The sequence below is a fragment of the Perca fluviatilis genome, chromosome 15 (assembly GCF_010015445.1).
Source record: "Perca fluviatilis chromosome 15, GENO_Pfluv_1.0, whole genome shotgun sequence".
NCBI lineage: Eukaryota > Metazoa > Chordata > Actinopteri > Perciformes > Percidae > Perca > Perca fluviatilis.
This window is the reverse complement of record NC_053126.1, coordinates 32,554,707-32,626,795: the sequence shown is the minus strand read 5'-3', so window position 1 is coordinate 32,626,795 and position 72,089 is coordinate 32,554,707. Positions and strand designations below refer to the sequence as shown.

Below are 72,089 nucleotides of genomic sequence, written 5' to 3'. Positions count from 1 at the left end.
CATCTGACAACAAAGCTGACTTGACTTGACATAAAACCATCACTGAATAGTAGCCTACTTCATGCCATTGTTCATAGCCATGCACACATGCATTAACACACAGTCACAAACCTCTATTATGGCTGTCATTTTTTATTTGAAATTCAAAATAGAGTTTGAACGCAACAGAAAATGAAAGGATATATGTTCACATTTTTAATACAGTAATCACATGCCCATTAATTGTTCCTCCTGTCCATACCGGCTTTAAGAGCCCTTCCTTGAAATCCTGATGTGATTCCAATGTAATGAAGGGGACAAAATCCAACACGAAATAGAATATAGGCTTTAGCAGCCTGCTTTACACAAATCAAGTGGATTTATACGTATATAGAAAGTTCTAGTTTTCTTTGTTTTTCCCTAGACAGTGAGTACATTTACATGCACACTAACAGCTGGAACACACTGGCGTGCGTGTGATTGTGCGCCTTGCCATTCACACCGGATGACACGCGCCGGTCACAAAGCAATCCTCTCTCTCTGATAGAAAGACAGGATGAGTGGGGAAAACTGTGGTAATTGTAGCCTATATGTGAGTGTGTGTGACTCTCTCTGTCCGTCCATCCGTCGGTCTCTCTCTCCGTGTGCCTGATTGCGTGTCTCGCTGTGAGAAGTCAAGACAGCCAAAACTACCATGAACCTAGCCTAACCTATGCGTTTTATTTTTGTAAAGAATGCGGCTACATTGTGATCTTCCTGTATGTGATTACCTGCCTGGCTTGACACATACGCTCGCGTCTCGCACAAGAAATAGAGGAGACGCCGAAACTATCGCTGCAGTGAGCGGGATGACACTGCCGAATCATCCCCGGTGTGAACGGACAGATTGGAAGAAGAAACACACCTACTTTGAAACATTGTGAAAGACTTGAATATCATCAGGTTTTTGAATATGCACAACAAATTGTAACAGTGACCTTTTTACCTCGCCCTCCTCATAGAAACAAACGGAGAGTGAGATCTGGTGTGACTGCAGCCATGGTTTATTTAAAAAAAGGCTACATGGGTTGGATTCCAATTTATTCAAAAGGTATTATGAGTTAGTTTGAATTTGTTCAAACTAGATTTTTGTACGAAGTAACAGTCCTTACCTGCATGCATGCATACAGAGAGGTATGTTCCTTTATTACTTTGTTAGCTTAAAAACCTAAAATAAAAAACACATTTTGGATGCACTTCCATAGTGCTGTCAAGTTGCAAAAGTTTTGTTTTACAGCACCAGGCTTCAATTTCATATCGTGAGGTGAACAAAATACAAAACAACATTATAACAGCACAAGAAATCTGAAAATTGAAGATTTCAGATTGCATTTAAGTGCAAACACCTGTGTGGGTGCACCATGTCTGTGCAGGGCTGTTAAAAACAATAATAACAGCTGTATGAAACCACGGACACTAATTGCATTTGACAAATCGTTTCGAGATCCAGTTTAAGCCTGCTTGATCGCAAGAGACAGATACATGGAGTCACATTACTGAATGTGCATTATGTTGTGTAGAAGAACACACATCCAGGTAGTTTTCTTTTTTGACTTTTGAATCCAACCCTTTCTGACCGGTCCTTACTGACAGACAGCAGCGTGCTACAGAGTTAACAGATGTGTTAACAGCACCACATGTTCTGCACTATGCCTCCCTGTAACAGGAAGGCAGGCAAACTGATTTTTTTTTATCTTCTAGTGTCACTATGACACAAAGATACAACAAGAACAACTTAAGACAGAAAAAAGCAGTTTGTAGGCAGAGGGAGAAATAAAGAATATTCTTCATGTGAAGAGTGAGAATCCTCCATGAGAAACGGAGTTATGTGCAGTCAAATCTCTGGATGTCAGGATAATTGCAACACTAAAGCTGAAGAACTGCAGCTGTTTTCTGAAGCACTGAGGAAAGGGGTCTGCATTGTATTAAACGAGGGTCCCTTGACAGTTTGAGGCCAACCGGGGGGAGGACTGTGTGGAGTTTGAGTTTTAAATTCCATATTTTTCTCAGGACAGTGGTGTGCCCAGAATGTTCCAGAGACAGGGCAAAAACTAAAGGAAAACCTTCTCTAGGTGGGTCAGGCAACATGAAGCAAAAAAACAAACAAACAATAAAAAACAGATGATAACATTCCTGGGAGAGACACCGCATCCACAAGAGCAGAACTCCAGATATCCCAGACAGGAAGAGAAACCAGCCGTAACCTCCGAGCTTTAGTCCCAGCGGAACAGGAGGGAGGCAGACCATGTGGGCGGTCTTTGTATTAACAGCGTGCAGTCGAGATACTCAGGAGGAAAAAAGAATCCAAGGTCACATTCCAATCAGTACTGGATGGCCAAAACTGAAGGTTTACGTGCTAGAAAGCATGGCGGTGACTGCAGAATAGGGCCTAAATCAAAGATGGAGGAGGATCCCACAACAGCTGTAATGTATGTGTGTGATGTTGGGTCAATATCTTTTTAAATGCATTTTTAAAGCTTCCTCTAGCTCACTATGGACCCAAACAGCTGGGGTTTTAAATATAGAATAGAGAGCAGCACTTTTTAAGACTGAATATCCGCACACTATCAGTCCAAAGGCAGCATCTTATTTGATACGGCATAATTGTCCTGAGGTTGTCAAAGCAAAAATCGTCAGGTACTCCCAAAACAAAAGCTATAATTATTGGTTGGTCAGTACTGCCTGACTGAGCTCATGTTTTGTGTGTGTGTGTGTGTGTGTGTGTGTTGAGGGGAGGTCAGTAAAGAGCTTCAGAGTTGCAGTTTCTTGGTTTCTTGATCTTCTCAATGTTTTTCAGGATCATATCATGAAGAATCACCTAAAAGCAGAAATATTAAGGTTAATATTGAGCTGGTCATATCTGACTAAAGACCAGTTCAGACCAAAGATTCACGCTGAGATAAAACCGTTTAAGAGCGTTGTCAGCTCGAATCAAACCAGCTGATGGTGGCCTGAAACTCAGCTGTCAAGTAATTTGCAGAAAAGTCAGCTGGTCAAGTCAGTTACAGACTGTCAAGTGGATAAAATGGCAGAGTTTTGGCCAGAGAGAGAGAGAGAAAGAGGATCACCTCAATTTGAGGCACTGCCGTGTCCGTATGACACAAGTATGGCTGTCCTCTACTAAATAAAATCTTTGTCGACTAAGACCAAAACAAATGTAAATGGACTGTTTTTATATAGCGCTTTTCTAGTCTTAACGACTACTCAAAGCGCTTTTACCTAGTACAGGAACCATTCACACACATTCATACACTGTAGCCGAGGCTTCCATACAAGGTGCCACCTGCTCATCAGATAAACATTCACACACATTTACACTCCGATGCAGCAACACAGGGTTCAGTGTCTTGCCCAAGGACACTTCGACATGGGACTGCAGGGCCAGGGATCGAACCACCAACCTTCTGATTGGCAGGTGACCGTTCCACCACTGAGACTAATCGACCTAGATACAAGCCTCAAAACTTATGTTTTTTTCTTTTTTTATCTCTACTAGAAATTGAACTGTAGCAAGTAACTATCACTATTCTCCTTTATATTTTAAAGACGCTACAAATTATATCCAGCTAAAAAAGCCTGAAAAGCCAGAATTTGTTTTGTTTTGGAGATGATACACGCCTTGGTGTAAACTGGAGGTTTTCAGACGATGGAGACCGTAGTAGTAAGTGCAAGTAGTTGCAAATTGGTACTCGTCTAGTCATGAATCTTTGGTTTGAACTGGGTTTCAAGCATCAAAAGGACAGTTCCAGTAAATACAACTTGAGTCCTAGTTTCAGCGTTTCGGCCATCTTAAAAGGTACTTCCCAAAACCTGATTTTGAATTTGAACCGGTTCTAAATGAGTGAGAGGCCTGGTCATTTCAGGGGTAAGAGGTTCTCAAACGTATTACTAAAAAGGTATGTTCTGATGTCCAGAACTATTAGTGGTATCAAAATTACATGTAATGGAAGTTTAAGCAAGATAAATTCAAGTTGAGTACTAGGTTTTCCTGGTCAACTGGAGATCACGGATCACCACTAATGCATATTAAACTTCACTAACAATTTATTGATCAACAGAAAAAAATTTAAAAATAGAAAATGTTACACTTCATAGCACGAGGTATGGGCTGGGTCCAGAGTGACTTCCCATTCGGGTCTGGATTTAGAGCCTGGTTTGAACTTTGAGAAGCCCTGTTTTATTGTATCTATACTTGAAGGAACAGGGGACTAAGATGAGCAGATGTATATATATATTTTCTGCTATTTTTGGTTGCACATGCAGCCTCTGCTTGCTGTCCACACCTCCTCTGATATCTGTTGTCCACTAGGCATTTTTGGACAAAAACATTCTGTTACACCCCTTTTTAATTAGAGTATTGTACAGAGGAGTTTGGGGAACTCCCTTTATGCAGGCCTCTGTCCCTGCATAAAGTAACTCTTGACCCTGTTTTACTGCAGCTTGCAGTGTGGAAGAGGGTTAAAAAGACAAATCAGCACTCACGTATTGATTCCTCAGCTCTGAAACAATGATTTTCAAACTGATGTACTCCTTCTCATCAATCTCTGATATGGTCCTCCTGTAGTCCTCCTGTAGAGCAGAGACAAAGACAGTTCATCATTAATACAAGCAAACTTGTTTTCTCAGAGACACACACAACTAAGGCTGCAACTTATTGTTGATTAATCTTTTGACTATTTCCTCAAATAATCCCTTAGTTGTTTGGTCTATAAAATGTCAAAAAATGGTGAAAAACATTGATCAGTGTTTCCCAAAGCCTAACATTACATGCTCAAATGTCTTGTTTTGTCCACAACTCAAAGATATTCAGTTTACTGTCGGAGAGAATTAAAGAAACTAGAAAATATAAAATTTCCGAAGCTGGAATTTCTTTTTTTTCATAAATGACTCACACCGATTGATTATCAAAATAGTTGCTGATTAATTTAATAGTTGACAACTAATCGATTAATCTTTGCAGCTCTACACACAACTCACCACGTGAGGGTACTTGACAATTTTGGAGACAAGCTTGGCTCTTGTCATGTAGTATCTGGAGATCTGGTCCAGGTAAGATGCGGCCTCTGACTCCACCGTCCTCAGCTCTGCCACAGTCTCTTCCTACAGACAGAGACAGACATGGTGGAAATAGACAACAGGAAACAGAAAATTCAACTATTGTTACACATGGTCACATACTTCTTTAGTGGTTTAACTAGCAACATTTTAACCTGTGCAGGAATCGATCCGAGTCCTAATGTGACGACGCTCTCTGAACAGGCCTCTTCCTTCAGGAGCTGAGTGAGATCCAGCTCACCTGGTCTGGCTGCAAGACTCTATAAGCTGGGGACAGCCAGTCTCTCTTCCCTTTCTCCCCTGGCTTTCACCCGGTTTGGTTTTGTTACATTTAGTTTATCGTAACACAAATTTTCCTTTAAGTTATAAAATGTATATAAATAATATGGGTGGGAATCAGCAGAGGCCCCACGATAAGATATTATCATGATTTCACAATACGATATTGTTGTGGATTTTAAACATACTGTGATATACATATTGTATAATGCATTTCATAAATTTTTTTAACTTCAAATTATATCCCCAAAAGGAAAACTTTCTGTTTTATCTAAATAGGTAAATTTTGTTCCTCTAACATTGGTGCAGAATTACAGCCACTATGAGCCAGTCCCACAATGAGCTTTCCTTAGGACGTGCCATTTCTGTGTCTGTAGCTTTAAATGCTATTGATGAGGAGAGGGGCATGGCAAGATGGAGGGTGGGGTTGCAGCCTTGACCAACTGCCATGCCATGGGACTTTTAAAATACGAATGAGGACTGTGATAGTGAGATACCTGCTACAGTTGCATACAGTGATGAACCAGAGAAAACACTGACACGGGCCAGTTTAGACCGCGGCAACTTTTCCTGCAATGTTACTAAAACTGTTTTGTCTACTTGCAAATCTTTGGTCTGAACTGTGCAACCCTGTGTTGGACATTGGCAGTAAATAAACCTTGAACCATACAGTGATTAAAAGCAGATTAAAGTATAAATAATAATAATAATAATAATAATAATAAATAATAAATACAGCTTGAAGCAGAAATATTACATACCTAGTATACTTTTTGTATTCAAATAAATTATATCACTTTGCTTGTAAATGTCTCTTCGTATCCCTATTATTAAATAAAAACACATTATTTGATAATTTTTTTTAATTGTGCCCGTAAAATTCTATATGCACTCCTAAATTTTTCAATTTAAGAGCACAGTGGACTTTTGGGATAAAAGTTACCATCCAGCCCTGAATTTTTATAACAAAGAATCAATACTTGGCTTCCTTGTATTGAAAATATTACGATACTATGCTGTATCGATTGTTTCCCCTTACCGCTGTTAAAAAACATATTTTTTTGTTACAACTCATGTGTGGTCTTCCCCTCTTATGTCCAGCCTCGAGCCGGGATGGGCCCGAATTTAAATTTAGAAAGTTGCAAATTCTTGGCAGTGAATTTTTACCCAAACCCCACAATCCAATTCATGTAATCAGATGATTGACCCATAATATGTCGCAGTTGCTCTTTGTTTAGTAACCATACATAAAACCACAGGTCAGGGCCTACTCTCTAAAAAAGTTTATGTTTATTGGTAATCTAAACCTAAACCCTATCAGCCTGTACACTCAACCAAAGCATAATATGAGCACTTTATGCAATTCACTCTTCAAATTCCCTTGCAAATTATTTATTGTATCTTTTTCATTTTTTTTGTAAATAAAGCAACAAAACGAAATGTTGTGTTATTTCGGTTATTACTAACTGCTGCACAACTCTTCTGGGGACAAATTAAGTTCTACTCATTCGCCTGTTATCGGATACCAGGCTGTAGACCATGTCAAGTTCAATTTCATTTATTTATATAGCACATTTAAAACAGCCACTAGACCGACCAAAGTGCTTTACAGAGCAAGCATATAAGAAAATAAAACCAACAAGACAACGCATAAAACACAAAATAAAAACAGCAAAGCTAAGAGCAACCTTAAAACACAGTCTCAAGTATAAAAAAGAAGAACAACCTAAAAAGGAGATCAATATGCTAATGAGAATAAAAAGGTTTTTACCAACGACTTGAAGATAGCAAGGTTGGGGGCCGTTCTGATCTCTATAGGCAGGGTGTTCCACAGACGAGGCCAATGCTGCCCCCCAGTTTCAAACATAGGGACTGCAGGAACAACCTCCATTCACCAAAATATTTAACTATAGAACAACAGTAAAGACTAGTGAGGAAAGTCAATGAGAATCAAGTCCTGTAGGGATGTGATGACTTGAACTAGTCTGAAATAATCTGTTAAACTTCAATCGTTTCAGTCAATTCTTTCAGACTACTTAAAATGACTATAAATCCAGGACAATCTGTGTGTGTGTGTGTGTCCATTGTCATACGAATATCTTCGAGAACTGTTCATCTGATCTACTTCACACTTGGCTTCCTGGGTACCCAAGGAACTTGCTGTTTGGAATTCGGAGCAGTTTTGACAGCGTTGGATAATGGATGTTAATAAACTGTGAATACAACTAAACTACTGCACAACAAGAAGGACTTGTAAAAGGTACTTATCATGGGACATGAGATTACCTGGGAATTTGCCCAGGTATAATGTGACAAAAGAAATCCACTTTTAGTCCAAATGCAGTACTCATGACCTCTGCAATATCTTTCCAGAATGAAAGAGCAGTCCCAAAACATATGAAAGTGGTCTGCCATTGACTTACCACATAGCCCTGCTGCACGACTTTCACTTTAGGGGTCACAAAAAAAACGTATTATATTCTTCCAGGAAAATTCTGGCCAAGATCTTAAGTTGGTAGTTTTGGCCCGATTCTCCAAAATGTCGTGCCAGGGAGTTTTGGTTCTTTCAGTGAATGATTGTTTAGATTTACAAAGAATATATTTACGACATTTACTCTCTAACTGGGACGTGTTGGGACCGTTTGGCAGGATTTGCTCTGGACAAAATACACAAAGCAATACACTTGGTAAGAGCAAATAACATTTAACCATGTATCGAGCTAATTTAAATAGCTCCCGTTACTGTATTGTGTCAACAGTAACTTCATTTAATATAGTATTCTCGTTTTCTTTTGCCAGTTGCAAATGTTCCACCGAAACAAGTTCCTTCCTGAGACCATTTTGCAGAGCCACGGTCTCTGCGACCAGAGCTTAGCGCCTCTCAAGACAATTGTGATTGTGAAGAAATACAAACAACCCATTCCTATCCTGGAATGTATGTGTTGGGGGGGCCAGACCTTACACAGCGCAAGTGTTAATTCCTTAAAAATTGGCATTCAATTATTTGTTTTAATTCAATTATTAGTAATTAGTTGGAAACTAATTTTGTATTTAACTACAAAAGATTGTAATGAACAATTTTAGCCTTAAATATGTAAAACCATGCTTCCAGATGAGGCAGTACGTGAGGACTGACCTGTATGGAGACTCCAAAGTTGTTTCCATCTTCTATTCTAGGGATGAGCAGCTGGACCCACATCTTAACCTGATAGAGTAGATACAAGATCATGTCTTCTCAGTGCAAATGACAAATGGCTACACACTGGAACATTTTAAAAGCACATGTACATATACAGACACATAACATTAGGACATAAAATACCATCCTAAAAGTGGATACAGATGTTGAAAATCTAATCTCTGCAGGAAGTGCATTCCAGAGTTAAGGAGCCCTGACAGCAACAGCTGGGTCCCCTGTGGCCACAAAACTGGCCCTGGGAACAGCAAGAAATGGATGATCTTAGACCATGATCAGGCACATAGGATGTTAAGAGATCTACCATTTTACTTTGGTGCAAGTTCAAGTTGTGCTTTAAAAGTAAGTAATAAAAACCACATATCACATGCACACATCAGCTGAAAGCAACCAGTAAACAGTAACATAAGGAGGTTGGGAGGTTTTGGAGAGGTGTTAGATTACTGATAATGTGCAAACTCCCCATTTCCTGCTACCCCCTGGTGAACCAGCACAAGGCTTTTATCAAGTTACAGGAAATTCAGTCTGTGTATTGCCGAGTTAGCAGAGCTATTATTAAATAAAAACACGTCTACACAACCAAATATTGACATATTCTGCGCTGTTAGTCAGCGGTAGGGCTGGATTCAACCAAAGAAAATCTTGATCGACTAAAATTCTACCTACTCTTCAACCAATCGATTGGTCGAAAAACATCGGCACGTTATTTCTATAGCAACTGTTGTGTACTCTACCGTGTTGTGTACATTAGTCTATATCCATGACGTTCCACTTCCAGGATTGCTCCGGTGCTGCCAGGATTCCGCCAGAAGTCTTCTTTTTCGGACGCTTACCTTCCGCTTCTTTGTGTTGGACTTTTAAACCCAGGTCAATTTATAAGGACTATGGTTAACTACTCCTCAGATCTCTGCAGGGTAAATCGAGACAACTAGCTGGACTATCTGTCAATTCTGAGTTTTCTGTTGCACGATTAAAACAACTTTTGAATGTACACGATCCACAAAACAAGTTCCTTTCCGAAGCTATTTTGCAGCGGCACCGGGGCTCATTACGATTGTGATTGGTTTAAAGACATGCCAATAAACCAGATCACGTTTTTCTCCTATCCCGGAATGCTGTGTGGACTAGCCAGACCCTCCTCTGCAGCACTGTGGAGGAAGGTCTGGCAATGCAAGACTGTGTGTCCATCAATGTTCATTCCTGAGGCCACTTTAAGTTTTTAATGCTTTGCAATGGTGGCTCTGCATATACACATGAAGCTACAGACACCAGCAGTGTTTGTTTCTGGTCGCAGAGGGATGAAGAATTTTCAACTTTGGGTAAAAAGCTGTGCTCATAACGATCACTTTTTTGGGTGGGACAAATACAACAAAGACCAGCCTCACATCCTACATGTCAGAGTGCTGCAACACCAACAACAGTGGAGGAGAAATAAATAATGCAGCCGTACATTCCTGCCCTCTCTACCTACATGCTTCAGCCTTCCCTTCATCTAGACCAAGTACTCTCCTTTTTGGGCTTTTATGACCTTTAATGGATAGGATATCTTGAAAACAGGAAAGGGGAGAGAGAGGGGGGATGACATGCAGAAAAGGGCCGTAGGAATTAAACCTGGGCTGCTGCCAAGGACTGAGCCCCACTCTACTGGGTGAGCTAGAGGTCACCATAAGACAGGGGGCTTTATGAAAGTAACACCAGCTGTTGTCCAAACAATGATAATTTGGTCATATTAGAGCATATCGACAAACCGACCTGGTATTGTCAGCCCTAGTGAGCAGATCGGTTTTAATTATTGTATGGAGGATTCGTACAGACATCTCCAAACACATCATCATGCTAAACAACTGCTTTCACCTTACTGTGCATTTGAAAAACACTTGCACTTTGCCAGCATGGCTTGACTGGTCACAGTACACCATGTTTCTACCTGTCAACCATTTTCTAAAACAGATGAAGTCCAGCTGCAGTTTTGATGATCATAATCATTATGTTACGTTATTTCTTGGTGAGCCCTTTGTGATACCAGAGAAGATCAACATATCAGGTTGAGTGCCCCGCTCTCCTTATGGGTCCATGAGGTGCTGACGATTAAGGGTGTCATGATTTTGATTTGAAATCGACCGAAATTAAGTCACAATCTCAAACTTTGGATTAAGAAATGGAATCGTCGATGGCTTGCCAAGCAGAAAAAAACAAACACGTGTTGAAGTCTCAACCTCCTCTGACTTAGCTACAGCCAGGCATAAGATAGCATGGCAACTGCAGATGCAGGAGACCCACAAACAAAAAAGAACAGTCAGGCTCCCCACGGGACACCAAAAACCAACATAGTTGAAGACCCTTGCTTTTAGTTGATAATCTTTGATTGCCTCCTTAGCGGAGTTACCTCCGTCGCTCCAGTAGAATCACAAAGGAAGAAAGGAAGACGAGTAATCCGCTTAGAACGAGGCTAAAAAAAACGGGACCTTTAACTCGTCGACGAGGGCTGGCAAGCTACGGAGCCACTCATTGGATGGAATCTGCCTCTTCCACAGGCGAGTGTTAGCCCCATTTTAGTTTGCAATTGCCGGCGTAATGAAGAAGGACACAGGGAGTAGTATATGTTCAACTGTTCAGAAATAGTTTGTTAAGACATTTAATTGTTCAGAGAAGACTATGGACATGGCTGTTAAATTGTTTTTGTTTGTTTTGTTGTGAACTTGAATGTCATCTTCTGTGAAGAAGACTGCAGTTACAAAAGAGAAACTAGATGGCAGGTTATTTTGCTTAAGTTTCCAATTGATTGAAGATATAAGTTATTGTTTCATTATGTTGTTAATAAATGTTTTAAATTTGACAATGTAGTGTTTGTTGCAAACAAAGGTCAGATATTATATTGCATAAAAGTATAGTCTAAAAATGGTATAAAAACTGTCCAATCGATGCGTTATCCATCTCTGTGTGTGTGTGTGTGTGTGTGTGTGTGTGTGTGTGTGTGTGTGTGTGTGTGTGTGTGTGTGTGTGTGTGTGTGTGTGTGTGTGTGTGTAGACACTTACTGTGTTACACTTCTCAATCAGAGTCCTGATCTCTGGTTTGACTCGCTCAATCAGGTCTACCAGCTTGGTGTTACATTTCAGCATCCCCTCTGGCATCACCAGGGTTTTGGTTCCCCCTGGAAGCAAACACAGAATCCACAGTTACAAACTCTGCTTCTCATCAAAGAGTAAGGTTGCTGCTGGTTCGTGGTCCGACACTCCGCTGCATGATTTTGATCAATACAAGACCACCAACATGCAGAGTAGATCTGGGGTTGGTCCAGGCCCTGCAAAGCCAGCTCACTTTTTGCATTTCGCTTACTGTGCTCAACAGGCATTAATCATTTCAAGTATGTTTTATGATTGATGTTATCTCCTTCAGATATTTTTAAACCTTAGTGGACAAATACACTATTCATTGGTCTAACGTTGGGCAATATGATGATATATAGCAGTGTTTTCCCTACCATTATAAGGCTCTGGTGAAGCACACAAGCAGTTTTGGGCTAAGCCGAATAAATGTAAAATCAATGTGAGCATAAAACTAACTAAATTACTTGCCTCAGATCTATTAGTTGTAGTTGGTCCCCAGTTAACTTCTTGTCTTTAAGCTTTTTGAGTGTTATTTATTATCTTAACTAGGTTTTCCAATGTTTTAGACACAGATATAGTAGTAATGATAATAATCTAAAATGATGTGAATTTGTAAAATTGTTTGAAGGACCCCCAAAATACGTGCACAAACAAAAACCTATGGAAAACTACCATGAGATGAAAAAACAGGAATGTTGTTTTTACCTTGCCAGCTCTCAACAGTGACTCCATCTTCTAGTTTCCTCTTTTTGGTATTCTGCAGCACAAACAGAAGATGTCATTTAATGATTAGGCATGCTAGAAGTGTGGCTCAATGGATGGCAATGTTGGTCTGTCTGACACTCAATCCCCCAATTGTCTAGACTGAAATATCTCAACTACAATGGACTGTAATGAAAGTTTGCGCAGACATTCATGATCTCCATAGGATGAATCCTACTTTGCTGACTCATCAGCAGCATCATCAGGTCAAACTTTTAATCTGTCCAACACTTTGGTGTTTGACCAAATACCTGCAAAACTAATGCCATTCCCATCTGCTGCAATTTAACCTTAGTGCTAATTACAAGCTTTCCTGCAGTATTCACCAAAATAAATTTAGGATTTAATACCAAATAGAATGCAATTATTTTCATGATCATACCAGCCAAAGAATGACACAAAACGTATAGCCTACACTTATTTATTAAAGGCAGGGTTGGTAAAAATTTTAATATATTGTTTGAAATGGTCTTGACACCCCGACAGAAACAATAAATAAGTTACGGGCTCTGAAAAAGGAGCAAAAGAGATCTGTCATCTGTAGCTGCTGTAATCCTGTAAAAATGCCTACAAATAACTGCTCGTGGTCCACGTGGAAAGAACTAATGAAATGCGTCCTTGCCTCGCTGTGCTTACTCTACACCTCCTGTGAATGACCTGAGCTCAAAGCGCGTCATTCCCACCGGAGTTACTGCAAGTCTACTGGAGAATGGAGGTGAAAACTTAGCAAAAGTTGCAACTTTCAACCACCCGCAATACTAAAAAGTTAAAGAAAAGAAAAACAAAAGCTGAAAAAGCAGTGACTATAAAGGCTGCAGATACAACTCAAGGACATGGCATAGCTATTCAGCGATGGCGACAGCTGACTGCGGTCAAGCCAGCTGTCCCTTTGATCTCTGTGGTAAAATCAGCCAAAGCTAAAATTATAGTGCATCCGTATAGTGATACTTACGGTAAATGCATTTAAGCGGCTTAGATCAAGGCATGGAGCTGAAAGGAGCTAGCGACGAAGCTGAGGAGGGAGTTGAAAGGCATGAAAAATGAAGCCATGGCTGCTGTCTTTCTGTTGGGCAGGTATGTTTTTGTTTTGGGGGGGTATTTTTTTTCCCAGGAAATGTCTGCCTAACGTACCTATTTATGTTAGGTAAGTCATATTAGCCCAATGCTAACATTAGCTTTACGGTCAATCTAGGCTAGTAAGCTACATTAGCTAACGTACGTTTACATATTCCTATCTAACAAAACGCTAATTTGTGTAACATTATGCCAAAAACATTTGACGGAGATGCTACTTTCACATCTTGCTAGCTTTTCAACCTTACCAACTCCGCCTTTAAAATGCTCATATTATGCTCATTTTCAGGTTCATAATTGTATTTAGAGGTTATATCAGAATAGGTTTACATGGTTTCATTTTCAAAATACACCATATTTTTGTTGTACTGCACATTGCTGCAGCTCCTCTTTTCACCCTGTGTGTTGAGCTCTCCGTTTTAGCTACAGAGTGAGGCATTGGACTTCTGTTCCATCTTTGTTGGGAGTTGCACATGTGCAGTACCTAGGTAAGGACTACTAGCCAGTCAGAAGCAGAGTATGAGGGTGTGCCACGCTAGCAGCTAGGCGAGCATTATAACGTGTGTTACAAAGTGACGCACATTCGTCTCTGAAGTAAAGGCTGGACTACAAATAGAGCTGTTGGGAGCAGTTTGTGACCAGTGTTTTTGTTGGAGATGGTAAGTCCCTTTGGGGTGGACTTTGGGCTTTTTCACTTTGGAAGCCTATTACATTCACACAAAAAAAAGATATGTAACACAATAAAGGAAAAGGGAAATAGCCAAAAAGCATAATATGAGCACTTTACGTACACAGGTATTAAAGCAAAAAAAAAAAATACATATTTCAGTAGAAAGTTGAAAACAGAATCCACTTTTGAAAAAATGCAACCAGATGACACCTTGTGGTGGCCAATAACGTAACCTTCCGGTGATGAAACAGAACACAATGGAGACACAACCGGGCCACGGCCAACAGTTCCATGTACTCTTTAAGTTTTGTTGTTCATGTTCTTTTTAAGTAATAATTTAGGTTCTGACACAGGATACCACATTGATCTATAGAGACAGAGTGGTAAGTCCCACCCCCGCCGAAGGGGAAAACAACTCTCACTCTCTATTAGTCTATATCCTTGACGTTCCACTTCCGGGATTGCTCCATTGCCATCTGAAAATCCGCTGGATTTCACTCATTTAAGCCGGATATCCGTTGCCTTGGGCTTCCTTGGTGTTGGCATTTTAAACTCTGGTCGATTTATGAGGACTATGATTAATTAATTATTCTTAGATCTCTTCAGGGTAAATCCAAACAGCTAGCTAGACTATCTGTCCAATCCGAGTTTTCTGATGCAAGACTAAAACAACTTTTAAAACGTACACGTTCCCCCAAAACAAGTTCCTTCCGAGCCTATTTTGCAGTGACACCCCAGCTTTTCTCCGGTGCTTAGCACCGCCCAAGACGATTGTGATTGGTTTAAAGAAATGCCCATAAAACAGAGCACATTTTCCTTCCATCCCCGAATGCTATGTGGAGTAGCCAGACTCTCCACCAGCACGCTTTGGAGGAGGGTCTGGCAAAGCGAGAATAACTCTCCATTGACTTGTATTGCAACTGAAAAATCTCTAAAAGCTAATGTGTGGTGGGATGCATTACCAACAGGGTAAAAAACCTATAACTAAAGTTTTATAAAGCTATGCGTATTATGTTTGCAAGTGCCTTAGCTTGCTAACACATAGCTAACATTAGCTTATTAACAGTGTCTCTCTGGTAGACATAGGTTTCTAAAATAATCATTTACATGCTTAAATCTGATTTTGTTCCAGCTAGCTACAGGCCTTTTTTTAGCGTTTCAGCCCTTAGTTGCATATTGTGTTGCCAATTGTTTTCCCCTCTGGCGGGCATGGCTTTTAGAGTATGACACAATGCGCTCTGACTATTGGGACGGCTGTTAGTTCCACATTTCCTCTGACAGCCATGGTGCACACAAACCAACACTGCTCGGTTTGTAGCCTCTTTAACCAATCATTAACCCTTAACCAACAAGCAGGCAACAGAGTTCACCCGTCCAGGACGTTCGGACATATACTTTTAGACACTGTGGAAACTGCAAACGTTTACCGGTTGCACAGCCACAATGTTCTGTGCATTGTCGTGAACACATGCAGCCACTCCTTTTACTGGTAGCTGTCCAGCAGGGATCCACAAACTTAGCAGAAAAAGTTAGCACAAGTCAAAACAGCCAGCAAAATCATTGGAGTTGATGAGGTTATCTGTAGCTCAATTGTACAATGACCTTAGTTTAAAAAAGACAAAAACAAATTCAAAATGATTCAACCCACCCTCTTCATCAGAATTTCTTAAGAAGCAACAGGCCAAGTGGCAGAGTCCTGCAAAGGAAAATTAGGACTACAAGGTACAGCAAGTCTTTTGTGCCTACAGCAATTAGACTGCACAACAATAGACTTATAAACTCTTAGATATTCTAAAGTATGAGCATACTGTATATATCAGTATTCAACTATTTTATTTATTCATATATGCTTGTCATGTTTCTTCAATGTTTTAACTGCTTTGTCGGTCTTGTCCTTGTTTTTCCTTTTCTTTGAATGTTTCGTATTTATGTTTTTTATGTTATGCAGTAGGCGTGTAATGGTGACCACATGAATTTCTTACTTGTGTAAAGTTTACCTTGACCTTGACTAGCAGGTTAACTAGGTGTTAGAAAGTAGATTGAATAGCCTATTTGTCTTTTAAAATGCAAAAACAGTGTGCATTTCCCCATTGTGGGATTAATAAAAGGATTTTGAATCTTGAATTTTTAACTGAACAGTATTTTATTTTTTTATCAAAGTTGTTACTGTCTGTAAACTTAATCGTTAACATCCCTAGCGTGTACAAATGGCTGGGGGTTTAGATAAAGGCCCAAATTAATAAATAACTAAAAGTCATTATTTTACTCTCCATTGGCTAGTTTCTATAGGCTAGTAAGGAGCCACTGTCAATCTTCCTCTATAATACCATTCAAATTCCATTTGATATGGTTTTAAATATCTGAATAATATTAAAATATTTAATGCTCAATTGCAGCCTGTTAAATAATATGTACTACACTACTCAGGCTAATGCATTGTCAATGCCACTATAAGCATGTGGTTGTTGTTACACGTCTACCACCTTAATGCCCTTACTTGTTACTCGAGACCGCTAGTTACGTTTCTCTGACAGAGACTATGATTATTACTAAGCAACCAAGATGCATCTTCAACCACGCAAAAGATAAAAAACAAAACCGCGAAAATGGCCAAAATAGGTAAAAGTGATTGTATTTTCTTTGCCTTTTGTGTAATGTGTATAGCCTAAAAACAATTTTAAATGAAAATACAGACTATTTTAGGAAAAGTCAGGTACCAGCAGGATTGTATTTTTTTATTTAGCAAAGTTATTACACATATGAATTTCAAAACTGTCAAAATGACCGTCCAGGCCACAGGGGTACCATCTATGTATGCTACTCAGCATTAATGGGCCACCTCTTTCTGAATTCTCCTATAATCGAGCCTTGGAGTTATTTTTCCAAAAGCCAAGAAAAATCAAATGCACACAGCAAGGCTGCCAACTTTGCCACTGAGGCAAATATGCAATTAGTTTCATTATGAATGGTTTCATACTATAGCCTACTTTGGGTTTTGGTTTCCCTATTAAGAATTTCTTGTAAAATTCATTTTGTAGACCTACAGTTCCTCAAAAATACAGTTCAATCAAAACAAAATCAAAATATGCCTCATTGTGTGTGAATAGAGGTGAATAAATATATTCATTTGTGTTGCAGCGAAGTGTCCGTTCCGTTTAATACATATACGCATAATACATTTGGGGGCAGATCTGTCAGGGTTCCGACAGATCTGCCCCCACTGCTAAAAAAAATCCTAGAGGAAACACTGGCAGCTAACATAAACTTTAGCTGTCTCCATGTCCAATCCCAGCTAAGCTAACGTTACTATACCACGCAATGCAGTTAGAACACAAGAACAAGCCAACTATTGATAACATAAGCACTTTGGCCCGGTGGATGTCGACTTTAAAGTCATGTTAAAACTATTTCACGTCCTCCTTCCAATTTCCAGACGCAGCCTGTCACTCCCCCTTGTACTAGCTTTACTCTGTACGTAACGTTAGTTCCGTAATGCTGTACTAACGTTACTAGTTAAGTAACGTAAGTTTAGACCTCACTCACACTGCCTTGTGTTTCTCACTCCCGCTAAGTTATTGTTCATAAGATGTGACATGAGTGACACTATTAGCTAACATTAGCCGACATATTTGTAAGAAAAGTCATACTGAAAATAGTAATTTGAGCATTCAAATAGTATTGATTTTTTTACTACCAATGGAATTATATTCGTCTTTCGGTATTCGTTCCATCAGCCCTATTGTCCATTACAGTTCAGAAATGTTTTCTCAGCAGTTAACCATCTATTATATTATTGTATAGATCCGTTCAAGTGTGTGGGTGCACCTGGTGTGCATCTTTGACAACTAAATAAAAGTAAATCTTTAATCTAATCTCTTAAATCTTTAATTGTTTGTTTTTCCGCAGAATTAGTTGTTCAACTGAGTATTCAGCAACTAGCTGTGCCGTGATGACTAACCTACACCTGATAGAATATAATGCAGGCTTACCATGTCCACACCATCATGGCTGTTATTGAAAAGAATCGGGTCTGGGACTTTGAACTTGATCTCTGAATGGATTTCTTTCAGGTCAATCACGTTGAGAATAGGCTCCTGGATGTAGACCACATGGAAAGAGTTTAAAATAGTTTTTGTACAAAAGAATAAAGCAATATTACATAGGCCTGAAAAAAATGACATCAAGTATTTTTAGGGGCATTGTTATACCTTTCTCACAGACAGTAGAGAGATAACAGAGAGAAAAAATAATTAACCAAGCGCATGTCATTTCCTGTATTCTGGTGAATTGATACTTTTATCTGTCTATACTAAAATAAAAAGGGTACATTTTGTAATTTCACCCAGACGAAGTGGTCAGCCCCAGATCACACATTTGAAGTTATTCAAAACAAAAAAAACAATAAAGAAACTGATTCAATGACAAATTTAGAGCCATCTTTAATAGAAAACACTTGGTTTATTTAAACTTAAGGATCTCTTTAAGGTTGCATGCAATTGCAATTTCTGTTAAATTAACTAAGCGGAGAGGACATTCTCCATTAAACTACATTAATCTTCCAATCATTTCTACTACTACTAAGAATTACAAGGACCTGAAGCCGACGTCTCAAAGATTATGTTGTTAGCAAGTTATCTTGGTGGCTTTGTTTACACAGACATGGGGGGGGTGGAGGGGGACTCCATATTTCTGTTTCCAGAGCCACATAAACCAGCTCTGACTGTCTAAACTAATAATTTGAAAAGTGGATGGGCCCCTTATGAAATGGTTTTGACACATATGCTTCATACCAAAGGACTGACAGGAAACAGCATGTAATTCAATGTTATTGTTTGCTAGATGCACTTGTTCTTACCACTAGTAACCACAAGTGTTGCCACATCTAATAGGATGTCTTATAATACATCCATGAGTAGACTAAAATATGTATGATAACGTAAAAGATATTTGCACTGTGAAACAAGCCTTCAGTCAGGTCACTTACCTTTAGAAAGTTATCCAACTCCAGAAGCTTTCGAGGGAAAAAGCTGGCGACCAGGTGCTCAGCCTACAGTAACAACCAGGAGAGAACGTTTTGTGATAAAAAAAAAAAGAAGAAAAAGAAACACTCAACAGGAACGTTATTAACATGAAGCAGTGAGTAGAGAGGACATTGAAGACAGAAAGAGAGTAAAGAGAGGATCGCATTTTTAAAGAAAATCTTAGATTAGCAGTATGTAAGATTCTTACCTCACTGCTGATCTGCTCCCTGAATGCTTCCACCTGTCAACAGATTAACGGGAAGTTAGAATACCTCTAACGTTATGCTTTAATAATAACCCAACAGTGTGACAACAGGTTTTCAAATTGGTTTTAGCATTCCTATATGATTGTAATCTCATAACTTTACTCCAGACCATATGCTCTTCATCTGATGTGATGATAACCAGGGCCTTAAGTGGCATGGGCAGTATTATTAACGTTTGTTAGTCACAGAAACCTGGTGGAAAGTGTAACATTACGTTAACGTCAGTGAGAGTTGCAGTGTTCTCGGACATCATGGTGTGTCTCTGAGGAGCCGGGCAGCTCACAAACTTACCTTGGTTTTCATCTCGCGATCGACCTTCAGAAGAGATGACATGGCGTGGAATAAACGTGAAAACTGCCCAGGTGTCCAGCAAAGCTAAACTTTTTTACTGTAGCTCAAATAACACCGCATGCACAGAGTCACCACTACCGCTTCCACAAGACAATGACGTAATCAGACAGCGACGCGCAAAATTAATACGTCTTAAACGAGACGCACGAAACCCATGACGAAACCGCACGAGACGACCGTATAGCGGAACCGCTGTCCCAGGGTAAATGCTTTTTGGAGTGGGGATTGGTTAGAGTTAGGGTAGAATAACAAGTAAGCCAACCAGAGGCAGAACAAGGCAAAAATAAGGCGGGCCACGAGGCACGTCCTGTGACGTCGACACATCTAGTGGATCCGATCCATATTGAAAGCGTGTTAGTCAGGTAAATTATTAATTATGTCTAAAACACACTTTTAGATTTGTGAAAGCTTTACTGTCTTTATGAGAACGCAATAAAGGGAGATTTCACAGTCTTTTTTCTTCATATGTAGACCACATCAGACCAGGTCCAGATCCAAAACCCCTACACCTACTTGTCAAATCTGGACTAAATTATCCTAGAGTCGCTAAAGATTCTCAACACAGTTTCAGATTTGTGAAAGCTTGATTCTATTTGTGAAAATGCAATAGAGGGGGATTTCATAGTTTTTTCATATGTAGACCACATCAGACACATTAGAATAAATGAATTATTCCTTTATTGTATTTATTGCATCCTATTGACTAATAAAGTGAGAGAATTAATGTTTAAATTAATTCACAGATTCTAACCAGCCAAGTGTGTAGGCCTACTTAAGAGGTATTAAACCAAATATTGAATCTGAATGTTCTTTCTGTAAAAGCTCAGATTAAAGTATTTCCTATTTGTTTTTGAAATGTTCCTACAGAGAGACATTCTGGTCAGATATCCTTGAATTTATCCAAACTTATTTCATTACAGATTTCTCATTTTGTTTTCTTTGGTGTGGTGGAAAAAATGGGACAAGTAAGGAATGTCTTTTAAAATAAATATTTTATTTCTGCTTGCTAAATATTACATCCATAAATAAGTTCAGGGGCTCACCTTTCTGCTAACCTTCTTTAAGAGGCTCAGACAGCTTCGATGTAGCACGGTCCGCTACAAAAAAACATTCCTGCCACAATACATAAAACTGTACAACAATTCACAGCTGTGTGTAAAATAAGTTATGACTATAACTATGGATCTATGAGACCTCACTCAGACCATCACCACAGTCTTACCTTGAATGATGCAATCCTTCAACCTATCCTCGAGACATTATGTCAACAAAATCATGTAACTGACCTTAGGAGGCTTGGCCGCCGTCCATAAGAGCATGTAGGTGGCCACGCCGCTTCCTCTTTGCTTTACTCGCCTCATCCGAGACGAGGTAAGTTGTGTCAGCCCTTTCAGAGTGATAAGAGATGATGCCGGTCATCGTTTGGTCTCAAAGATCCATAGTTATAGTCATAACTTAGGATCTATTTCGACCTCACTCAGACCGCCACCACTGTCTTACCTTGGATGACAAGTACCATCAGGGTCACGAAGAACAGAGGACTCTACCACGTCACAACCGCGCCCGCAGCCGAGAGAAGAACGGCGGAATCCAACGGTGCAGGGGATGCCACATTTACTTTGTAGAACCTGGAAAATGTACAGGGAGCAGTCCATGTTGCTGCTGCACAGAGTTCTGAAAGAGGAACTCCTCTAAGAGCAGCCCAGGAAGCAGCCATGCCTCTGGTCGAGTGGGCCACCAGATTAGCCGGGACTTGGAAATTCTGCCCAGAATATGCTGCAGAGACAGTGTTCACAATCCAGTGGGATAAAGTCTGTTTAGACACAGGGAGCCTCAAATTGAAAAAAATGAAGAGCTGGGAGTGAGAGCTTCTCAAAGCCTGAGTGCGTGCAAGATAAGCCCTTAGTGCCCTCACTGGACATAAAGTAAGCAGTCTCACATCCCCATGTGGAAGAGCTGATCAAGCTGAAAGGAGCTGATCTCAATCACCTGGTTAACAGTCTGAGGGTTAACCACCTTAGGCAGAAAAGAGGGATTCGGCCAGAGAGACACCCCAGTGTTTTCAGCCTTCATCTCTAACATTCCTCACTAATGGATAGAGCATGACACTCGCTAACCCTGTTAATCATTAAGGTTATATAGCCAAGAAGGAAAGCCGTTTTGTGAGACAGAAACCTAAGGGTAGCCTGTTCTTTGGGTTCATAAGGAGCTTGAGTCAAGGCCTTCAGCACCATAGCTCCCATGAAGGAGACCTGGGGGACCTGTATGGACGCAGTCTACATGCCCCTTTAATGAATTGGGACACCAAGGGATGTCTCCCCACCGTAACACCACACAGCCTCATGGAAGAGGGATACAGCAGAAGTGTACACCTTAACAGTGCTAGCCGCCCTCCCCGAGTCCAGAAGCGACTGAAGGAAGCGGAGAACAAGTTGGACGGAGCAAGTGGCTAGATCCTCCTGCCTACTGCGATATCATCCCGAGAACACCCTCCACTTCTGGACATATTTAGAACAAGTGGAGGGAGCCCTGGCATTACCTAGTGTGCAGCACCGCTTCATCTAGCCCCTGAGAGAGGGACTGAGAAGGGGCCAAGGCCAGATCTGCCCCTCCGCCTTTAGAAAGCAGGTCCGCTCTGACCAGCAGGGCCCATGGCTCTCCGTAAACCAAGCGAAGGAGCGCCGGAAACCAATGCTTCCTTGGCCATCGAGGAGCTATCAACAGCACCTTGAAATGGCTTTTTGGCGACCCTGTTGAGAACCTGGGAAAGCAGAGGGAACGGAGGAAAAACAATCCTTCCGGCCACTCTCTGCATCCAGACCCAGGGAACCTCCCTGACCCAGCAGGGAGAACCACATCCTGCAGCTGATGCAAACAGATCGGTCTGTGCCATGCTGAAACCCCACTCACTGCAGACAGCGAGCAAACAGGAATGAACTCAAATCAATAGTCAAATGCTTTTCCTACTATGACCAGTCAAAATGTCTGCTGTGAAAAAAGTCCATTAAAGGTTTTTACTCCTGTAGAGAAAAAACAACCTGAACAAACAGTACAAGCCATAGTAACTGGTGCTAGTAAAACAAAGAAAAGGTTAACACAAACCGTGCAACAACTCTCTGTTATGAAATGCAAAAAAGGGAAAACACCACACACAATCCTCAGGGACACAAAGCACCTACAAAAGTCCCAAAATGTTGCGTCTTAATACACAACTTACCTCGTCTCGGATGAGGCGAGTAAAGCAAAGAGGAAGTCACCTAGATGCTCTTATGGACAGCGGCCAAGCCTCCTAAGGTCAGTCACATGACTTTGTTGACATAATGTCTCGGGGATAGGTTGAAGGATTGCATCATTCAAGGTAAGACCGTGGTGACGGTCTGAGTGAGTCGAAATAAATCTCTCTTATTACCTCACACATTACAATATTGCACTATTATGCTTCTTGCACACTGTTTACTTTATATTTAATATTATATATATTTTATTTTGTTATATATACTATGTGTGTAGTTTATACATTTTATTCTACACTTGCATATACATATACATATATAGGGGTAGGTACATTTTATTAGAATACAGCATAGAAAATCTGCTTAGAAATATAGGAAATATTGGATAGGATAGAACGACCAACACAATATACTTCTGCTAAATAAAACATCACATTTGTTATTCATTTCACTCGTTTTCATAAAATATATATATATATATATCCAATACAATACACATATCTATAAGCGCAGTCTGCCACTTTAAAAAAATGGTTTCATTAAATCAGAATTGTGGATAGTCATCATGTGACAAGGGCTGGGAAAATTGCAGAACAGGCAGCCTGTGACAGTACTCTGATCCAGTGAAAATCACAATTGTCAGATTGACAGCACTTTAGCCCAATGGATTGAGGGGGCACGGGGGAGGGGCAATCATATTTCAGGGGGGGCCAGTGCCACCCTGTGCCCCCCTTCTAGCCCTGCCCCTGTGTCTGGACCGTGCTCTGTCTGATGTGGTGGTGAGTGGTACAGGGGCTCTACAGGGGACTGTGCTGTCTCCTTTTCTGTTCACCTTATACACCTCAGACTTTCAGTAGAACTTCAGTCAACTACAGAAGTTGAACGGCCTCTATCTTTCAATCCAAAATGGACGGTATAGGAACAAGCACATTTTATGGAAAGATGAGAGGTTAGTCAAATATTGGTTTTGTTTCTATGATAATCATATATTTTCTTGTTCATTAAGGTGGTAGGAATCATATATTTAGTTCTGATAGCAACTAAATTATGTGTCTTTTGAAAATGTTGGCATTTTATGAATGTCAATTATAGTGAAAAATCAGGACTATCTTCATGTAAATAATGACTCCACATTGTCATATGAAACAGAACTGAAGCAGAAAGAATTCTTTACCAAATAGTTGAGGGAGATTCAGATTTGGAGGGTAGAAGGCTCAGTTGAAGGGACAGATGCAGACACAGATACAGATACGTCGCCCTCTGTGGGCCAGGAGTAACATTTGATTTGATGCAGTTCCACAATTATAAATTTAGCTGCAGTGAGTATTTATACTGTTATTACCTATCAAGTCCAATTGAATACTTTTCACGGTACATTGATAACAAGGTCTTTGAAGATTTGGCAACATACACAAATCAGAGAGAGCTGCAAAGCAGAGGAGTGTGTATGAATACTATGCCACAAGAAATAAAAATCTTCTTTGGCATTTCAGTCCACATCCAGAATTAAAATGTTTTGGGCCAAAACAACTAAAGTGCCAGTCATAAGCAGCAAAATGACAAGGGATAGATTCTTCAGGATAAGAAACTTCCTCAAGATTGTCATGACCTGGCTGTAACAGAGGAAACAAAGATGGCAGATATTCTTTTTTGATGAACAAATCATTCCATTCACAGGCCGTTGTCCAGTCAGGCAATATGTTTGGTTGAATCTGTTCCAACAGGAAGCTACATATTCTTCGACAGGTACTTCACAACCATAGATCTATTGGACGCATTGCTGGCAAGGGCCTTCCTGCAACTGGAACTGTAATGAAGAACCGTGTCCCAAAGCTGTGCCAGCTGCCAGTTGACCAACAGTGAGGATGAATATGAGCCACCATCTAAAATGAGGATCCCACAGCACAACCATCTGTGCGCAGGCTAGGAGCCATGCACATGCCTGAGATGATGGATACCAAGCATGCAGAAAGATGCAGAAATAAAGGCTGTACATGAGATGTACCAAATGCAAGATGTTCCTCTGCATTACCAAAAAGAGAAATTGCTTCCAGGACTATCCTCTAACAAAGAAAATACTAAGAACAAAATGAAGAGTGAAGGAAAAAACTAGATTGGATTCAGTTTGACAGAAGGAAAATAATCCCCAAAATTGTGTTACACATTAGTTCTATGTTCATTGTTCAAATAAACCAATAAACAAAATCTGGGTGGGGAAAGTGAAAAATAGCAGCGCTTGTCCCTCCCTCATTACCACCACTGAGGTGCCATTGAGCAAGGCCCTTAACCCCAACTGCTCCAGTGGAGCTGCTCAGTGGCCAGCAGATAAGACTGTGGTTGTACTGGGCAGCTTCCAGGTATGAATGTGGAACTGTGTGAATGTGACGTCGTTGCAATTGAGAAATTGTTCTCAACTGACTTACTTGGATAAATAAAGGTTAAATAAAAAAATTGTTAAGCTTTATGCAAGGAAAAGGATTCAAGAATGATAAATGTGTCTATTTTTTAATCAAGATGTCTGTATTCTTGGATAATAATCACTCTACAGCCCAAAATGTCTGTATTCTTGGTTAATAAAAGCTCTATAGTCTGGTAAAATTTGTATCTACCAAATTTGTCTATTTTCATACTCAAATGAATGCTGTAAAATTAAAATGTGTACATTGTAGGATGTTTTTTTTTTTTCTTTTTTTAACCCTAAACAGGTATGAAATCACACAAAAAATATGAGTAGGACCTTGGTTGAGGAAGCTGACATCCTTTAAACATGTGCAGCAGAATGTTGGAGATGTTCTACCAGTCTGTTGTGGCCAGCGCTCTGTTCTCCTCCATCTGTTGGGGAAGCAGCATCGGAACCAGTTCAGTTCAGTTTATTCTTTGTCTCAGAAGGGCAATTTGTCACATCACATGAAAATATACAACACAAACCACACAACAGACTAAACAAACCGATTGGGAGGGCTGGCTCTGTTATTGTTTGCAAACAGGAGACATTTGAAGCGGTGGTGGAGAGGAGGGCACTGAACAAACTGTTATCCATCATGGATAATCCTGACCACCCTCTCCACCCCACACTGCTTTGGTGTTGCATGGACTGCCACAGAAAATCATTCCTACAACAGGCAATAACACTTTTTAACACTTCATCACTGAGTGTTAGATAATATGTATATACATCACAATACTGCACTATAGTGTAACTTGCACAAACACTTGTTTTACTTTCATCTTGTACATTTTTATTCCCCACTTGTATATACGTTTGTACATTATTTCCTTTGTATCTTTATTTTTGAATAGTTGTTCTTTTATTCTATTCTATTTTTTATTTCTTATGTATGTGTGCTGTGTGTCTTATATTTTGCTGCTGTAGCACTGATATTTCCCAGTTTGTGATCAATGAAGTCTATCTAATCTAACCTAATCTAAACCTTTCTTTCCTGTTTAAGAGTGAAGTCAATGAATATTTGGACTCCATAAGATACTCAAATAACTGTAAAGCTCTGAAGACTGTGCAGTTATATTCAACACTTGTGACCTCACATGACTGAATGATATTGGAACTCCTCTAACTGTATTTGATGCTATGGATTGGACTGCTGCTTGATTTGCCTTGCTGGACTTTGTAGACTCCCTGGAGTGTTTTGTTGTATGAATCTGCAAATGTTCTTCATACATAAAAAAAACATATAAACAATATAGTTGAATATTAAATTGAATTGAATTAAAAATCAATTGCTGACATTAGGAGAAACTCATAAGAGGTAAAAACAGGAGGGTATACATCAAAAGGGCAACACATCGGTGGTAGACTATAGTCTACATTACAAAAAACAGATCTCTTTTTTTCAAGGAATGGTTCAATAACAACATTGTTTCTGTGAATCAATTATTCAATAGTAATGGTGTTTTATTTAATTATCAGGAATTTCTTAAACAATATCAAATAACTGTGACTCCTAAACAGTTTGCCATAGTCTTTGATGCTATCCCATCTGGTGTATTGATGCAATTCACTCACCTATTGGTGTGATTTAAGCCATCTCTGTGTTAGAACTAATAAGATCCGTGATGTATTGCAATGTAATATATTTTTTCTATTTCACTTGGAATAGTTTATTGGAACAATTGTGTAGGCAATTCATGCTGCAAAAAGGTTTGGACTCTCTATTTTTGGTCAATAAGGTTAAAGAATTTTTTATTTAAAATTATTCATTGGATACATTTTTTGTCAAATTCAAAAATGATATAGACCTGAGATGTGCCTTCTGTGATTCACATACTGAAACTAATAAAGCTCAGCGCAAATTCTTTCAGGAAGACGTCAAATAACCCAATAATACTTTTGTCTGTTTTTAGAGGCATCATTTTAGTTAAACCAATCAGACTGGATCATGAAATTCAAGGACCAATCACAGCATTTCAACTCTGCTTTAAATCTGTTCTCTCCCTGTGCTGTCAGCTGTCGTTTCAGGCAAAGCGCTCAACCCTCCACCTCCCCCGCCGCCTCCAGTCATCCTTTTTCCTCCGGCTGACCGCTCCGTTGCCTCTTTCGGTCTGGTCTCCGGTCTCCTTCTCCGCCGCCACCAGTGTCTAGACTCCATCGGGGGTTATGTCCTGTTTCTCTGCCCCGTCAACAAATTTTATTACAACGATGGAGTCTAATCTACAAAGACTATGTACTTTTTATTATGCATTTGTACAATACATCTTTTGCATATCTGCAAACGAAGTCTCTCCTGATTGAATTGTCCATCTGTTCTGGAAATGTATACATACCCACAAACTATATGGCAAGATATTTGTAGATTTATCATGGGTAATATTATCTGCCTATAACTTTAAACTTTTACTGGAAAATGTAAAATTTGGTTTTGTCAGATATGATCAGGGTTCAAAATTAGCACCGTTTACCAGCCAAATGCTGAGGAAATTTGCAAGTGGCTGGTAGATTTGCATCACTCACCAGCCAAAAACCCCAATGGTAATCTATTGAGTGGTAATATCTGAACATTCACTAGCCATTTGGCTGGTAGATGAAAAAGTTAATTTTGAAGCCTGGATATGATACTGCTATATGAGAACGAACATTTTCTCATTACTCTCATATTCTTTGCAAAGTTTTTTTCCATAAATGTAAATTTGCCAAAGTAAAACATAATTTTAATGTGTTCAAGAAAGAAATGATGCTATATCAAGACAATTATACTACACAAACAAAAAAGCAATTAAAACTGTAAGATTGTGCTCCCTATTTAATGTTTTCAATTCATTTATTTTCTATTCTTTGTTGACCCCTGCATGTTTGATGTTAATTTATTTTGGTTCTTTGGTTCCAACTTGTTTTTCTATTCGTTTGGCTTTATGTATAGCTCTGTATATTTTTCTATATCTAGGCCTACTTAAAAAAAGATAATGCGGGGAACTTCTTTACATTATGTAGCCTATGAATACATTTTATAATGAAAAACGGGGTGAACACAAAAATAGTCTACATAGGCCTACGCAACAAAACATAAAAAACAACCAAAAATAACAAACAAATATTAATAAATATTTTATTACATGAAAAAACACCGAGAGACTACTGTGCATGCAACTTATCGATTTGGCAAAGCAGTGCTGACCACAAAGCGCGTAGACTCAGCAGCATAGCCTTTTCCAGTAAGTTTAGACAGGAAGCGGGGACGATGTAGGCCTACATAAATGTAACATGAACTATGTACATGACTCAAGTTGCTACACGGATGTATTTAAGTCAAGGACAGTTGATTTGCGCCGCCCAGTGTTTTCCTTTAAAGCAGGAATCATAACAGAACACTTTCGATGTGTGTACGCTATGTATTGTCTCTTCATGGAGGTCGTTCATATAAAATATAGTTAGCGTTTCATTAGGGATGTTTTTTTATTTTTTAAATAGCGCCTCACGTTTTTAAATGAGGTTTTATCTGACTGTGTGAGAGAGGCAGAGTTTGTGAGGTGAAAAAAAGTTTCTCTAGAAGTTTTATTTTTAAAATTTTCCTCAAACCATGGCGTGTGAAGGAAACGGTATGTCAGGTAAGCTTTCTGTGGCACTCAACGTAGTAGTTCAAGTCAAATTAAAGTTGCGGAATTTAACATTCGTATTTTTTATTCCTGTATTTGTAAATGGCCCGCGGCTACTTGTAGGCTAACAACCACAGTGGCAACATTGTAACCATTTAGATAGCCAGAAGTTAACGCTGCCTTGTGTAATTTTGAACGTGTAGTGCACACTAATGTTGTTTTATTCCTCCTCAGATGCGAGGATAGGGGAGGCCCTGATCAAAGAGTAAGTTTCCTTTCTCTGATCTCAAGTTATAGAGCCCAAGATGGATTGTGTTCAATCAACAGTCATTTAGTTAGTTTAAAATAACATGAGACCATGAAAACAAAAAACAAAAAAAATCAATGAATTTAGAAGGGCTGATTGGCTGGAAAAGGTTCCATTTCATTTGTGATGACATCTGGATAGGTTCACACATCGTACCATATTTCAAAACTAGAGCTGAAATGGTGACTGATAAGATGAGCTACAAAATATGAGTCAACAACAATTTAGATAATTGATTCATTGTTTAAATAATTTTTCAAGCAAAAATACCAAAAATATTGCTGTTCTCAAATGTGAAGATTTGCAGTGTTCTGACATTTTGCAACTGTGAAAATGTATGTTATTTACCCTGAACTGAAATGGGTCATTTCCTCAGCCTAGTGTATCTAAAGCACAGCTGAACACACTGTTAAACATAAATAGTCTGTTGTTTGTTTTACTTCCACTTCACTCACCAGTCATTGTTTTGGAAACGTTCGTTTGTTAATGAAAATAACAACATTTTCTAATCTAAAGCAAGTTTCAGTTTCATTTCACAGTAACAGCTGTTGCGCTCTTACGGTAAATCACACCTCTCATAAACTGTGTTGCATCATGACTCATATAAGGAAGACCATAAATGAAGAAACGTCATCAGCCTCTGGAAAGTTAAAGTGCAATTTCCTTGTATGTGAAAACCTACTTTTAAGATTATCAACAATCCATAATCTACGCTCATTTATCTTGTGCTTAATCGCAGAGATTAAGAAAATCCCAAAATTGATCTTTTAATATAGCTGCGCAAGAAGTCTGGATGAATGAATATTAATTTGGGGCGTTTCACTGACTATTTAAGGGCAGCTATGGGCGTGACATGAAGCCGCCAAAGCTGCTCCACATTTAGAGCCGATTGTGATTTATAAAGGGAATCCGGCGTAGGACGTGTGTGGGCACGGTTTTATTTATCAGAATATTTCTGTGCGTACTCACATCCTATGTTTCGTCTGTACGCCGCTTCTGACGCAAATTATAAATGAGACCCCTGGGGTCTCGTTTATAAAACTGTGCTTAGGATCCTTACTAAAAGTGTACGTACGCCCAAAAGCCAAAAATGGCACACGCCAAAAACAATTCAGATTTATAAAACCGTGTGTAAGCACATCTGTAAGCAATGTTACCTTTTATAAATCACAGATTACCCATAACTGTTCGTTTGTGAATCAGCCTCTTATCCCACCCTGTACACGCCCATTTTTAACCATAAATAGTCAATGCAAAGCACCTCATGAATGCTGATCAGTATGTTAATGACCCTGGCAGTTGTTCTTTTGTTATGCCCAATCATACCGAATCATGACGACTGGTGGGGAAAAAGCAAAAAACTTCTCAGACGTTCAGGAATTGCTGCAAATTGAATTATAAATTCGGCCTGTTAGGGAAACCTGATCTATAGACTACCTATATTAATAATACCTTCCAAAACGGCAGGCATTATGGCTCTCGGGGACAGCTTCGATATACCAAACCTAAATGATAAGATTTAACAGAACTATATATTATATCCAAACAAGACTTAGTGATAAAGTTTAAGATTATATATAATATTTATATAAAACACTTAGCTGTCTTCCATTTCCCTCTGGAAACAGCCTGTTGACCCCAGAGTGGCGAGGACCTGTATTTGCCGTCTCTACTTGACCCAATTAAGTACAGAGATCCAAGAGCGCAGCTTTAGGGAATTTAAAATTGGCATATTAGTCAGTCATCTTCATGGTCCCTGAAGCCTCTTTTTCTCCTGATTCTTCCATTGGCGTAGTCCTCCTGCAGGGCCAGCAGTGCCATCATGCAGCATTACGCACAGGTTCACCGCAGTATTTAATAGGAAAGTCTAATAGGCAAACACACTTTTCTTCATGCAAGTTTTGTCACGCACAGTATTGTGTAATGATTGCGCGAGAGCTTAACGACTGTATTTCCAGACTTTGACATTTGATGAAACATGCACAGTTTTAAAGACCGCTATTTAGTTATTTACACTGTGTTCTGCAGTTATCTAATGGTAGGGTCTTTGATGATATCCTGTATTCCATGCAGTCGGGCCATCTCCTCCTCCTGTGCTCCGTAGCAGACAATGTGACGGTGAGGCCGCGCCGATTAAACATTAATAACACATTTTTATTAAAGATTTGAGTTGGATTTTACAAGGTGTTTATCGAACAAGTATCACTCAGTACAAGCACAAATAGCACTGCTGGATTTAATCTTTATGGTAATGTGGATGATATGGAGTGAAAAAATGTGCGTGAGGCTCTCAATACTTGAACATATTACGAGTAATAGTTATTCCCAATTTACTTTCTGCAGTCTGATTTCAGTTCACCACCTCAACATCTGCGTCGCCAATTCCCATTGTCTCCAAAATGTGCGCACACATGGGTCAGAGTTTGCGTGGAAGGCCGCACATTCTCCCGTCAAGTTTGTTTTTTTATAAATCACAACCTTTGCGTGGGAAGTGGCGTACGCACATTTTCAGCCCCGTTTTGTGCGTACGCCACGTTTTATAAATGAGACCCCTGGGCTTTTTTGCACGATGGAGTTCATTTCACCACTAGGGAAAGTATTTATTTTTTTAAACAGTTTTGCAGAGTATATTATTTGATGAGTGTTATTTCTTTTTTAACTTTTTTTTTTTTTTTACCGCTTATGGCCATAACACTGTTTGGTCTTACCAGCTCTGCTCTTCCTTACCACTCAAAGGTCTTATGACACTCTTTAACAGTGTAAAAGAGAGTTCATAGTTCTCAAATATTATAGGTAATATTAGTGTGCTGTTCCAAGAGCATCACATACTTAGAGAGTGGTTGTTACTGGGACCAGTTTAAATTTAGGCAAGTCAGGTTGCCTTTTTTTGTCCCTTTCACAGTGTCCCAAGTAAACCAAGAAACTGTTAACATCAGTAGACCTAACAGTTTCTTCCCCTAGCCTGCTACATATAAAATGTCTCACAGTATAGTAAATTAGAAAAAAAAAATTGTCTTGTAGTTAATTGAAAATGCACTAGGTGCTGTTTAATAAGTGTAGGTTTATTGTAAATTCATTCATAACATGCATCCTGGTCAGCAGGATGCATCGGTTGAGAAAAGGCAGCATAAAACTCCTCCGTCACGGAGAGCAACCGTCGGTCCAGACATGTTACAAGACAGAACAGTGATAAACCGGACTACGACGGAATATTAAAGTGATGGTTCGGAGTAATTTCACCCTAGGGTCCTTTGCACCATGATCTCGAGCCAAACACCCCCCCAGAAGCTTTTTTCACCTGGGTCGAACATTGGGAGCGTTAGCGTAGCATAGCGTTATCAGCTGAATAGCTTAGCGCAGAGGCTAATGGATCCGAAGTGTCTCTTAACATTACCCCACTAATAATGCCCGAAATGATACCAAACGTCTACAGTAGTACAAATAGGTTATGCACTCATAAAACGATGGATTGTAAAATTTGTAAGTACACCAGAAGTTTATGTAAATAACACTTGCCTGCTGGCTTCTGCTCTCTGCTGCTGCTGCTGCTGTTACTACCGGGCAGTAAAGGTGCTTAGGGACATCTACAAATTACAACACCGAAAGAGATGCAACAAAAATATTTATTAATTTAATGATTAAATAAGGTAATGTCTCCAAACTTACCTCAATTATTACTTGTCTCCTGCTAGTTATACTACAGCACTTACTTTAAAAAATAAGTTAAATTAAAAATATTTTTGTTGCATCTCTTTTCGGTGTTGTAATTTGTAGATGTCCCTAAGCACTCGTCTTACAGGCAACAACAACAGCAAGAGAGCAGAAGCCAGCAGGCAATTATTTACATAACCTTCTGGTGTACTACAAACTTTACAATCCATCGTTTATGAGTGCCTAACCTGTATATACTAGTGTAGACCTTTGGTATCATTTCCGTCATTAGTGGGGTAATGTTACAGAACTTTGCCGATATCCATTAGCCTCTTTCTCAGCGACTAATGCTACTCACGCTTAACTCCCCAATGTTCGACCCGCCAAAAAGCTTCTGAGGGTGTTCTTCGAGTCAAGGTGTGAAATTACTCCGAACCATCACTTTAACTGTTTATTAGCGCAACAGCATGTCTTTACAGCAGCGTGGCTATCGCCAACAACGGAAGCTAAAGTTACCCACAATCCATCAGGTGTATCTCAACTACGGCTCTAATAGTAGCCCAAAATACACAACACAGGCCATTGTTATCTGAAGTCGCTGGCGGGTTGATAAGATTAGCTAATAACAAACAACATAACAAATGTTAACCTGAACTATGGATAGTTTTATTAACAAAATGTATATCAATACAGTGCCAGAAACACAAAAAAGGCTTAACAAATGCTGTTAACTTAAAGTTGTTTATTTATATATCAGGCTTTGATATAAAGCTACCATTACATTAGCATCGATTACCAACACCACCACATATGGTTAAAACAGTTCAACATTACCAGCCCCGGTGGGATCGTTTTGCATACATAACTAGACTGTTAATATACTGTAATTTTAATAATCTATTTTTACAGTCTGTTTGCATAGCAAAAGGTATTAGTTAGCAAGGTGGAACCGTAATTCACCTTAACTGTGATATTAATTGGGATGCTAATTTTGGCTAACAAAAAACAGGCTTAAAACAAAAATTTACGTTAAGTTTGTTACCGGAAAAACTAAACAACCGACTTCTTTGAGTGTCTTGTAACGTGAGTACAACGGAATGCTGAACATGCAACATTTTCAAGGACTTAGCTGAGAGAATAGGAATTATATCAGCCCTGAGTGAGACAGAAAAGAATTACAGTGGCTTGAAAAAGTATTCATACCCCTTGAACTTTTCCACATTTTTTCACGTTACAACCACAAATGTAAACGTATTTCATTGGGATTTTATGTGATAGACCAACACTAAGTGGCGCATAATTGTGAAGTGGAAGGAAAATGATACATGGTTTTCAAATTTTTTTACAAATAAAAAACTGAAAAGTGTGGCGTGCAAAAGTATTCAGCCCCCCTGAGTCAATACTTTGTAGAAACACCTTTTGCTACAATTACAGCTGCAAGTCTTTTGGGTTATGTCTCTACCAGCTTTGCACATCTAGACACTGACATTTTTGCCCATTCTTGTTTGCAAAATAGCTCAAGCTCAGTCAGATTGGATGGAAAGCATCTGTGAACAGCATGTTTCAAGTCTTGCCAGAGATTCTCAATTGGATTTAGGTCTGGACTTTGACTGGGCCATTCTAACAAATGAATATGCTTTGATCTAAACCATTCCATTGTAGTTCTGGCTGTATGTTTAGGGTCGCTGTCCTGCTGGAAGGTGAACCTCCGCTCCAGTCTCAAGTCTTTTGCAGACTCTAACAGGTTTTCTTCTAAGATTGCCCTGTATTTGGCTCCATCCATCTTCCAATCAAGTCTGACCAGTTTCCCTGTCCCTGCTGAAGAAAAGCATCCCCACAGCATGATGCTGCCACCACCATGTTTCACAGTGGGGATGGTGGGTTCTGGGTGATGTGCAGTGTTAGTTTTCCGCCATACAAAGCGTTTAGCATTTAGGCCAAAAACTTCAATTTTGGTGTCATCTGACCAGAGCACCTTCCTCCACATGTTTGCTGTGTCCCTCACATGGCTTGTGGCAAACTGCAAACGGGACTTTTTATGGCTTTCTTTCAACAATGGCTTTCTTCTTGCCACTCTTCCATAAAGGCCCGATTTGTGGAGTGCACAACTAATAGTTGTCCTGTGGACAGGTTCTCCCACCTGAGCTGTGGATCTCTGCAGCTCCTCCAGAGTTACCATGGGCCTCTTGGCTGCTTCTCTGATCAATGCTCTCCTTGCCTGGCTTGTCAGTTTAGGTGGACGGCCATGTCTTGGTAGGTTTGCAGTTGTGCCATACTCTTTCCATTTTCGAATAATGGCTTGAACAGCGCTGCGTGAGATGTTCAAAGCTTGGGATATTTTTTTATAACCAATGAAATACGTTTACAATTGTGGTTGTAACGTGACAAAATGTGGAAAAGTTCAAGGAGTATGAATACTTTTTCAAGCCACTGTAAGCTGTATTCATGCTCCTCTAAGAGCTAACGTACAGCAAGTGAGGCTGCAACATAGATGTATTATTAAAAAAAGGGCTACAGGGTGATGTGATTGATGGAGAGAGCCTGGTGGCTGCCTTCTTTTGATTTACCAGCTGACATAATTGAACATTACGTGCTGTGTGACCTGAAGATCCATGATTACTGCCACCACCAGGTATTTTCAGAGTCATTCACACATGTGCAGGGCAAGATTGTGCAGCATCAAGTTGAATCCTCAGAATGCAGTATAGTTATTTGGTGTGCGTGCATCTAATGAACCACACCCAAGCTCCCTCTTGGATCAGAATGTCTAGTATTTACAATATTCCCAAATAATAATAAAATAAAAAATAATAAAAAAAAAAGAACCTATTAAACGAATTATGAATCCTTCTTTCTTCTTAATCTCTATCTGATGGATTGTAGCAATACAGTGCAAACCAAAAGAGCTTGATCGACTAGTTGAGCCGCTGGGTCTGTAACACGTTCATTCACTAAGCAGAACCTGCACCCTGACTTTTGAGGACTAAAGTTGATGATATATTTAGTCCCTGCAGCAAGTTATGCTATGGATAAATAAAAGTATAAATAAAACTATGAAAGTAAAAATAAAAGTATAAATGTATAACTAAAAGTAGAAATGAAAGTAGAAATAAATATATACACATTTTGACATTTAATTATATAATTACATATTCGTTGTATTGATGTATTTATTACCTGCTTTATGTAATTCTACTGGAACATAGGGTCAGTTTCAGCAAATATGATTTTATAAGTCTTATCTACTGCATATTTAATTCCCTCTATAAGTTTGGGACAGGGTCTGTTTTTTAATATCCTGTTCTCTTCCAGGGTGATAGAGGAGGAGCTGAAGGAAGTACCCTCCGAGGACTTCCCACCCCTTACTCCGCAGGCAGACTTAAAGGACCAGGAGCAGAAGTTGGTGATCCAGCTGGCCAAAATGATCTGCATCATTGGGGACAAGGTCCAAGGCGACCAGGAGCTCAAAGAGTGAGTCTGAGCCGCAGTATCTCAGCGCTCATGGTAGAATACTGAAAACGTCTATAGCATTGATTCCAAACCAGGGTTACATGTACCCCAGTGGGTACTTCTGCTGTTGCCAGGGGGTAAATGGAAAGATTGCAGAGTAGATCTACTAATTTGAAAAAATATAAATTATGATTTGATTAAAAGAATATATCCACATACTTCAACACCGGAACACTGCATGTTGTAGCTACAGTATGGAAGAGTGTGTGAAAACTAGTTAGCAAGCGAGCACAGAAGTTACATAGGGTAGGGATAACTAATTAAAAGTAACCTTAACTGCCTTAACAGTTCAAATGATCAGCTAAAAGTAACAGAGAAACGGTTTAAATGGCTAAAAATTTTAATACTTAGCTAACGGTTGAAATAGTTAGCTAAAAGTAATGGATAAAGGGTTGAAACATTTAGCTTCACTCTAAATAGTAATAGCCGAAAAGGCTAGTAGTGTGATTGCAGACCAAACCAACCTAAATATTGATAGTTCAATTTTATGAAGTAATTACCAATATCCACTTTTACATAATTAATAGTTGTATACATTTAGAACATACTTTGGGAATAGATGAAGTGGTAGCTGTGGGGGGACCTCAGACCAAAAAGGTTGGAAAACCACTGGTCTATTAGCCTGGTTAACACCAGACCCTTATCAGTTGTAACTGAGAGTGGGTATGGGAAAGGTTCATTGATAGCTAATTTCCAAAGGGGTGTCACCAACGGACGCAGCTCAAATGCCTCTGGGCGCAATTGGATAATCTTTCAACCAATCAGACCAACGATCCGGGTGACGCTGCGCTTCGGTTGAATGTAAACAAAAAGCTGCTCGCTGTCGCTGCGCTATCGTCATGGCGTAAAGCTCGCCTCAACGGTTGTGATTGGTGTAAAGCCCGCCTCAGCGGTTGTGATTGGTGCCTAGATTTTGGGGACATTGGAAATGGTTTTGAATGGGCTCTTCGCCAGGCTGACTTGCAGAGCAAATCTCAAATTTGCCGGAAGTTCGTCAGGGTTTACCCAGGCTGGTCTATAGCACCGGGTTATATGCTCTTTAGTTTCTCAAGTTTTTTAACACTCAAACTGCCCTTATCCTCTCTTGTCTCTGTTGCAGTGTGATAGATGGGATAGCTTGTTCTTCCCGCTCTAATGTTGACAGCTTTAAGGAAGTGGCAGACCAAGTGTTTCAATACGGGATCAGCTGGGAGAGGATCGCTGTGCTCTTCTACGTAGCCGGAAAGCTGGCTGTCAAGGTGGGTTAGCTTATTTTTGCCTTCTTTGCACAATCGCAGGTCGGCACATTGGTATATTTTTCTTTTTAAGGTCATACTGTGTAAACTACCTACTTACTTATGTTCTCTCCTGACTCCTAAAGTCACCACCAGGAAATGTAATATTCGATCATATTGGCAAATCATGTGTGACATTCCCCGAACGCGAACTGTCTTTGGTGAAAGTGCCTTTTAAAGTTTTTGCACTCTCATCCTGGTATAAATTGCAGAATCATCTTAAATTAGACTACCTACCAACAGTGACACAGTTTAAAATTAGGATAAAGGACTATTTGAGTACTAAATGCACATGTGCTGTTACTGAGCACTTCTGGTGATTATGTTGAGATGTTAAATTGCCAACTGTCTTTTTCTGTTTTATGTTGTCTATTTTTCACTGTATATTTTAATATGGACTATTATACTGCTGTCTTGGCCAGGACTCCCTTGAAAAAGAGATTCTGACTCTCAATGGGATTATTTCATGGTAAAATAAAGATTAATAAAAAATAATAGATCAGAATAGATTATCACGTGAAAATCTAAAGTGCTCCTCATTTTGAATCATCACATCTTCTGACTCAATTACTGGCCACAAGAGGGCTTTGTCCTAAGCAGATATAATATTTTTAAATATTGTATCTGTTGTTTTAAAAATGTTTGCCATTTATTAACTGCTTCTGACAAGCGTTCTTGGTTGACCCCTGGTGTACTTCTCCAGGAAATACACAGTCTTTTGCATCATTCAACTTTCTGCAATGCTGCATTCAAAGGCTCCCATAAAGGCATGATATTGCAGAGGGACTCCACTAAATACTTAAATCTCCCTCTTTGGCAGAGATAATAGAGTTTTTTTGTTGTTGCACCAGCATAGCGGTCATTTCATTTCATATCATGAATGCTCAAGTCCGATTTCATAGAAGTAAAATAAACTTGAAAGTTGGACGAAGTTTCTGACTTAACACAGATATGTACAACAGTCTAAACAACAGCTAAAGACCGAGGGCCAGATGTACATACATTTGCGAATATCAGCGCCAACCCGCAGAAAACGCACGCTGTGATACTTCAGCTTATGGTTCTTTTTGTCCACCGAAGTCGATTTACGAGTTGTTTTGCGGAGTTAAGAACCGGAAGTTGCAAAAAGAACGCCCCCCAGAGGTCGTATATACGACTTGTCAAGTCGTCTGAACTCAGAGGACCCCGAGTTCACTTTCATAGTAGTGTTAATTTCGTCAGACGAGACGAGACTAAATATGTTCGTCAACGACCTTTTTTTCCATGACTAAGACGAGACAATGACGAGACTGCGCCAATGTCCAAAAACCGTTGTCTGAAAAACAACACATATGTTGCGTTCACTTGAAATACGCCTCGCCAGTTTCGTGCTGCATTTATTTTATTGTAAAATATCCTTTTCCTATGCAGTGGTTGTTTTTGTCGTTTACTGGTGAAATAAGGAAGAGGCTCAATATTTATATAACTTTATATAATTTATTTATTTTTATAACTATTTGACTGAAATGGTTATCAGAAATAATTTATTTAAAAGAAGACTAAAATGTTTTGACTAAAACTTGACTAAAATGGCAAGACTTTTAGTCGACTAAAACTCGACTAAGATACCTTGAGTTCTCTTTTGACTAAAACTAGACTAAAATGACGAGACTTTTAGTCGACTAAAACTTGACTAACAAAAATGTTTGGCACAAGACTAAGACTAAATTAAAAATAGGTGACAAAATTAACACTATTTCAAAGATGGCTACGTCATGCATCACACGTAGTAAACATTGTGGTTTTCTACAATTTTAAGCACTTTTGTCTTTGTTGTAACCAAATGAAGAAGTCGTACACATAGCACTGTATAGTGCTACCTATAGGCATGTCGCTACAGTCTTATCATGAGTTAAATACCGCCTAATTAGTTATTTTGTAGCTTGTGCAGCTGAAATTGGCTAGAGACTCTGTTGCTATGACAACAATGGCCGAGTCTTGAGCAGAAAGCAGAGCAGTAGCCTACCCGCGGTTATTCGTTTTTCGACACGGATGTGACGTCACACTCGAGCTACTAGTCGCGACTCCAAGACAAAAAGAACACACCATTACTTAGTATTTACCAAACCTGCAGTTCATCGGGTAATGAGCACCTTCCTCCGCCCACTATACCGTAAATTGCGCTGTAGCAAAGCGTTAAGTACTTGTACTATGATATGGCTGAGTGCAAACTGTGATATTCCCACTGCTGATGCTATGACTATTTGAAATGATCCTGATGCCAATATTTGTAATGTAGCGAGGAGTTTAATAACTGCAGGAATAGAATGTGAACGCTGAGTCAGAGATTCAATGTTATCTTTGATTTCTTCCTGTAACTGTAACATTGAATCGCTGCTTAATCTGTAACGCTTAATGATTTTGTGTTCACTCAACTGAAAAAGTGTGATCCTTGTGGCAAAAATCCTTTCAGCTCGTCTCCTTGGCCTATGTCTTCGTCTTGCTCGGATTACTGCTGCCATTTCACCAGGAGGCATATGCGAGGAAACCCGCTTGCGGCTGGTTTACACTTGCTTTTAGGAGGCGGAGAATTTTCACCGCAAAATAGAGGTGCGCTGTCATGGCCGGTTTTTTTGTACATCCAGCGGAACACATAGTTAGGCAAACTTTACGCTTTCCCTCCCATCTCTTTATGGGAAACTCCCACTTTCCCCTTGACCCTCCTGTGAATGCATATGCATGACACGGAAAAGCCATTTTCAGTTCCCGCAACAGACATTTTACCTCAGTGCGGCCTGTTTGTACCATATGGAAAGCCAAACTGTTCAAATACACGTTGATTTTTCAAACATAGACACGTTGACAACTCGTAGACAACGCGTTGTTTGTTAGCTACTTCTCCAGTTTGAATGGGTGAGTTTCCTAAGTTCCCATTGGCTGTTGAGCAGTAGGGTTAAACCATTTCTGTAAGCCTGGGGGTCTCCTACCACTATTTAACATGCAAAGGATCCTCTCATTTCTTTCCATTTTATTTTCTTTGTCATTTCTTCTTTTTTGTGTAGCTTATAAAAAAAATGTTATTAATTTAAATTCAATGAATTTACTATTCAATTATAAATTATTTTCATCAAGATAACATTTCCACCTTTTGCTCCACTGCTACCTTTTTGGGGACATTCTAGCTTCAACACCATCCATCAAACTTTAAACCAACAATAACCTGTCGCACATATATTATACATAATAGTTATATGCTATTGTTGTAAAAGTTGATTACTGTCTACTAGGTGCAATGCATGCTGGTTGGGAGGATATCACAGCAGATCTTTGTAGGGGGATGGTTGCATCATACCGAAGATTTATCTGTTGCATTGCAAGGGAGGCACAATTGAGTTTAGCATTTTTTCTTCTTTTTTGCACATATTGTACAGTGGTTCCTGGTTATTTAGCTGTTGTATTTTTTTCTGTACATGCTTTCTTTATAGATTTGCAATTGGCTAGTGTGTACATACTATGAGAAATAAGTATTTTGTCAAAAGTATAGTGTAGCTAGATAGTTAGATAGACTTTAATAAAGGGTAACTACTGCTTTTTTTACATTCTGACCCTATTTTCCTATGTTTTTGTGTAGAAGTGGCTCTTCTATTAGTGTTAAAAACATAACTGTAAAAACAAAAACATAAATTAGAATATTGGGGCTCAAAAGCACAACCCATCGATGTTCCTTTACATTGTAGGAAGAAATTTCCAATGAAGAAGAATAAAATAAAGCCGCTTACTGTAATTTGAGTTGTGAATGCCAAATCTATGTAGGATGAAGAAACAACCTGTCATTGATCACAAAGTGTGTGAATATCTGAATTTTTCCTCTTCACAGTACAAAAAGACTACATTTATTCAGTGAAGACACCAGTTGTTTTTATACAAGCTCTGTCATAATGCTTTTCTTTACTAAAGTGGAGATTTATTATAATATTATAATTTTTAAGGTGCATATGTGGTTAAGAATATTTTTGTCATCAAAAGATAGTACTTGTGGATCTCTGCATCCCAAAGACTAGATTCAGCCTTGCCTGTGTGTGTGTGTGTGTGTGTGTGTGTGTGTGTGTGTGTGTGTGTGTGTGTGTGTGTGTGTGTGTGTGTGTGTGTGTGTGTGTGTGTGTGTGTGTGTGTGTGTGTGTGTGTGTGTGTGTGTGTGTGTGTGTGTGTGTGTGTGTGTGTGTGTGCGTGCGTGCTAAGATTAGCAGCCCTACACAGGTCAATCTCATCCATCCTTTTACAGCCGTCAGGTACAAAGTTGAAGCAATGTCCTGGGCATGGGAAACAGCATATCATCTTAAATCCAAAAGGGGAAAAAAAACAATGTATGCTATGTAATATTTTTGCTTTGTTCACACATTGGGTCTGATTCAATAAAGATAATCATAAAAATACTGTTTCATGTATTTGTATTATGTAGGCTACTGTAGGCCTATATGATTCAGATTTCTTGGCCGGCAGCAATCTGAAATGTAATGATGCCTACCCACGGCAGACCGCGCGAAACCAGGAGGCAAACAAGTCCACTCACCCACCCTGAAAGAGTTCTTATAAAGTCTACTAGCATTGTAACATATTCTCTGTCAATTGTGCCTCCCCTGCAATGCAACAGAAAAATCTTTTGGCATCCCCCTACAACAATCTGCTGTGATAGCCTCACAGCCAGCAAGCATTGCACCTAGTAGACGGTAATCAACAATAGCATATAAGTATTATGTATAATATATGTGTGACAGGTTATTTTTATTGTTGGTTTGTAAAGTTTGATAGATGGTGTTGAAGCTAGAATGTCCCCAAAAAGGCAGCAGTGGAGCAAAAGGTGGTAATGTTATCTTGATGAAAATAATTTATAATTGAATAGTAAATTCACTGAATTTAAATTAATGACCTAATGTTTTTAAAAGCTACACAAAAAAGAAGAAATGACAAAGAAATTGGAGGATCCTTTGCATGTTGTATAGTCATAGGCGACCCCTCCAGGCTTACAGAAATGGTTTAACCCTACTGATCAGCAGCCAATGGGAACTCAATCGCCCATTCAAACTGGAGAAGTAGCCAAATGGCTCAAAATCACGTGAAATTAACTTTTTTTCAAAGTATCTGTTCAGGCACCGTTTAGGCACCGGCACAGTGTCATTTTAGCACCGTATAGAAATAAAACAAAACGCTAATAGGTCATAAACATTTTATATAAGATAATTCATGCAGGGGCAGGGTGTGTGCTCTCCACCTGCAACTGTAGTCGAAAGATGCAGAGGGATGTGGACTCTTCTTTAGTGACGCAGACTTGGACTCGAACTCTGGAGACTTGAATCGGACTTGACAGATGGTGACTCGACTACACCACTGGTGAGAGTAGATAGATAAGAAAGGGGCACAAGAGGAAAGGAGGATTGGTTCAATGTAGGTTCACGCAGATACAGAAACCTTTTAACAATTTGTTATAAATGTATGATACAATTAAAACAGATGAGAGAGGCTTTGTTGAACTTTGAGGTCCCTTTTCTGTATTTTGTTAATCTAGGTTTCCATGCCATGGAATTTATTGGATACAGAGCTTTGCAAACCTTTTCCTTTACCTTCGCAACAGATACAGCTAGCCGCTAACTCCACTTCAAGTTCCGATTGCTCTTTTCTCTTTCTTATTTCCTTCTCCGTTTGCTCCAGATTATGTTTACCCTTGAGTAACTTTTGGCAGACAAGAAAAGCAGCCATGCCAGCTTCTGCTTTAATAGGGGCGGCGGTAGTACAGATACTTGAAGTCCTAGATTTTGAACGATGCCTTCTGTTGCTGATATTGGAGACACTTAATACTGTCATTTGGCTTGGTTTCAAAATTCATCATTTCAGGCAGGTCACAAGATGTGGCTCATTCAATTCCAGACTTTGAAAGTTTTCAAAATGGTTATTATTATTATTATTCCCTCCAAGTCCACCTTCCTTTTGAGTCCATGTTGTGAGACCGGTCTGCCGGTTGTTTGACATCTTCAATAAACCCATGGTTATTTTGATTGATACTTGTGAAACCTACATTTTGTTTCAGTTTTTCCTTTTGTGGTATTAAGGAAATGGCTCATGTAACGTAATTCCATTATCCAATATTTGCATCAAGCTTAATTTGCACTTGTAAGGCATTTTTCTGTGAGCTTTTTCATTAAAGGTCCCATGACATGGTGCTCTTTGGATGCTTTTATATAGACCTTAGTGGTCCCCCAATACTGTATCTGAAGTCTTTTTCCCCAAATTCAGCCTTGGTGCAGAATTACAGCCACTAGAGCCAGTCCCACAATGAGCTTTCCTTAGTATGTGCCATTTCTGTGTCTGAGGAGGAGAGGGGGGTGGGGGGGGCAAGGTGGAGGGTGGGGGTGTGGCCTTGACCAACTGCCACTTTGCTCATTTGAATGCCATGATGTCTCTCTCTCTCTCATGGGTGGGCCAAATTCTCTGGGCGGACAAAGCAGAGAAAGGGGAGGTAACCTTGCTCCTTATGACCTCATAAGGAGAAGATTCCTGATCGGCCCATCTGAGCTTTCGTTTTCTCAAAGGCAGAGCAGGATACCCAGGGCTCGGTTTACACCTATCGCCATTTCTAGCCACTGGGGGACCATAGGCAGGCTGGGGGAACGCATATTAATGTTAAAAAAAACTCATAAAGTGAAATGTTCATGCCATGGGACCTTTTAAAGTGATTGTACCTTTAATTTGATTTGATGACTTTGGATTTCCTTGCTTTCTGATAATTTCTTTGATTATTGTAAACAAAACCGGTTTACCTTACAAGATGCTCTTTGATGTGGCAGCAACTGGACCAAAAATAGGGGCTTACACTTTTCCCTTCTCTGTTTCAAACAAAACTGATCCATAGGTATGCAGGTAATTTTAATTGCCCAGGTCCTGGTGACCAGGGGTTGATAGCCAAAACATCTGGATGCCTGCTGGCTGGCTGCATAAGCCCCGCCCCCTCTATGTTAGCGGATGGGACTTGGGTCAAAATCGAAGGACACATCAAATTCATTTTTCCCAAGATGATTTCTGTCATTTTAGGTAGTTCTGATGCTGATGTTTTTTAGTGTTCTTTTTTTTTGGATCGGTTTAGTTTTTATTAGTTATTTGATGCTATAAAAAATGGGGTAAAACATCATGATTGTCAGCTGTGATTGGTGTGTGGGTGGGACTTTTATACCGCATCTCCACCGCCCGATTACCACTGCACAGACTCTGGCTCCAAAATTACAAGATGACAGTTCCCTTTCACGTGAGATTTTGCCTTCACTTTTCTACACTGAGAGGAAGTGCAAGATGCGTTGTCCATTTTTATATACATACAGTCTATGCTGGTGACGTACACACATATTTATATATATATATATATATATATATATATATATATATACACACACACACACACACACACACACACACACACACACACACACACACACACACACACACACACACACACACACACACACACACACACACACACACACCTCCAGACAAACACGCTGACAATTACCAACAGTGGCAGGCATGTAGTGTAGGTATGCAACCTAAAACACATTCCTTGGTCCTACACATAGGAATGCTAACCCAACTTGAGGCACATTTCACTGTGTATTGATAACTTTGGAATGACATTTTCAACAATCTCGCATGGGTGTAATATTCAGGTGTCCACATATTTTTGGATATTTATTGCAGTTTTTTTCCAATAATCCAGCAAGGTCATTAAAACGAACTACAGAGTTTGTCAGCAGCTTCACTTTGTGTATGAACCTTGTGTTTCTGTTGTTCATCAGATGGTGAAGGCACATCTCCCTCAATCAGTGAGGGAGATCCTGAGGTGGACCGTGGATTTCTTCAGAAACAATCTACTGGGCTGGATCCGGGAACATGGAGGATGGGTATGTGGGCCCTCGTTTCTTCCATCTTCTTCATTTCAGAGCACTTTCCTCAACCATGTTAGCTCTGTGGTCACAGGAACAAGAGACCGTTGTTCATGTTGTCTCACTGTATGAGATTATTCAGCAGTGTAGATAAAGCTATATCTAGTTTGTTTTTGGCTGGACCGCAGCAAGGTGGGCCAGCCTTATAGGCTGTCCCTCACTTACAGAGCTCTTTTAAAACGAATAGGCGCGAACAGTCCTAAACTACTATTTTTTTACTTTTTATAGGCTTGGGGACCTGGCTTATCAGACCAAATCAGTAGTGAAAAGTCTTTAATTTATGTTTTGAAGCTCACATTAGCAAAGTCACCAAGACAGCATTCTTCCACCTGAGAAATGTGGCCAAAGTAAGACCGTTCCTAACAAACCAGGATGTGGAAAAAAATGTTTTCAAGAGAGCACATTACTCATGTTTTAGCTACCCTACACTGGCTTTGTGAATTGATTTTAAGGTCTTTTTACTCACAAAGCCCTTAATGAGATCCTTCCTACATTTTATACCTTTTTAACTCCTTATCAACCAACAAGAGCCCTCAAATCCTCTCATTCTGGTATTTTACTGTTTCCAAAGTAGCCCACAAAGCAAGCAAATCTGCTTTAAGCTACTATGCTCCAAGACTTTGGAACACCTTGCCCAGGTATATTAGAAATGCCAGCTCTGTTGACTCTTTTACAATTCAACTGAAGACTTACTTATTCAGGCTGGTATTTAGTTAATGTGGTTCGCTTTTTTCGTCTTGACACTTTTACTACTTTTAGATTTGTCCCTTTTTATTTTTCATAGTTTTCATTCTATTCTTGTGGACGTATTTATCTTATGTTTTTAATGCCATTCTGTAAAGCACTTTGAGCTGGATTTAATTGTATGAAATCTACTATAAAAATAAAGTTGTTGTTGTTGTTGTTGTTGTTATTATTATTTATTATTATTATTACGTCCATTAGGATGCTTTTACAGTGAGGCCCAACAATTGCAGAAGTTTAGCACAATTACCATTGACCATACACAGTTCCTGGCGGACATTGCCAGACCAAATCGCAAATGCAAATTAATCTGAAACATCCCCATATTTTCTATTTCTAAGGTGCGCTATCACTGGGCATAGACCAAAATGGCTCTGTATGTGATTGGATAGACCTACAACCAATCAGAGCAACGAAACAATAACCAATTTGATATCTGGGAATAAAATAAAAAAGTTACTTTCATTTAGTTGCATAAATGTTTTTCATTCTTCAGAAATATTTTTCATTCTTCAGAAATATTTTCTCCAGGAGTGATAATGATGCACCACATGATAAGAGCTGTCTCTCCACAGATCAACAGTTTCTCCGAGCTGGCGGTGGCGTCCATGCAGAACGTGTCATCAATGAGCTGTCACAGCTACAGCCTTGTCCTGATCTTTGTTGCCGGCCTGGCTCTAGGAAGCGTCATCACCTGGAAACTAACCAAAAGGCTCTGAGGCGCCAAATATCCATTGTGTTTCCCCTATATTCATTCTGCAGCTGAACACCACCATGAACTGCAGCGACACACTGCCCTGAGTCAATGAGTGAGGCTGTGGTTAGTTCTCGTCTGTAACAGCAGGACAGTCAAGTTTTTCTAAACTGCTAAAGTCAGTTGAACAGGTGAAGTAAAGATATATTGTTGGTGGTGTAGTCTCACATTGCCAAACCTATCTATCGATAAATATTTATTGGTATATATTTGGTATTGTGGTATCCCCCCATCTGCCAGGCTAAAGCAGTCAACATAGGGGAAACACTGGTGGTTATTTTTTAAGATCTTCCTAAAATAAAACGTGTAAGTATCATAAATGTTTGTTTGCCACAGAGCTTATTTTCTGCAATATTCCAATGGAAAAATCCCATTGCCAATTGTTAAGGGAACCAGTGTGATGCTAACTTCTGGGTTGGCCTACAAAAATGTCCTCCCTGAGGGTTTATTATTCAGAGTTGTCATGTAATGACAACATGTCATTCAAAAAGGGCCCATATGCTGTCATGTCCTGATCACATGTTGCCATGAGATGGCCACACACACACACACACACACACGCACACGCACACACGTACACGTTTCTACCTTCTCTGTTATCCTTGCAATCTTGAAAACTTGAAAGAAACATTGTGTCAAAGATAGCCACATATTTTTCTAGAAGACCTACTATATCATGCTAAAAAGATATTCTCTAACATAACTGTGTCCATGTTCAGACATTAGACCTAATGATACACTTAACTCACGATTTGGTTCACAATAAGTTTTTTTTTCTCACAATTTTTTAACAGAATGAGCTGCAGACAAATGACTAAATAAAACTGCAAAACAATAGATGTCCTCTTATCAAAAGTGCAACTGAGATTTACTTTTATATAAAAAATAATAAAAAAAATGTTTAAACAAATCCCACATCAAAATAACTAAATAAATAGAAAAATATCTCTTAAAATAAATAAACTACAAAGACGTAGTGACGTCTGAAGTTAAATAAGTAAAATCAAAAGTAGATTATGCCCTAGAACGTTTAAAAATTGCATTGCGTTTTGATTTGTAACTGATTCATGATGCATCGTTACATCCCTATCAGACACCGTTCGTACTTCATAGCTATTGGCCATATCCGGACACATCCAGTCTGACATACTTTACAGTCTTTTCACTGTGCTTTTCCTGGGCAATCACAGACGAAGTCCAATTCAATTTGAATTAATTTATACACAAGAATCTACGTGGGAATCTACATAGACATTTACGCGTTTAATTCATATATGAAAGTAACTTTGATGAGAGACAGAAGTAACAATGCTTGGGCGCAATCATAGGGTGAAATTACGTTTACATTCAAAGTGGAAATTTAAGGAGCTTTTACTGCATAATTTGGAGTTGTTGAAGCATGCCATTTTATTGTAAAGAACAGAAGCACAGTCCTGGATGTGTTGACAGCATTGATGTTAAGTTGGCCAACTTGTTAACATGGTTAATACCCCTGAAAAACCAGCAGCGCCCATTGAGTTTTCACATTGAGGAGATAGGGTTGTCAGAGTATGGCCAAGGGTAGTGCATGGCTAATTCCGGTATTAGCTTGCTTTTGCCGACTCTTTTAAAGACCAAGCTAAAAGGTAAAACTATATTCTGTTAGAAAGGTAAGCATTTTCACTTCAGTTTTACACAATTACAACATATAAACATTACAAGATCATTTATATTTGTATGTAAACATATATTCTGATAGAAGTTAGCCAAAAAGTGTCCAAGCATGGACACAGTTTCTTTATATAGGTTAACCTCAGAATAAATATGACAGAAAATCTCAAAATGGCAATGTTGGCTATATTAAGGCCTCCTGGTTCACAGCAGAAAACAAGTGGCAACATGTAATTAATGTGCCTCCCACTGAGCCAAGTTCAGAAGCCTTAGTGCATGAAGAAAGAATTAATATTTTTTGTTCCAGCAGCAGCAGCAGAGCTAAGGCTTCAGTCTTTCATGTCATGTCATGACATCATCACGTTACGTGAAGTTTGGTGCAAAACCACGTGTCACCATTCTAATTCAGATAAAACTATCAAATGCCACTGCACATAAAACATAAAAACACAAAAATAAAATCACCATAAGTTCAAATAACATGTGTTAAGAAATATTTTGTACATGTTTCTACATTTAGAAATGTATAGGATCAATATTTAGGAAAATTTGATGAAAACACGTTCAATTTTTTTTTTTTTTTATGACACAATTTCAATATTTTTATTAATTATTATGGTTTATTGACTTGACATTTTAGCTTAGGTTGTACTAAGAGATATGAAGCATTTGAAGATAGTCCAAGAAATGACATCACAATAAGCAAGTAATACCAATGTAGGCACTGGCAGAATAGTAGGATCACATATCGCAGAAAAATACATTTTGACTGGCTTTGAGTAATGCGGTTGTGTCCGAACAGCAGCAAACTGGACCAATCAGCATCCAGCGAGGAGCTACTGGCAGTTACTGGCGTGCTTTAGGTGTGTGTGACAGCCGCAACTGTTCGTTTAAATCAGCAATGGTGTACGTTATAGATAGATGGTTCCTTCAAGTGCTTGCCCTTTTCCAAAAAGTCTCCAAACCATCTGGCATGTCTTGAATGTCTGGCAGGAGAAATAATAATGATATATAATCAAAGGACACAGCTCCATGCTACTGTAAAGACAAGACTACACACACACACGCCATTTTCAATAATCAATTCCTACTGAAAATGTCCATTTTAACAGTTTAAACATTGAAGCAACAACCCATTAAACACATGAGCTGGCATTCAGTGTCCCAGCACTGAAGTCCATTTACAATCACATACTGCCATGAAACCTAAATTGGTTATATTTGAAATTGTGTCATAAATAAGAAACAATACTTGTTTTCATCTAATTTTACTAAATAAACACACAAAACGTATTGATCCTATAGATTTCTAATTGTAGAAACATGAACAAAATATTTATTTAACATATTATTTCCATTATTCGTGGATTTTTTTGTTTGTTTTTGAGATATGCTCATTTTTATGTGCAGTGGCGTTTTGATAATTTAATCTGCAATAGAATGGTGGCACGTAGTTTTGCACCAGACTTCACGTAACGGGATGATGTCATCACAAAATGTAATGACGAAAGACAGAAGCCTTAGCTTTCAGCTGCTGCTGAAAAACTTAAAGGTAAAAATTTTATAAATTTTTTTTTTTTTAAGCGCAAAAAAAAAAAATGGTTTTGGTTTTAATTTTTTATTTTAATTTTTTAGCCGCTGGTTTATGGATTTACAGTTCATTTGCACAAATATTTAATCAATTGTTTATTCGTGACCACTTCCTTAGCAACCTGTTATGACAAAAAGGGAACCCTTTAGCGTCTGTAAGGTGACGTAGTATGAAGAGCAACAGTTGCCAGTAGTATGAAAGACTAAAAATCTGTGCAAAATATGAAAGAAAGTGATATGAAAGGATTCCTTCTCTGATTGAAGAATCTTTGCCCTGTGAAGTCAATTCCCAATCATGAAGTGCATACTCTACATAATATAATAATATTAATGATTTCTAATTGTGACTGAACACCTTTACCTTGGCGGAGAAGAACAATTGCTTTTCACCAAAGATGGAGATAAAAATCAAGGTCCTCAAGGATTTCCACTATAAAGATTTAGTCTTTGAATTGGTACTTTTCTATCTGGCAGTTGTAGAGTAATAGCAGTTTAATGCATTGTCTATCATACTAGATCTTATTGGTGCTGGTTTGATTTCATGCAAAAAATGTACAGCTAATGTAACTACAGCTGGCCATTGTCAATGAGCACTATTGCCCGACCGATGCATTGTGATGGTTGATGTTATTGGCTAGAATAGAATGCCTTTTATGGTCACTATACATGTACAATGAGATATAAAGGCAACTCATTTTCCAGTGCCAACATGTACGTAAAATAAAGAAATAGAACAACATGAAATAAAATAAGTAGTGCAAAAAAGAGGGGTAAGGTGCACAGTTCTGAGATCCTAAATACATATGAAAAAATAAATAAATATGGTTTTATATACAGTGTGATATGCAGTGTGGGTCATTGCACATTATTTGAATATTGCCCAATAGTGGGGATCATATTCAATGAGTAATAGATATTGGACAATGAAAGTAATGATATTGCACAGTATACAGATATTGCACAGTAATGGCATTCCACAGTATTAAATATTGCATATTGCACAGTAGGTGGGTGGAAGAAAGTCCGGGGGTTGGGAGGTTAGACTGTGAAGTCAATGCATGTTTGAGTCTGGATCGAGCTGAATTTTTCTGTCCAAACCTGGCCCGAGCCCGACAGGCATTACAGTTTTTTACAGTCACTTTGGCACTAATTTCAGAACCTTTATGTCATTTTTCAAAACTCTAGACACAAAACTCACAACCAATGATCAAAATACAATTTATATTTAAACTCTAACACTTGTTTCAATTGCTTGGATACAATACACATACACCAAAGATCATTTGTTCATTTAACAACGACCACCTGTTCAATAAGACACAACTTAACATCAAAGTACTGCTATTTCAAAAAGCAATTCACACATTACATATCAGATGATTGTCTATTCATTTCATTACAACGATCTAACTGTCAATCAATACAACTGGTCAAAATGGTAAGTAACTGTTGCATTACTCTTAAAGCATAGTTGTATGGAAACCACGATGACACAGCTTGTGTGTGGGTGATCTAAAGTAACGCTTCAATGGTATTTCACCATAAATTTGTTTTTTGAACCAATGATTGTGCAAGTGCAAGATTTCTTTAAAGATATGAATGCACAATGCAATGTTTTGAACATTGGACAGCCTGTGTTACAAGTGATGACCGTTGTGAGTTTTGTGTCTAGAGTTTTGAAAAATGACTTCAAGGTTCTGAAATTAGTAGCAAAGTGATTGTAAAAAACTGTAACATGATGTGTATTTGTATGTGATGTACTTTCCCATCGATAATGTGTGAATTGCCATGAACACAATCATCTAATATCTAAGCAAGCAGGAAAGGTTAACACATTGAACTTTTTAACAGCTTATTAACATGCCCTTGTTGCCCCGTGTGTGCTGATGCGCTCATCTGTTGACATTTCCGAATGCCTAAAGCAGTTTTCCACACAAAAACGTAGCCTACGTGTGTCATTAGTATTAGAAAATAAATTAGATTTTAACTGTGTCGGGCTCGGACACAAATTTCTTACAGTTTTTTACAATCACTTTGCTACTAATTTCAGAACCTTGACGTCATATTTAAAGAGTAGTACATTACATGAAAGAATGATGATGAAATATTACATCCATAGATAATGTAATCTAATTGGTTCATGCTCCACGACCGTCCGGTTGAACCGACTCGCGTAAAAGAGTTGGTTGTCCCATCACTACTTTCTCTATCTCTCTTTTGCCCACTTACCACACACACACTGGTCTGGTATCCATGCCTTGGTGTGAGTTCAAAGTGGTTATGGCTTTTGGAAAAAAAACTGTTGTGTTGTATATTAAAGGACAATTCCGGCGCAAAACGAACCTAGGGGTTAATATCAGATGTGTACCCACTCTGTCGTTCTGTGGGACATGATTTCATGCTAATCGAATGTGTTTGTAGCTTGAAACAAGCTAGCGCGGACCGCTGATTAGCTTACAAAGCTAGTATTCGCTATTTATACCACAGTATTGGTATAGGAAGACAGTGGCCACCTGTATACGAGAATGCGACTGTCTTTATAATCTATCTTTTTAATAAACTGTCTGTACACTTACAAAGGTCTCAATGCTTCGGTTAACATGTAGGGACCCTCATTATTCTACTGTTGAAGTTTGGTGATATTTTGAGCCTTTTTAGTGGTATAAATAGCGATTTGTTTTTACTTTCCTTGTGCCCCGAATACTAGCATTGTAAGCTAATCAACGGTCCACGCTAGCTTGTTTCAAGATACAAACAAATTCGATTAGCATGAAAACATGTCCCGGAGAATGACAAAGTGAGAGCATTTTAAAGGGCTACTTAGTCATTATCAAAACAATTGGAACCTGCGAACAAACATATATGTGGATCTGATAACATTTTAATAAATCAGAATTAGATCTAACAGGATGTGAGTGTTTCTGTATCTTCCATGTACAGACTGAAGGCTGCGTAAAATTTAAAACTGTCCGACTTGGCCACAGCTTTTGGTCACCGCCCCCCGCTGCTGCCACCTGTTCCCGTTTACTTTACAGGCGAGGCACGGCTCATCTCGAACAAGCCTATCGTGTTATAAGTCCCCAAACGGAGGCCACCTGACCACACCTGGGGCAGAAAGTCTAAATCAAACACTCCTGCTTCGGAAGGAACCCCCTTCTGGTGCTTTCAATCACCCCACTTAGAGGCTATATATACAGCCTTCTTCCCTGAGACTCGCTATATTTTAATGATTCCAAGTACACACAGTACTTTCGGGAGCTTATTAGTTAGCTTACTTTTATTATCTGCCATTCCACACACAGTTGTTCTATCATTCTCTTACTTCTCTCTTTTTCCTTTTAAAAGATACTCTTCCTTACAAAGTATTATATCAGTCTTGTTAAATGCTCTTTGAACTGAAATAAACTTGAGCCCTCCTCCTTTTTCCCATCATCATTTCCCAACATTCCCTGTGCTAAGAATAAGCTCTATCAAGTTCATGTGTGATTTGGCTTAACATAATTATACCCCTACACTGCTACCTATCTCATTGCTCTCTCTGTCTCTCTCTCTCTGTCTCTCTCGCTCCCTGGTGTCTCTTGTGGTACTATAAATGGTAGACAATTAGCAGGGAAAGGTAGTTTTATTAATTAGCCAGTAACAAGGGATGAGCAAAAGAGGGATTGATTGATGGATGGAAAATTATGGAAGAGGGGTGTTGAGCTCACAGAAAGTCACATTGTACATGTTCACTACTCTTAGGGGGTAGTATTGTAATGCAGAATAATGTACACCAGAGTGGACAGTAGTGCTTTAGACAGTAAGATGGAAAAATGTACCCTATTGTCATCTTCCATGACTGGAGAATGTAGAATTAACTAAAACATAATTTCCTCAATATGAAAACCCAGGTGAGACCAACATTTTATATTTACACCAAAAATAAACTCTACTCAATCATTTCAATGAGATCGTTTGAATAGCAGTACAGCAAATTGTCAAACTTTCCTTTAAGTTACAGCTATTGCTAGCAGTATATAGTTAGCTTGGTTGGCAGGACGTTAAACAAGACATTTTTAGGTGAGCAAAATGTTACAATTTTGATGAATTGAAAACACACTGAGGAGAGGGGCAAAGTTTAAGAAAAAAAACACCCAAAACAAGTTCGATGCTATTTTACTGTCCACAGTGCCATGGTTAGCATTGCCAAGCCTTTATCATGATTGACAGGTCGTCATAAAGCCACACCCTAAAGCATGCCCTGCCTTATCATCTATTTTTTTAAATATAAGGGACCATAATTCACAAAATGAACATCATGCTGTATTGCAGACTTGAAACTAGTGACTGAGGCCATAAACTCCTTAAATCAAGTGAGAAGTAGGGTAATTTTTCATAGACTTTTAAAGAAATGGACTTGTGTTTGCAACCAGCGGAGTCCCCCTCTGTGGGAAATTAGATAGAATGTAGGATTAGGGCATTTTGCATTAGCTTTACTTTTCAGACCTGGAAGCTGCGTTAATTTTTTTACAGTCTATGGTATCAATACCATGCAGTCGGGGTGCTGAGACAAAGGTCCCCAACAAGGAAGTTAATCCTGCTTAATTTTTGTTGCAACAGCAATGCAGGCTGACATCTACATTCTGTTAATAAATAATCACTTTCCATTTGGCGCCAGAATTTCCAAGTTCCCCTGAATGCCCCTCTCTCCCTCTCTCTCTCTCTCCCTCTCTCTCTCTCTCTCTCTCTCTCTTAGTCTGTTATGTTGTTGAAACAGCTGCATGAGCTTTCTCAGAGATAGGCTGTTTTTATTTAATATGGGCTATTTATTTTAGATAATTTTTAATTTACATGTGTTGCAGCTGTTTATTTTCAAACAGGGAAGGAAACTTGGTCTTTGCATTTTATTTTGATCATAGTCTGTTTTAATAAAAGTGCCTGTTACATCTCACATGTGGCTTTGACTTACAACTGAACATTTAGCCCTCTTTGTAGAAAATACAGAGATATATATTGTTATATACTGTACCAATCACTCAGGATTTTAATGCCATGGGAAAACGGGGCTCTCTCTCCATATCTACCTGTCTATATGTCTATATATCTCTTTAATTTCTTACTCTTTTTTCCTTTCCCTAGCCTGAAAAGCCAGACCCACATCAAGATGTTGGGTCTGGGAACTCACCATTGGCAGGGCTCAATCCGAGGGGTGGGATAAACGGTTGTCTTTCAAATTCCCTCTACACGCAAAAGGATAGAGCTACAACCAACCAGAGCAACGCTTCTTTGTTTTCAAGTAGCAGGGAATTCATGCGGAACCATCGCAACTCTGCCGTCAGCCCGCCCACCGACTCTATACGTGATGTGATTGGCCTGACTAGAGTTTGGTTTTTCCAGCTCGCAAGCCAATGGAGAGTTGCTAGACTGACCCTGGCTGCAAATTACATTTGCTGCCGCTAGAGTGCGTCTAGATTTCTTGGCTACCCTTTCCCTTAGTCTTATTTACAGATTCATACTGCATTGATACCTTAAAATGTTCCACGTCTTTCATTTATTAAGTTTTATACAGCTTGTAAATTCTATTCGTACTTTTTGAAAATATTGGATATATGCATCCAAATTAAAGCCAGCAATTCAGTTTAGCATCAGCTTTTACAAAAACTTTCATACAGTGTTGGTATTATTCTACTTTTTAAATACATTCATATTAATTAGAACCATTTTCACTTTTCCATTTCCCCACAACTTCACTTCAACTTTTTCTTACACATTGAAGACAGCAATTCAGTGTAGCGACAGCTTTTCAGAAAACCTTAAAATATTCCACTTTTGTTTCATACATTATTGGTGTTATTTAACATTTCAATGAACTTTATACTAATTTAAACCATTCCCATTTCTCCAGCTATTCTCACTACTTTACCTTCTTCTCACGCATTTAAGACAGCAATCCAGTTTAGCTTTTCAGCATTTTCTGCAGGAAATGCATTTTCTAGTTAATACATGTGTGAAAATATGAATTTCCATCCATGTATGTGGGTAACCACATAAACATACACACTTCAAGCAGCAGTGTGTAGCAGGTTTAAATTGCATTTGGGTCAGTCACGGAAACTGGGCTTGTGTATGTGAGGTTGTGTGTGTGTTTGACTCGAGTGGTCTTTTCCCTCTTTCTGTCTGTCTGTCTGTGTTAATTAATTATTAATCCCTCAGCAGTGTCCTGCCCTTCTCCCTGCTCATTTAATATGGCTGTGCAGTAAAAACACTGGCAGGGGCAACCTGTGCTAGGTGTGTCCCTCAGGTGATGTAACATGCCCTCTGGTAGCCAACTTGAAAGTCCACAGCTCTTGACAACATCAGCTGTGAACAGCTGGTAGCCAAGACCTGGCCAGACCTATCTCAACAGCACTGCAGAGTAAGGTCTGGCTCCTCCACACATACATGGCAGCATAGGAGAAAAAATGCTCTGGGTTGTTTGCATTTCTTTAAACCAATCACAATCGTCTTGGGCTGCGGATGCAGCGGCGCTAGTTCTGTAAAATGATCTCAGGAAGGAACTTGTTTTGGTAGAACATTTGCACCCTGATTACAGAAAACGACACATAAAATATTCAACATATTTTTTGTAAATCTTTACCATTATTCCCTGAAAGAACCAAGCAAGCCTGCCTTTTTGCTAAATTTGTTTAAAAACTTTTTATTTTTAGCCTGTAGCTTGCTAGCTCAAAGTTTGTTGTTGTTTCCCGAAAACGAACAAAGTTTTGCAAGGGGAGGCAGAGCAGGATCTTCTGCCGATTTTTCAGTAAATGAACTGTTGTCGATCCAGTCTACATTTCGCATAACTTGACTGCATTAAATCAACATAAGGAAGGGAAAAGATAAGAAAGAACTGATACTGTGAAGTTTTAAACATTATGGTGGTTGGCAGCACCTCTGGTGATAAGCGATAACTGCAGGTGTGTTTTCGGATCTCACTTCCCAGAGATTAAACAGTCCTCTCTCTCTCTCTCTCTCTCTCTCTCTCTCTCTCTCTCTCTCTCTCTCCAGAAACTTTGTAGATACAGTGGGTCTAGACCACCCTATAATTTACAGAGACCCAACAAATCCCCCCAAGAGCGTGATTCCAGATGAGAATGGGTAACATTCAGGACAGCGGAGTCGGGGGTGGCCTCCACCTACCAATTTCTGATGAAACTACACTTGGAGTAGCCTAGTGTATTCAGTCTAAACCAGTTAATGTAATGCCCCTAATTCGTATTTCTTTTTTGCAACATTTCAAACATTTGCTTAAAATTCACTCAACGACTAATGACCTCTCCTTTTATTGTTGCATTTCCTCTCCTGCAGGATAAACTAGGGGCACATCCTAACTGCCATCTTTTATTGCAATTTTCTGAAACAAGGACAGGAGCATAGGAGGCAAAGTGTGATGGGAGCAGGAAGGAAAAAAGGATGTCAGAGGGGGCACACAGACAGCTATTTAGAGAGAGGGGAGGAGAAAGAGCGGGGAGGCAGGAAGGAGACTGCAGTCTTTTGGTCTCATGCAGTTCTCTCTTTTGGCCCTTAGATGTCCCCTTGCACCACACTGCAGTATAGCAGATCCAAGAACAGATGCAGAAACTGCACTGCACAGAAGGTGTGTGTGTGTGTGTGTGTGTGTGTGTGTGTGTGTGTGTGTGTGTGTGTGTGTGTACAAGAGGGCATTAGAGACATCCATGTACAATCTCTCTCTTTCTGTAGCAATAATGCAGTTTTATTCCTTTGATCTTCCCTCAGTCACTGATTTAGGTCACTTTTAAAGGGGAACTAGCATTTTCAGGTTCATACTTGTATTTTGTTTTTGTACTAGGACATGTTTACATGCTTTAATGTTCAAAAACATCTTTCTCATACTGCCCATGGCTGCTGCACCTGTATTCACCCTCTGTATGAGACTCACTCTGCTGGAGCGCCTGTTTCTTTAAGCCCCCCTCCCGAAAAAGCCCAGTCTACTCTGATTGGCCAGTGTGTTTTCTGGAATCTCTGCTGCGCTCCAGTTTTGTTTCACTAGTAGAAGCTGGAGCTACTGCAACAGAGTATACATATAGCAGGACAGTGAAAACTCACATATAAAGGCTTCTAAACCAAATACTACACCGGATATGTCCCAGCAGTAATGTGACCCGAAATTCAGGAGAAATGACCAGCATTGGCCTCCAAGATTACAGCTATCTGCCATTAACATGCAGCTACTTAATAGTTAGCAGTATGATAATGTTAGATTGTAATGGAATGAAGCAGCACTTTCTACCGTCAAAAATCACAGATAAAGGCTTCTGGACCAAATACTACCCAATCTGACATGTTTTAGCAGTAATGCGACTGGAAATTGGGGAGAATCTTTTACTGCCGTTAGCATGTAGCTACTATAATTAGCAGTGGACGCTAATAGAGTATAGGAGCACTTAGGAAGGTAAAGGCTTTTATACCAAATACTACATAACCGAAAATGTTTCAAGAGTGATATGACCCAGAATTGGTGAGAATTTAACAACACAGCGAAGATGACATCTTTTACTGCCATTAGCATGTAGCTACATGGGACAATGTTAACACCACAGTAGCTTAAAAAAAACACTCCAGTCCTGCCTGGCTGGAGCAGATGACCAATCATAGAAGGCTGGAAAAGGCCGGCTTGGAGTTGCATAACACATAGCTGAGAGTAGAAAACAGTTCAGAACAGTTGGAAATCTAAACATTTTAGCTCATGGGGATTTCTCTAAAATACGTTTACCTCATTATTTGAATGTTTTGGCCACGTTTAACATGAAAATCCGACATTATAGATATGATATAAATACGGAAAAGCATAATATGTCCACTTTAAAGAAATGGTTTAACATTTTGGCAAATACACTTTTTTGCTTTCTTTCTTAGAGTGAGACATGAAGATGGATATCAATCTCATGTCTATAGTTTAAATACAGAGCTGGAGTCAGGACGTGGTTAGCCTAGTTTTGGCCTTGTTTAGTTACTGTTGTGATGTCTATCAAGTTTTACGTGTAGGTTTTTGCACAGCACATATAGTTTTCATCCATCTGTTTGTGTGAGTGGACACCAGAGAGAGGCTCAAAGGAGATACGAGATACGAGAGGACGGCGAAGCCAGTCTACAAACCAATCAATTACAATTACAAGCACATATGTGATGACGACAGGACGTAGATATGCCATGTTCAGTTCTTTAGTGCGCTTGCACAACTGCAGTGTGAAACCAAAACTAACCGGGTCAAATGTATATAGCCTATCTAATAAATCGGGAAGCCTCTGTATGTGTGTGTGTGTGTGTGCGTGTGTGCGTGTGTGTGTGTGTGGTCTGTATTTGAAATATCTCTTCCTCATGTTAAAGACAATTCCGGCGCAAAATGAACCTAAGGGTTAATAACAAATGTGTACCCACTCTGTCGTTCTCTGGGACATGTTTTCATGCTAATCGAATATGTTTGTAACTTCAAAGAAACTAGTGCGGACCGCTGATTAGCTTAAAACGCTAGTATTTGGGGCACAGGGAAAGTAAAAATAAATACCTATTTTGTACCACTAAAAAGGTTAAAAATACCACCAAACTTCAACGGTAGCATATTGAGGGTCCCTACATGTCAACCGAAGCATTGAGAACTTTGTAAGTGTACAGACTGAGCTGCGGGAGCTGTGTGAAAGGGCTACGAGAGAGAGAGCTACCGGTAGTAGTAGCAGTAAGTACAGCCCTGTTTATCAGAGAGGGGAAATCTTCAGACTGTACAAAACACTGTGTCTCTTGGGTGTTGCGACGCAACAGGTCCCACTCCGTGCAACACAGACACTCCTGTTGGGTGGCCATAGCTTCACAATGTCCGCAGGTACACCACCAGTTTCCCGAAGTACGAGGCTGTGTTGCAGCATTGACTACCGGTAGTTCTCTCTCTCGTAGCCCTTTCACAGAGCTCCCGCAGCTCTTCGTTCAATTAACTGTCTGTACACTTACAATGTTCTCAATGCTTCGTGTTGTAAGCTAATCAGCGGTCCGTGCTAGCGTCTTTCAAGCTACAAACACATTTGATTAGCATGAAAACATGTCCCAGAGAACGACAGAGTGGGTACACATCTGTTATTGACCCCTAGGTTCATTTTGCGCCGGAATTGTCCTGTAGGTAACGTTAGACCTATAATGTTTACCTCCCTCACACAAACTGAAAACTTGACGGGGGAACTTGACTTCGACACAACACTGGATAGTGTAATGTATTGTCTTTCCCCTAGGTTGACTGCAGCTATTAAAAAAAAAAAGCTGTTGACGCCTTTCACAGCCGCAGGGGGAGGTTCACCGGTTTTGACTCTGACTGTGGTTCACTTTTTGCGTTACATGATTACTGGATATAACGGTACCAAACAAACTTTTCTTAACTTTCCTAGAGCACGAGGGGATAGCTTACATGAAAATCGCAATTGTTGTGTAAGTTTGCCACTCTAACCTTCACCACTAATAACTTATTATGCTAATACCCCCGTTAAAACAAGTAAATCATACGCCTATTACTACCCGAGGTTAAGTAACGTTACGCCTATAACGTATACCTCCCTCACAGAAGCCGAAAACCTGGCCAATGTATTACAAGAAGCAAACGTTACATGCATCACTAGAATCAAAATAAACTACTCAACGGATGAACAGACTTCGACACAACACCGGATAGTTTGATGTATTTAACTTTCCACTAAGTTGACTGCGGCTATGTTTTTAAGCAGAGTCTAGCGCAGTGCTCACTTCACATAACACGCTTCATTACAACACTTAGATCAAACGCATGGCAGTATGCAGCTGCAGAATGAATATAGGGGAACACAGTATATATTTGGCAGCACGCCAGAACTGTACAACCATAGGGGAAACACTGTATGATAATGTATCATATTTTAATTGTTATATTCTGTGAGTCAACTCAGAATCTGCAACATAATCAGTAACATTTATGTCAGGTAAATGTTTTTAGTACAATGTTTTTCTCTCAACTAGAATTACACAGTAAGTCAGTAGTAAAATTACTTTGAATAACATGACTCAATATTTTCATATCTAAACATAATCATAATAAATCTATAGCTATTTGGGCCACTTTTACTTGGTAAAGTCTGTTCCTGCTCTTTTTTCTCATGAACAACTGGGACAATTTGGGTATGGTTATTTCTTTTATAATTTCTTAACAAATAAATACATTAAATGTGTGTGTGTGTGTGTGTGTGTATATATATATAAATATATATATATATATATATATATATATATATATGTGTGTGTGTGGTTTTGTGTGTGTGTGTGTCTGTGTGCATGACATCAGAGTGGGACAGAGTTTAAAACACTGTGAACATCTAGTCTTTGTTGCAGATCGTGTTTGCGGATACTGGAGGTCACTGTATAAAGTTTTGTATCGTATTGCTGTCTGGTGAGTATTAACACCTTACATTTTGTACATACTGCATATATAAAGTTTTATATCATATTGCTGTCTGGTGAGTATTAACACCTTACATTTTGTACTTACTGCATGTTAACAATTTGAAATGTGATATTTTTTGGCATTTTCATCTTCCATTGTGGAAAATTTACAGTAAGAGACATCAGAATTTTACCACTGAGTGTGACATCTAATCTTTTGTTTGCTGATGCTAACATACCTAAACAAAGTGTTAAGCAGATGTGCAAGGCAAGGCTTTATGCTGAGTGAGAACTTTGGCCTCCCTGAGCCTGACCCAGTTCACGTCCAGCCTCACATTCCCCACATGATAAGGCATGAGACAGAGCACATCATATCTGAGTTGGATGCAGCGGGTAGTTGTAAGACAGTGATGGAGAGTGTGGAACAGGGACTTGGCAAACTGAAGTGACACAGTTGAAGTCTGAAGTTGACAAAGTGCATGAATACATGACAAAAATGTTTCCAGGAGAGAAGCATACAACTGTGTGGACACAGCAGAGACAACGGACACTGCAATGGCTCAAGGTATATTATCAAACAGATCCTGCCACATCTCTTGGTTGCGACATCTGTGGTTGGTTTCAACGCTGGATGCACACTCCTCATTCCATGCATCACCCTAAGTCCATCTGACCACATCTTTCCATTAACTTTGCGGCATCCGCAGTTTCCAGTGAGACCCTGCTTTGCCATTTCCAATATCCAATGCTGTCCGAACAGCTCCAAATGCTCAAAATTTCAAACCCCAGGTTCATTGGTTACCCAGGAAACCAAATTTGAAGTAGATTGGATGATTTTTTTAAATTACAGTATATTGGTACTAAATATTTGTGCCTTAGAAATGCTAACGTTAACGTTCTGGACAAAGTTTGGATTAATATGATATTTATTATTGTTTATATGTAAAATAAACATTTACACAACATTGGTTGTAATTATTTTGTGCAGCATTTATGGAAATGAGATTTAATGTCTTGATAGTTGAAATAACATAAATGGAAAGTAAGTTATAATTATTTTTTTTAACAAAATATAAAAAAAATAAAGGGTACTAATTAAGTTAACTAAGGGTTAATTCTTCCTGGGAATAAAAAAAAAGGTAAACTACGTAAATTGTGTAGTTGTATGTAAAATGAAGTAGTTTTGATGAGTGTAATTGCAGCCCTTTTCGCCTCTTTTTGAAGTGGTGCTTGTGCATGTCTATGTGTGGGACGAGCACAGAGGGCACAGGGAGGGGTTAGACGGAGCCCAGAGGAGGTGCTATTTTGAAGTCTTGCTAGCTTTTTAACCTTACCAACCCTGATAGAGATGTTTTTCTATCAGCAGAGCCTAGACATGACCGGATACTACCTGTGCTTTTGTAAGGACTTCTCCATAGTGGTTGCTCCTCTTACCACCTGTGTAGTCCTGCAGTTTCGTCCATGTGGACTAATGAGTGTTACCATGCCTTTGATGCTGCTAAGTCTCTCCTCTGCAGTGCTTCTGTTTTGGCCCCTCCTAATGTCTCTTTTCACTTTAAGCTAAAAGTTGATGCTAATGATTCTGGAGTCGGAGCTGTGCTGTTGCAGGACAGCGAGGCAGATGCGTGCCATCCTGTGTGTTGCTTCTTGTGAAGTTACACGCCCCCAGATAAACTACTCCACCATCAAGAAGGAAACACTAGCCATGCTCCTCGCTCGCAGCACTTTGAGATGTCTTCATCTATGGTGATAGTGTACCATACCGACCATAACCCTCTTGTCTTCCTGGCCCAGTTGTACAACCATAACCAGCGGTTGATGAGTTGGACCCTGCTGGAACATGGCTTTTACATTGAGATCAAGCAAAAGAGAGGAACACAAGATGTGGTGGCTGATTAGGATGGGAATTATAGAGTTACATTCGATACTATCACGATATGTTGCCCATGATAACTATGGTATCAGATTACAGTGATTCTGTGATACTTGATACATTGCGAGACAATCATTTTTACAATATATCACGATATCTGTGTAACAAGTAGAAAAAATGCCCCTAAAAAAGACATTCACTGCATGCATTGTGGTGTCAGTTTTTAACACACCTTTTAACACACTCCCTTTCTTTCTTTCTCTCTCTCTCTCTCTCTCTGAGTATTGGTGCAATGTCAGAAAAAACAGGTCTATCCAGGTTGACTTTGCATTATTCTGTCCATATGTGTACTTTGTGTGCATGTATCCCCTCCTCTATCAAAGTACTCTATAGCTCCTTAGTCAGCATGTTAACTTAATTAACTGAGTGTGTGTGTGTGTGTGTGTGTTCACATGTGCTAATGCATTGTCAATCTCTAGTTGTTTTTGCATAGGTCAGTGTCTGTGAAAGTGTGTGTGTGTGTGTGTGTGTGTGGCGCGCTCGTGAGTGGCGTGTGTGAAGAAGAGTATGTGTTTGTGTATGTGAGTGTGTGACTGCTTACGAGAACGAACAGCCATGACCAACCCATCAGTCATTCCCAGTTACAAAAAAAAGGGCAGAAAGCGTGGAAAACGTGTGTCACAGGCAGGGTTAGAGGAGGAGCTAATTACATATTACATTACAGATTAGATTACATAATATAATATGGGATTGCATTTATAAACAGTGAAATATGTGAACAGTCAAATTATAGAAATTGTAGCATTTGAATTGTTTCAAAAGAGTAGAGATACGTTGCACAAAAAACGTAACATTTTCTATGAAGTGTTCTAAAATGCAAGTTTAAAAGATATTGTTGCTGAAATTGTTGAACATAGAAGTGGCCAGCCAGACTGTGGTCATCCGCCTACCCGGGGCCATGAAGGTTCATCCCACGGTCCATGTCTCCAAAGTTAAACCAGTCAGTAAAAGTCTGCTTCAGCCCTCCTTCAGAGGGTTTGAGACAGGGTTGAGACCATAAACAAAGTGGGGGAAAGAGAGGAGGGCCAACGTTTGGCTAGGTGATAATCCTTTTTTGGCTATCACAGCTTTTCCTCGCCAATGTAACGTTACAGTCTTTAACAAACAAAAATGATCAGACTTCGGCTGCAGTTCAACACTAATAAATGGATTATTGAGTGCAACATCATGATTTTCACAGAAAAATAGTAACAACTGCGGTGTTCTCGATAGCATCATTGAGTGAAAGGGAAGCTACGTTCTCCGATCTCATTCTTAAGAGAGACCTGCATGCTGGCCACAAGGGGTCACCTTCTGGGGATATTTGGTGGCTATAGAGTAACTTTTTGTGGCCCCGGACCATGCTTAATGTTGAACCCTGGCTCAATAAATCCCGCTGGGGAAGAGTTTTTCAGTATAGGCTATTGGGCTAATGCTAACCAGCCTAGTGGCACGTCAGGGGCCGTCCCTAGAGCGGGGTTCACAAACCTCACTAAAACCTAATCATGTTTGCTCTCTTTTTTGGGGATTCTATCATATCACTAACTCTTCTGCCATACCTTCACCTCACTCCCCTCACCTGGTCCTTCATGCCAATTTCCTCACCTGCACCTCATTCTCTCATTAGCCCCTCAGTGTATATTTACAATTCCTGTTTCACCTGTCATTTGCCAGAGTGTTTTTCTACCTAGCTTTCCAGCATACCTGCCTGTGTTCAACAGTCTTTTGCTAGTTTCCTCAGAAATGTTTTTATCAGCATTCAGTTCAATTCAATGTGGCAAGGAAAAACTCCCTTTTAGGAAGAAAACTCAGTCAGACCCATACTCTTGGTAGGCGGTGTCTGACGGTGCCGGTTGGGGGTGTGATGAACAGTGGCAATAACAGTCACAATAAAGATAATGGAACAGTGACTAGAAATAGTAGTTGTAGTAGTTCATGGCATAGCAGGGCACTTCAGGGCGTTACAGGATGTAGCATAGAGCATAGCTGGACGTAGCAGGACGCAGCAGAACACTGCAGGGCACTGCAGAGTAGGGTTGGGTATCGTTTGGGTTTTTTTCGGTTCCGGTGCTAAATCGATACTTTTAAAACGGTTCCGGTGCCTAAATCGGTACTTTTCAATAAAGTAAAAAAAAAAATAAGAAAAAAAATAAGGGTAGTAAACAACAGTCAGTGACTTGTTTATTGCTAAGGACATGGTCAAAATTAAAGATTTAATAATAATGTAATAACTATAACAATAACAATAAGTTATTTCACCAGTAAATTGCTGTTGAACCCCAGATGGGAAAAGGGTATTTTACAATTACTGTGAATGCACCACGAGGCTACCTGTTTTAAGTTAATGCACCGTCTGTGTTGTTTAATTCCGACAACGGCAGCTGCAAGTGAACGCACCGTCTGTGTTGTTTAATTCCGACAACTGCAGCTGCAAGTGAACGCACCGTCTGTGTTGTTTCATTCCGACCATATAAACATACTGTATATCTATGAATTGCGACAACGGCAGCTGCTGCGCTTTAGAGCAGACTGTTACATCCCGCTATTGAAGTCCTCCACAGTGAAATACAGTCACACTTTACACTGTTTAACGTTAGCTGTCAACATTTTACCGGTGTTTAATCCAGCTTTTCGTTCTTATTCGGTCTCGTTACTACCGTTTACGTCGGCACCGGTTCCCTATTGGCACCGAGTTTCGGTACCCAACCCTACTGCAGAGTGTAGCCGGGGGTGTTGCAAGGAGTGCAGCAGGACCACGGCAACAGCTGCAACCATGATTTTGGTGCCACCCTAATCCAAGGAAAGATGCTGGGTAAAAAAAACATAAAGACTCTGGGGAATCAGCTCCCCAGAGCTATGTTAGTAACAAGCATTTCTGGGACATGGATGCACACAAATGGAAAGAGAGAGTAGAGAGAAGCTCAGTGTGTCAAAAGAAGTCCCCTGGCAGTCTAAAACTATAACGTCATAGCTAAGAGCTGCAGAGAAGCAGAGATAGGGAGGGGGCGTGCAGTGACTGTGGCTACACACCCTCCCCTGCCGGTCTAGGCGAACGCTACAACTCCTCACTCCCTAAATGTAAGCTTTCGCTTTTCCATTACATGGTACCGACTCGACTCGCCTTGACTCTACTCGCCTTTTTTGGTTTTCCATTACGAAAAAAGTCCCTGGTACCTGCTAACAAGTACTTTTTTTAGTACCACCTCAGTTGAGGTTCCAAGCGAGCTGAGGCGATACTAAAAGGTGACATAAAAACCTGCAGACTACAGATTGGCCGGAAAGAATCATCACTGATCACTGCGTCATCGTTGCTAGCGACAGACGGGGGTGTCCTGTACCAACCCAGCATTTTTAAATAGTTTAGCCAGCTGTGGTTGTTTGCTGCCTCCAGCTTCTTTTGAAACAAAATGCTCCCCAACATATTCCTCCAGCTAGCACATCACCTCTGGCTAAGCCTTTAGCACAGTATTTAGTCTAACGAGACCTCGTCAATTCAGGACTGTACTAGTTTGATGATAAGCCTGAGAATTATTGTGCATGGTACTCCTCATTTACCAGTGAGGCAAATACTAAGTTTGCCTCACTGCAGCAAGAATTAGACCTCTTGACTTGGCTGGGAAAGGAATCTGGAGAACAAGTGACACACATACGCTCAGTGCATGTCAACAACCCCAATCAGGCTTTACAGAAAGCATGGGAGAGACTACGTGAGTGTTATGCCCGGAAATCATTAAAACCTGTGTCAGTGCACAAAACCGATGTTTATACAAACAATGTCCCTAACAAGAACTGCCCATTACACAACAAACCTCATCCGCTCAAAAAGAATTTCACTTTCCTTCAAATGCTGTTCTTCCATCTCTCACGTAGCCAAAGATTGCAAGTCCTTTGTAAAGTGTTCTGAATGTGATAGCACCTATCATGATGCATGATGATCCAGGCCCATAACCTTAATCCCTCAAGACTCCTTCACTATCAGAAGAGAATGGCGTAGAGGGAGAAGATCATTCGAACACTGCTGTTGTTGCAACAAGCTGCACAGAGGTTTACGGTGCATGTCGGTGGAGCCGCTCATGCTTAAAGATCTGCCTTGCAAATATATACCCCAAGGATTCTAAGCACATGGCCATCAAAGCCTATGTAATTCTGAACAACCAGAGCAATTGCTCACTAGCTAGACCAGAGTTATTCAAACTGTTCAGTGTGGAGAGCAAACCATTATCATACTATTTCAGAACCTGCTGTGGCATTGTTGAAACACCCGGCAAGAAGGCAAAGGGATTCCAGATTGAGTCACTGGACGGAAAAGTTCTCATCTCTCTCCCACCACTCATCGAGGGTCATGAAATCCTAAACAATCGATCTGAGATTCCAACACCGGACGCAGTTCTACACCAGCCTCATCTTCATCACATTGCCAAGCACATCCCAGAACTGGACCCAGAGCCCAAAATACTCTTGCTACTCGGAAGAGATGTCTTTCAGGCACACAAGATCAGGCAGCAGGTCAACAGACCACATAACACCCCCTTTGCCCAATGAGGCTGGGAAGTAATAGGAGAGGTGTGCTTTGGTAATGTTCATAAGCCGACAGTCAACACGTTTAAAACCAACGTGCTGGACAGTGGTCGCCATTAAATTATTCAACCCTGCACAAGCTTTATGCACGTTAAGGAGACACAGCAAAGCTTAAATAGGCCCAGTAAGGAAACTGGGAGGATGCTTGGACAGACAGTGTTCACCGAAAGGAGAATTTCAATAAACCAGCTCTATCAAGTGAAGACATCATCTTCTTAAAGATCATGGACACAAACGTCTACAAATAGAGGCAATGCCGTAAGTTTACTTATTTGACAGTAAACATGTTAGAGATTATATATCAGTGACAATTTTGTTAAAAGTATGTTCATTTAGAGACAAAGACTCTGAGTATATTTGTGTTGTCTTTATTTAGAGTTTTCACCAGCATGTCAATGACGAAGTTACTCAGTAAATGGTCAAAACGCACTGCGAGTCTGTCTTCAGTGGCTGCGGTTTAACTTGGTATATAATCAGAGTTGCAACACACTGAATAACAATTACATCAAATTCAACACCTTAACAGGTAGACATTTCTGTTACAGCAGTGCAAGCGGTAATTCCCGTTTCAAGTGAATGCATCAAAAATTCAATGTTCTATCATCATACATTCCAAATAATAGATACTAGTTCACTTTTAACATTGGGTTATCTTTGACTTAACACAAAAAAAACAAATTGGTTAGTAGCCTTCTGCTTAATAGACGTGCAATTTAAATGTAGGGCTACACAATGGAGGAATAATAACATGATGTTATATAAAACATTACCTTTGCCGTTAATGTAATTTTTAATGCGAATTATTTTTCATATCCCTTTTCAGTTATCTATAGCAATGTTTCAATTTTATAAAACTATAGTGCAAAATATTTTATATTAATGAACGTCAGTTACTTTCAAGCCATTGCCAAATGAGTTTATACAAAACTAATTAAGCAAGCCTATCAGCTCAACAAAACTCTCTCTGTATTTTTCAGTATGGCTATGTTTACAAAATGGTGGTACAATATTTGTGCACAACAGCTCAAGTGATTCAATTCAATTCAATTCAATTTTATTTATAGTATCAAATCATAACACGAGTTATCTCGAGACACTTTACAGATAGAGTAGGTCTAGACCACACTCTATAATTTACAAAGCCCCAACAATTACAGTAATTCCCTCAAGAGCAAGCAGTGGCGAGGAAAAACTCCCTCTTGGGAAGAAACCTCGGACAGACCCAGGCTCTTGGTAGGCGGTGTCTGACGGTGCCAGTTGGGGATGCGATGAACAGTGGCAGTAATAGTCACATTAATAATGGAACAGTGACTTCAAATGGTAGTCGTAGTAGTTCATGTCATATCAGTGCGCTGCAGAAGTTACAGGATGTAGCGTGGCCCAGCAGAGCATGGATGGACGTAGCAGGAAGCAGCAGGGTTCAGCAGGACGCAGCATGACATTGCAGGGCACCGCAGAGCTTAGCAGGGAGTGCAGCAGGACCACGGCGACAGCTGCAACCAGGATCTTGGTTCCAATGTTCTCCAAGGAAATACGCTGGGTGAAAAAACATAAGGACTCCGGGGAGTAAACTCCCTAGAAGCTAGGATTAATAACAAGCATTTCTGGGACGGGATGCACACAAATGGTAATAGAAAGGCAGAGGAGAGAGCAGCACAGTGTGTCAAAGGAAGGAAGTCCCACGGCAGTCTAGAACTATAACAGCGTAACTAAGAGAGACAGGTCATAAGGAGAGGTGGCCTGTTCGGGCTTGAAACTCTCCCCTGCCGGATCGGGCTGTGCTGGCCTGCCTCCCTCTACTTTTGTTATATTATTTCAAGTTGTTCCAAGGAAATAGGGGTGGGGGTGGTGCGCGATCACCGAAGGCTTGCGTCATGTGGATGCGCCGACAATGTTGTTGTCATAACATTATCAGAATTCCTTATGGGGGTGACAGATATACTATGCCCTATACCTTTAAGTCTTCACGTCTTATTGTAAGACATGTTTCATACAGTAATGTTTTGTATCTCTGCTTGCCAGAATCGAAATTGAGTTTGTATATCAGTATTATCATACAAATCAATAGGATGTACTCTGTCATGGACAGTAAGCTCCCAATGAACTTTGATCTGTTGACCTTAATAGGCACAGCCAATCGCTATTGACCACTGCAACTGAAAGATATTATGAAATCTTCAAATCAAATTTAAATAATAGGCTAAAACCGCACTATTGATAATGCCTAGTTTGCATATTTAAACATTTCAGAAAACTTTTAATACAAAAATCAATTGTCTCAACTGGGGAAGTTATATGAAGATATTTGTTAAAACACATTAAAATGTTTTACCTTATGCTACCTTGTAGCGTCTTTAAAAATGTGACGAATTTTATAATATCTTTAAGCTGTTTTCTCAAAATGAGGGAAAAAGGGAAAATAGAATTAACCACACAAACACAGTGTTGCTTCACTCACATCCAACGTTGTAATGGAGGAGCGTAAGTCACACATTCCCCTACACAGTCCGAACAAGGCGTTAGTAATCAAACACAGATTAGCAACTCAACTAGTAGCCTACTTAAAACAGGAAACAAATAGAAACTTAAGGAAACAAAGAAATACTGCAAAATGTAATTTCAAGTGCAAGTCTTATAGGTATCTTAGACAGCATTTTAAACACAAATCGTCTTTTTATCCTATTTATCTTTTAAGCCTCTTTTGCGTGAAAAGGTCAGAGCAATGGATTACCGATCTACAGAACATAGTGCATTTTAACTCAATAAAGAAATTAATGACCATCTTTTTAACCAAGCAGTGCAATTAATTACAGCATTTTAACTTATCAGTTTTAACTTAAACTTTTATGCACATTTTAAGTATCTTTTAACCTATGTATGTATTTTCAATGTATTCAAAATAGCACTGTTACACATACACCAAACTTTCCACTTTCATTCCTGTCTATTCTGAAGGTTTTTACTGAGGGGTCTGTTCATATATAATTCATAGCCTGATTTATGTAAAAGAAAAAAATCCTAAAACGTGCTGAAAATTGAAATTTTTTTCTAATGGCTGTTTGACAGTATTTTCTGATTTATTGAGTAATAATAAGTCAATATAATGAAACAAGAATTTCGAGCCTGGCTTTATCCAGTGTTCAGATGTCTGTAAATTGTGTCTCCCCTTAATAAGAACATGAGGAACGGTTACAAATGTTTTTTTTTATTCTAGGAGTGAAAGCAAAATGACGTCATTCATTCATTAAACATAATTATACATTATAAATGAAATTATGCATACCGTTCCTAGACATGTACATTCAGTATTTCTCCCCTCGTGCCTCGTGGCTGACGAGGTCACATGTTGACCGGAAAAAGTCGAATGTGTAACTTCGTGTTTTTCCGGCGGGGACCAGCGGTGTTGGCGCTGTCCTTGGTGCTAAAAGCGGACGAGACCGCTTCTCCTTCCCTCAGTCGAGGACTGATGAGGAAAGCCTCGTGGATCTCTCTCTCTCTGCTGAGCCTTTTTGTCTCGTGCGAATACAGCGTCATCAGGATGTCTGCTTCACTGTGTTCCAAAAATAATCCAAAAAATATTCCTGTGTGAAGCTATTAGGTCACAACGTATTGGATTACAGAAAGTGTATGGGGACACATGAAACATA

The 72,089-nt window shown here is 39.5% G+C and overlaps 2 protein-coding genes across 4 annotated transcripts; one reads left to right on the top strand and one right to left on the bottom strand.

Annotated features, from left to right (window-relative positions):
• Positions 1-114: 114 nt before the first annotated feature.
• Positions 115-19,957, bottom strand: LOC120574734 (proteasome activator complex subunit 3-like). The gene is made up of 10 exons (XM_039825142.1): positions 19,741-19,957; positions 19,392-19,424; positions 19,147-19,209; positions 18,152-18,256; positions 12,362-12,413; positions 11,585-11,700; positions 8,489-8,557; positions 4,996-5,118; positions 4,501-4,587; positions 115-2,836 (listed from the first exon to the last, which is right to left on the bottom strand). The coding sequence occupies exons 1-10, from the start codon at positions 19,780-19,782 to the stop codon at positions 2,756-2,758; spliced, it is 771 nt and encodes a 256-aa protein (XP_039681076.1). The 5' UTR covers positions 19,783-19,957; the 3' UTR covers positions 115-2,755.
• An 8,815-nt stretch (positions 19,958-28,772) lies between these two features.
• LOC120575383 (apoptosis regulator BAX-like) lies at positions 28,773-47,602 on the top strand. Of its 3 annotated transcripts, none has more exons than XM_039826150.1 (6): positions 28,773-29,090; positions 29,313-29,343; positions 36,349-36,507; positions 37,646-37,784; positions 45,638-45,742; positions 46,013-46,635. In XM_039826150.1, exons 1-6 carry the CDS (start codon positions 29,063-29,065, stop codon positions 46,115-46,117), a joined length of 567 nt encoding a protein of 188 aa, XP_039682084.1. In that variant the 5' UTR covers positions 28,773-29,062; the 3' UTR covers positions 46,118-46,635. The 3 variants fall into 3 exon arrangements, with proteins under 3 accessions (XP_039682084.1, XP_039682083.1, XP_039682082.1); XM_039826149.1 differs by lacking the exon at positions 46,013-46,635 and adding an exon at positions 47,104-47,602 and having other exon boundaries at positions 28,779-29,081; XM_039826148.1 differs by lacking the exon at positions 46,013-46,635 and adding an exon at positions 47,104-47,602 and having other exon boundaries at positions 28,781-29,090.
• The last annotated feature ends 24,487 nt before the right edge of the window (positions 47,603-72,089 follow it).

What these genes read in the sequence shown, in the direction of transcription:
- LOC120574734 (XM_039825142.1), bottom strand. Translation starts at nt 19,782, where the DNA reads ATGTCATCTCTTCTGAAGGTCGATCGCGAGATGAAAACCAAG. An exon ending in AGTTGGATAACTTTCTAAAG is followed by an intron (nt 18,257 to 19,146) that starts GTAAGTGACCTG and finishes GTCTACATCCAG; the next exon opens with GAGCCTATTCTCAACGTGAT. An exon ending in CAGAGCTGAGGAATCAATAC is followed by an intron (nt 2,837 to 4,500) that starts GTGAGTGCTGAT and finishes TTCTGCTTTTAG; the next exon opens with GTGATTCTTCATGATATGAT.
- LOC120575383 (XM_039826148.1), top strand. Translation starts at nt 29,063, where the DNA reads ATGGCGTGTGAAGGAAACGGTATGTCAG. An exon ending in TGAAGGAAACGGTATGTCAG is followed by an intron (nt 29,091 to 29,312) that starts GTAAGCTTTCTG and finishes ATTCCTCCTCAG; the next exon opens with ATGCGAGGATAGGGGAGGCC. An exon ending in GGCGACCAGGAGCTCAAAGA is followed by an intron (nt 36,508 to 37,645) that starts GTGAGTCTGAGC and finishes TCTCTGTTGCAG; the next exon opens with TGTGATAGATGGGATAGCTT.